Source organism: Pipra filicauda, unplaced genomic scaffold, assembly GCF_003945595.2.
Source record: "Pipra filicauda isolate LSUMZ 115617 unplaced genomic scaffold, ASM394559v2 scaffold695_size148437_pilon, whole genome shotgun sequence".
Lineage (NCBI taxonomy): Eukaryota > Metazoa > Chordata > Aves > Passeriformes > Pipridae > Pipra > Pipra filicauda.
Genome location: NW_024104859.1, coordinates 46,802 through 116,715, shown reverse-complemented (window position 1 = coordinate 116,715; position 69,914 = coordinate 46,802). Strand labels below are relative to the sequence as shown.

Below are 69,914 nucleotides of genomic sequence, written 5' to 3'. Positions count from 1 at the left end.
ATTTGAATTCATTTTCATTCATTAATTTAATGAAATTTTAACTCATTAATTCAATTTGAATTCTAACTTTTAATCCGTTTGAACTTTAATGAATTGTTAATTAATTCAGTTTTCCATTCTAAATTTGAATTCATTTACCTCATTAACGAATTTTAAATTCATTAATTCAGTTTTTAATTTTAAATTTCAATGCATTTACATTAAGTTAACGAAATTTTGATTAATTCAGTTTTTAAATTTCAGTTTTAATTCATTAATTTAATGAAATTTTAACTCATTCAATCTTTAAATTTCAATTAGTTTCAATTCATTAATGTAACAAAATTTTAACTCATTAATTCAATTTGAATTCTTTTAATCCGTTTGAACTCTAATGAATTGTTAATTAATTCAGTTTTCCATTGTAAATTTGAATACATTTACCTCATTAATGAATTTTAAATTCATTAATTCAATTTTTAGTTTTAAATTTCAGTTGAGTTAGTTAATGAAATTTTAACTCATTCAATCTTTAAATTTCAATTAGTTTCAATTCATTAATGAAAAGAAATTTTAACTCATTAATTCCATTTTAATTCTAAATTTTAATCCATTTGAACTTTAATGAATTGTTAATTAATTCAGTTTTCCATTCTAAATTTGAATTCATTTACCTCATTAACGAATTTTAAATTCATTAATTCAGTTTTTAATTTTAAATTTCAATGCATTTACATTAAGTTAACGAAATTTTGATTAATTCAGTTTTTAAATTTCAGTTTTAATTCATTAATTTAATGAAATTTTAACTCATTCAATCTTTAAATTTCAATTAGTTTCAATTCATTAATGTAACAAAATTTTAACTCATTAATTCAATTTGAATTCTTTTAATCCGTTTGAACTCTAATGAATTGTTAATTAATTCAGTTTTCCATTGTAAATTTGAATACATTTACCTCATTAATGAATTTTAAATTCATTAATTCAATTTTTAGTTTTAAATTTCAGTTGAGTTAGTTAATGAAATTTTAACTCATTCAATCTTTAAATTTCTGTTAGTTTCAATTCATTAATGAAATTTTAATTCAATTTGAATTCATTTGAACTCTAATGAATTTTTAATTAATTCCATTTTTAATTCTAAATTTGAATTCATTTTACCTCATTAATGAATTTTAAATTCATTAATTCAGTTTTTAATTTTAAATTTCAATTCAATTCATTAATTTAATGAAATTTTAATTCATTAATTCCACTTTAATTCTAAATTTTAATCCATTTGAACTCTAATGAATTGTTAATTTATTCGGTTTTCCATTCCATATTTGAATTCATGTTACATCATTAATGAATTTTAAACTCATTAATTCAGTTTTTAATATAAATTTCAATTCAGGTCATTATTTTAATGAAATTTTAACTCATTCAATCCTTAAATTTCAATTAGTTTTAATTCATTATTTTAATGACAGTTTAATTCATTAATTCCATTTTAGTTCTAAATTTTAATCTGTTTGAACTCTAATAAATTGTTCATTATTTTGGTTTTCCATTCTAAATTTGAATTCATTTTACCTCATTAATGAATTTTAAATTCATTAATTCAGTTTTTAATTTTAAATTTCAGTACATTTTCATTAATTTAACAAAATTTTGACGCATTCAATTTTTAACTTTAAATTTCAGTTAGTTTCAATTCCTTAATTTTAATTAATTAATTCAGTTTTAATTTATTTGAACTCTAATGAATAATTCAGGTTTTAATTCTAAATTTGAATTCATTTTACCTCATTAACGAATTCTAAATTCATTAATTCTGTTTTTAACTTCAAATTTCAATTCATTTTAATTCATTAATTTAATGAAATTTTAATTCATTAATTCAGTTTTACTTCTAAATTTGAAATCATTTGAACTCAGTGAATTTTTAATTCATTCAGTTTTTAATTTTAAATTTCAATTCATTTTAATTCATTAATTTAACGAAATTTTAATTCATTAATTCAGTTTTACTTCTAAATTTGAAATCATTTGAACTCAGTGAATTTTTAATTCATTCAGTTTTTAATTTTAAATTTCAATTCATTTTAATTCATTAATTTAATGAAACTTAAATTCATTTATTCAGTTTTTTTATTTCAGGTTTTACTGATTTTGATTCAATAATGTAATGAAATTTTAATTCATTAATTCAGTTTTAAATTGCAATTCGTCGTAATTCACTAATTTAATGAAATTTTAATTCATTAATTCAGTTTTTAATTTAAATTTTCTGTCATTTCAAGCCATTAATTCAATTATTAATTTTAAATTTTAATTTGTGTTAAGTCACTAATTTAATGAATTTCCACACGGTGCTTTGCTGTGTGTGTTTCTAATAGAAGTGCTCCAATTATTGAACTTTAATGTCTATAAAACTCTTACAAAAATTCTTATAAAGAATTTTTTATAAAAAGTCTTCATAGAAGAATTTTTAATAATAATTTTAGAAAGAGTTTTAACAAAGGGGTTTTTTTAATAAAGATTTTTATAAAACTTATAAAAGAATTGATGATCAGTGAATTTATTCATCGTTCCCTTAACTCCCAATTTTCCGTGCAGGTTTTTCAATGAGGGAAAAAAGAAGAGCGATTCCAAAGAGTGAAATGGTTCAAAGGTCTAAAAGGTAAATTTGAGGAGATTTAATTCCAGGTGGGAAAAGGAAATCGGTGAGATCCCACCTGGAATAATCCCTCCGGCTCCGGGTTCTCCTGCGTAAGGAGGACGTGGAATTGTTGGAGCGAGTCCAGAGGAGGCCACGAGGTTGATAAAGGGACTGGAGCCCCTTCCCTATGGAGACAGGCTGGGAAAACTGGGAATGTTCAGCTGGAGGGGAGGAGGTTCTGGGAAGATCTTCCAGGGATTTCCAGTGTGTGGAGGGGATCCAAGGAAACCGGAGAGAGACCCTTCCTCTGGAAATGCAGTGACAGGACAATGGGAATGGCTTCAGACTGAAAGGGGGGACATTTGGGTTGGATATTGGGAAGGAATTCTTCCCTGGGAGGGTGGGGAGGGGCTGGGATGGAATTCCCAGAGAAGCTGTGGCTGCCCCTGGATCCCTGGGAGTGTCCAAGGCCAGGTTGGAGCAACCTGGGAGAGTGGAAGGTGTCCCTGCCCATGGCAGGGGCTGGAATGAGATGGGCTTTAAGGTCCCTTCCAACCCAAACCATTCCATGATTCCATGATTAAAGGAAGATTTGGGGAATGAGATGGGCTTTAAGGTCCCTTCCGAGCCAAACCATTCCATGATTCCATGATTAAAGGAAGATTTGGGGAATGAGATGGGCTTTAAGGTCCCTTCCAAGCCAAACCATTCCATGATTCCATGATTAAAGGAAGATTTGGGGAATGAGATGGGCTTTAAGGTCCCTTCCAAGCCAAACCATTCCATGATTCCATGATTAAAGGAAGATTTGGGGAAGGTTCAGCAGCAGCACATTATTGAAAACACTACAATTTGGGAAAGCTGCCTAAGTAGCTTTAATCAGGTTATTCCTGGGATAAAATCCTGCCGTGGATGAACGGACACATCACTGGGAATCAGCAAAACCAGTGTGGAAAATCCCTGGAATTATTCTGTCCAGAAGATATTGAGGCTCTGCCTGTTTCAGCTGAGTGACTGTATCAGCTGCATGATTATTTTAATGTCATAAATATTGCTTTTGGGAGGTGCTGCTTGGAAGAGGAAGACTTTATGGGATGTGGGAATTTCCTGTCTCACAGCTCTGTATTCCACATTTTCCCCTGGAAACCCTCAAATAGATTTTTCAGGCATGTGCTTGGCCAGGAGCCTTTAACAGAACATGAGCATAAAACAGAGAATGTTTTTTTTTTTAATATCATTAAGTCCCAAATCACTATTTATGGCTTTTTTTTTTCCCCTTTACCTTTCAGGATCTATGAGCAGCTTCCAGAGGTGAGGAAGAAGAGGGAGGAGGAGAAGAGGAGGCTGGAATACAACTCGTACCGCCTGAAAGCACAGCTCTACAAAACAGTGGGTGTTCTGCTCCAGGACATTCCAGGGTGTTCTTCCCAGAACTCACAAATAGAGAGGAATATTTGCTAAGTGGGAATCCTGTGGTTTTGGAATTTTGGGGGGTTAGGCTGTACTGGGATTTAATCAGGGTCAGAGAAGCCAAGCTTAGGAAACCCAAAATCCTAAAATAAGCAGAGGAGCCTCATTTGGCCCCTTGGAGAAGGGAATCTCCAAAAATGACCATCCATGAGCTTCGTCTTCCTCTTAATAAGGCCTGATCATGGAATCATGGAATGGTTTGGGTTGGAAGGGACCTTAAAGATCATCCAGTGCCACCCCCTGCCATGGGCAGGGACACCTCCCACTAGCCCAGGTCACTCCAACCTGGCCTTGGACACTTCCAAGGGATGGAACAGCCACAGCTTCCCTGGGAATTCCACCCCAGCCCCTCACCACCCTCCCAGGGAACAATTTCTTCCCAGTATCCACCCTAAATTTCCCCTCTTTCAGTCTGAAGCCGTTCCCCCTTGTCCTGTCCCTCCATCCCTTGTCCAAAGTCTCTCTCCATCTTTCTTGTCGCTCCTTCAGGTCCTGGAAGGTCACAATCAGGTCACCTCAGAGCCTTTTCTTTTCCAGGCTGAACAATCCCAGTTCTCCCAGTGTTTCCTCACAGCAGAGCTGTTCCATCCCTGTCACCTGGACTCCTCTGGGCTCACTCCAGCAGCTCCATGTCCTCCCTGTGCTGGAGACCCAAAAGATGAGGAACCACAAACTCTTTGTAGGACAAACACTGAGCTTTAAACCTGACTTATTTCACTTTTAGCATTATGACTCTTTCCTGGCTGAGTTATTCCAGCCAGAGCCTGGGAAATTAGTTATTCCAGCCAGAGCTGGAATAATAATTTTGTTGGGAACAGCAGTAATTGGATTTTAAAAGTCAGGGCTTGTAACTCAATGTATTATCCAGAACACCTTTTCAATGTGATTGTGGGGATTCTCCACCAGAAGTACTTGGATTTGATGCTGTATTTTTTGCAGGGTATTTTCAGGACATATTTTTGTCAGCAGCCTGAAAATTCCAGGTGCTGGTACAGTAAAGTTTGAGGAGTTAATGAATGCTGGAAGTCATTGACTTGGAATAGCAGAGTCAGCTGGAAGCAGAGAGGGAATAGGATCAGAAGTTTTGGATATCAATGTGGTTTTGATTGGAAGATGCTGATTCATGGCAGTAAATAATTGGAATATTGTACTTTTCCTTGCTGATGCAGAAGAGCTGCCATGAGCAGCTGCAAATACAGGGAATGGTTTGTTTGGGATGTGGTTGATGTGTTGCTGAGAGCACCAATTCCGTGCACGGATTGTTCACGAGATAAAGAACGACAGATTTTGTGGAATGACTCCAGAAATGAGGCAGGGAATTAGGGGGAGAAAAGAGATGGTACCAAAAATACACAAGGAATGTGTTTGATCTGGGGTTTTGTGGGATTTAGGGATCCACTGTGCCCAAAGTATGGTCTGAGGGTCTCTCTGGGAATGTAGAACAGCAGGTCTGGGCTCTGGAGCAGAGCTGGCTCCTGTTTGAATTCCTGTCACCTGGAAGAGCCCTTTGTGCCTCAGTCCAACCCAGCAGGGGACAGTTCCTTTGGGATATATCCAGAGAAAGTCTGGGAAGAGAGAGGGAAGAACAGAGTCAGGTTAGTGTGGGGTCAGTGCTGGAGCTGGGCATGGTCCTTGTATTCTCTGCCTGCCTGGGAAATGCCCAGTGACAGGAGCTGTCCCTAAAATCAGAGAATCATGGAATCATTCGGGTTGGAAAAGGCTTCTAAGATCATCCAGTCCAACCATCCCCCAGCACTGCCAAGGCCACCACTGACCCGTGTCCCCAAGTGCCACATCCACGGGTTTTTGGAACACTTCCAGGGGTGGGGACTCCACCACTGCCCTGGGCAGCCCATTCCAAGGCCTGACAACCCTTTCCATGAAGAATTTTTCCCTAATATCCAACCTAAACCTCCCCTGGCACAGCTTGAGGCTGTTCCCTCTCCTCCTGTCCCTTGTTTTTTGGGAGCCCCCCCCAGCTCCCCCCTCCTGTCAGGGAGTTGCAGAGCCAGAAGGTCCCCCCTGAGCCTCCTTTTCTCCAGGCTGAGCCCCCCCAGCTCCCTCAGCTGCTCCTGCTGCTCCAAGAGTGGGATTCTCCAGCATTCCAGAGGATGTGTGTGTCTCTGCAGGGCCTTGAGGGCTCACAGGGGGTGATTAAAATTTGGGAAAGGAAGCAATGAATTAATGAATCTCATTCCAACCCCCTGCCATGGGGACACCTTCCACTATCCCAGGTTGCTCCAAGCTCTGTCCAACCTGGCCTTGGAGACTTCTTGGGAATAACAGTCTTAATGTCCAGGTTGAGGGATGAGCTGAAACTGAGTTTGTTTGACTCCAAGAGCCCAAATCAGTGAATACATATGAACAAAATTTGCTTACTTTTTGTAAAGCCCGAGTGAAAATATTCCCACGGGACACCTGGGAAAGTTTAAGGCTCTCAGGGCTTGTTTTAAGACATTTCTGTGACAATTTTAAGGCATTTCTGGCTCAGAGGGAGGTGAAGAGAGAATAAAAAACCAGTTTTGTTGGCCCTGAGTGAGGATGGGATTGTTGGGCTCACACAGAACCAGAGACATCAGAATTCCTGGGCTAGGAAGTGGCTCAGGGTTGCACAGACATTCCTAATTTCTGAAATTGTGAAATAATTATCTTTATTAAGATAGCAGAGTTATTTTTGTCACGGGGTGCACATGGATCTGGGCTGATGTTCTGCCCCAGCATCCCTTTGCTTTTGTACTTTGAATTTCAAATAAAATCATCCCAGTCAGAGCAGGGAATGGGCCTTAAATTTGGAAAACTCTGGAGTGGGAACAGATTCCTGATCTGATGGTGGCAGAAATCAGAACTCTCTGAGCCCCTGTGAAGCAAAAATGGATTTTATGAGTTTATCAGATACAAATTTTATCCATAGCTGAGCCTTTTCCACTAGAATGGAGCGAGTTTGTAATTTTAATAAATAGGGAATATGGGAAAAGCCTCCATAAAGGGGATAACAATTGATTTCTGTGCTTCTCTCTATCCCTTAAAAAAAAAGCAACACAATATTAGCACTGAGGAGCCTTATTTTATTTAAGAAAGGGACCACAAGGTGTCACTGCCCCAAAGGGAAAAGCACTTTGTTCTGGAACTGGGAGACAATTCCACAGCAGATTTGGGAAGATTTGGGAGCTCTGAGGAATAATGGGAGGTGTAAGGGGAAAAAATCATGGAATCACAGCCTGGTTTGGGTTGGAAGGGACCTTAAAACCCATCCAGCTCCACCCCTCCACCAAATATTCTGTGTTTGTTTGTTCTTTTCAAATTTATTACCTTTTTCTTTTTAAGCTTATTTTTGGAAGAGTTTGGAAATAACTTTTCGCCTTCAGGATTGTACAAGACTTCCATCTCCTCCCCTTCATCCTTCCCAGCAGATTCCGAATTTACTCCACTGTTTGTTGTAGAAAACACTTTCTGTACCTTCCACTGCTCTTGTTACTCTTCTCCCGGGTCCTTTCCTAAATACATCACAAATCTGGGAACAGGTGACTCCCAGAAGTTTCTACTCAGCAGGTGAAAGGAAGACATGATCATGGATATTCAGCTAATTCCAAGATATTTTGTATTTGTTTAGGCTTGTTCCTGACCATTCCCACAGCAGCCAGCATGGGATTATCCTGCTTTTTTTTCATGGGAATGAGTGAGAAACAACTGGGCTACTTTAGGTGTCCTAAAAGGTGTAAATAAATCCTCATTTTGTAGTGTTTTATTACCCTTTAATTCCCAGGTTGGAGCATCCTGGTCTAGTGGAAAGTGTCCCATGGCAGGGGGTTGGAACTGGATGGGCTTGAAAGTCCCTTCCAACCCAAACCATTCCTTGATTCCGTGATATTCTGTTCAGAAAACTGAGGAATATCTCCCTGCTCAGCATTTGGAACCTTCAAAGCACCAAAACTCATCTCTTGTCTCTCTTGTTTTTCCCTGCAGAAAATCACCAACCGTGTCTTAGGGAAGAAGGTGCCTTGGAACTGATGGAATGATCCCTTCAAACCAACCTGGGGTGTTCCAGCACTTGATGGGGAAGAGGCAAAAATGCAGGGAAATGCTCCCACAGCTCCAATTTTTGTGGTATTGGGTCGCTTTTGTACTGATCTAATCTTGCCCTATTTAAGAATCAGTGATTTGGGATGAATGTCAGGGTTTTAAACAAATGCCTGGGGGGGTTTTGTAGTGGTTTTAAGCACTTCCAAAGTCAACACAGTCTGGAAAAACTCAGTTCATAATATATTTCTAGCTCCCTGATTGGAATAGAAGCTTTATATATTTATTTTCAGTGGGTTTGAACAATGATTTTTATTATTATTATTATTATTATTATTTTTTTAATTCCTGTCTTGTAGAAAATTTACTTGTTTTGTACCGCAAAAAAAACCCTCAATAAAACACCTGAGTTGTAGTAACTGTTGCAGCTTGTCTGGGTATGAAGCTGGAGAGTCTAATCAGGGGTATTTTTGAGGATTTGGGGAATTTTTTAGACCTTTCCTGGGAGAATCACCTCCACTTGATGAGCTGGTTGTGTCCTGCTTGGTTGTTCCTTTAACCAGCATCACTTCAAAGATAAAATACAGAGGTTGTGGTTCTTGGTGATAAAATCTTAGTGATATTTTTTTGTCACTGGGGAGTTCAGGTGATGGATAAACAGGAAAACACATCTGAGGCAGAACAAAGTGGGTGTGAGCTGTGGTTTCCTATTTGCTCTGCCTCAGATGTTCTCAGTAATTCAGTTCAAGAGGAGCAGTTTTGAGGGAACACCCAATTCTGTGGAAACTGAGGCACAACTCGGAGATTGAAGGTTCTGGAGAGACCTTCCAGCACCTTCCAGGGCCTGAAGGGGTTCCAGGAGAGCTGGAGAGGGACTTGGAACAAGGGATGGAGGGACAGGACAAGGGGGAATGGCTTCATAGTGGAAAAGGGGAGATTTAGGGTGGATATTGGGAAGGAATTGTTGGCTGGGAGGGTGGGCAGGCCCTGGCCCAGGTTGGGCAGAGAAGCTGTGGCTGCCCCTGGATCCCTGGAAGTGTCCAAGGCCAGGTTGGAGCAACCTGGGCTAGTGGAAGGTGTCCCTGCCCGTGGCAAGGGGTGGAATGAGATGGTCTTGAAGGTCCCTTCCAACCCAAACCAGTCTGGGATTCTGTGATGAACAGGTCAAAAAAAAAATGTTGGGAAGTGGGAAGATCTCCTTTCATGGAGGTGATGGAACCTGCACAGCCCCTCCAGGGTGGGCTTTAAGCTTCAGGGAGGCCTGTTGCTGTGCAGAGAGTGACCCAGAAAGGGAGAAGATCATGGAATCTGGGCTGGAAGGGACCTTCAAGCCCCTCCAGTTCCACCCCTTCCATGGGCAGAGACACCTTCCACTATCCCAGGTTGGTCCAAGCCCTGTCCAACCCGGCCTTGAGCTTGAATTTGCTCCTTCCACTTCTCCTTGGGATCAGTCTGGATCACTGCTTTGCCTTTGGGAGTCTCTTCCAGGGTTAGAAAGCAGCTTTCCGTGTTCCTGAAGAAGGTGCTGAAACTTGCTGGTGCTGGATTCTCTGCTACAGGGATGGACTTGTTCCCTGGGACAAGAAATTGGGATGTCTTGGAGTCCTGACGAGATCTCACCTCACTTTGAGCTCCTTTAAGGCCACTCAGCTGCTTAATTCTGCTTTTAGCTTTGAAATGATGAAAAATCAAGGGAGCTGAAGGGCTTTGATGATGGAAAAGCCTTCTGAGGTCGAGTCCAAGCATTCCCAGCACTGCCAAGGCCACCACTGACCCACGTCCCCAGGTGCCACATCCACAGGGCTTTGAAATCCCTCCAGGGATGGGGACTCCACCCCTGGACCAGGGCTCGTTTCATCACCCTTTGGGTGCTGAAATCTTCCCCCAAAATTGGTGGTGGGGGGGAGTGTTATCATCCATCCTTCCCTCGATTTCCCTCCCTCGGGGATTCTGGTGAGGGTGACTCACCCCCATTCCATTGCCGTTGGATAAACCTCGTGCTGGATGCAGAGCATCCAGTGTTTACAGTTCTGGGCAAGGAGACTGTTGACATTTGGAGTCGCTGCTTCCAACCCTCCAAACTCCATTCCAAAAACTCAGGAAATTGTGCTTGGCCTGTGTTGATTCCAGAGTGGAGTCATCCCTTCTTAACCCGCTGTACACAAAGGCTTTTGGGGGAAGTTCTGCAAATTTTTGAGAGCTCAGTGAGGGCAGAACTGATTTTTTTTGACCCCTGCAGGAACAGATTTTTGCTCTTAAGTAGTCAGGAATGTTCTTGGATCAACACCTCCCCTCACAGTGATTGTTGTGTGTCCACAACCTCAACTGGAGGTGGGAAATCTCATGGATGAGGTGGACAAACAAGGAACTGGAAAAGAGGTATAAAAAAATCCACCTTGTGCTTTGAAACTTTAAAATAAGAGGCTTTTTTTGCCCTTCTGGAACATCTTCCACTTCCTCTTCCATGACCATTTCCACCAGTTCTCCCTGTTGTGCTGTAAATTCCATCCTGAGGGACTCAGTCCTGATCCTTTTGGAGTAACATGGTCAGTCCTCTGGTTTTTGGTGGGTGTTTTTGGAGTCCTTCCTATGGAGAACTACTCAAATTTGTTTGGATGTTTTTGGAATCCTTCCTAAGGAGAACCACTCTCCAATTGGTTTGGATATTTTTGGAATCCTTCCTATGGAGAACCAATCTCCAGTGGGTTTGGATATTTTTGGGAATCCTTTCCATGGAGACCATTCTCTAATGGGTTTGGATATTTTTGGAGTCCTTCCTAGGGAGAACCACTCTCCAGTTGGTTTGGATATTTTTGGAATCCTTTCCATGGAGAACCACTCTCCAGTTGGTTTGGATGCTTTTGGAATCCTTTCCATGGAGAACCCTTCTCACATCAGGCACTGCTGGGGCTTGAGTGGATGTTTGGGACACGTTCTCTTATTGCTGGTAACGAGAAAGAATTCCTTGGAAATCTGTTGGAATGAGGATGTAAAATTAGAGCTGGAGTGCCCGATTTCCTTGGAAAAGGAAGTTCCTCTCAGAATTTAATCATGTTACCAGACATCTGCCTGGATGTGGCCTGGTCCAGTGTGGTGGCTGCTGGAGGACTCTTCCCAGAAGGAATTCCGGTGGTAAATTTGTAGGAGAACACAATGGGACGACTTGGAAGAGAAGGAGACAGGGAAGGATTTTCCCTGTGGAACAGCAGGTGAGGAAATCACTTCCTCTTCTAGAATTCCAGAGGATTTGGGCTGGAAGGGGCCTTAAAGACCATCTAATTCCAACCCCCTTCCATGCTCATCTAAAATTAGATGAATTATAGACTTTATAGACCTTTGATCAGACCTCCCTTAACTCCATCTAATTTTTTTCTGCGAGCGCATCCTGGTTTATAATTCCCTTTTCCTGAAACCATTCCCTGATGAAGACATGACTTCCTGGCTGGCTGTTCATTAGTGCAGATCAAGCTTTTAATCCACTAAAGCAGATCTTAATATATTGTTTCCTTCCTGCTGCACTTACGAGCCGGGCGACCGTGAAGTCATCGGGCGACCGTCGTCGGCTCGGGGTGGGAATTCTTCCCAGCCTCTGGAAATGGGGAAGGCTCGACTCTTTCACACGAGCAGGGTTTGAAAGTCAAGCTTTTATTAATATTTCTCTCCCTACATCAGCAGATAAACCGAATTCCCCGGGTCAAAGGAGCCCCTGAGGGCGGGTGAAGGACCCCGGCGTGACAAATGGAAGCCGCGGTGATTAATGCGCTCCTGGAAGGCGCTCAAATTCCACGGGGATGAGGACACTTGGGAGAGGTCTCCCTAGGAAAAAGGGTGTTTTTTTTTTTAATCCAGTCCAACTTTATCCGTGTGTCCGTGTGCTGCAGCCCTGTTGCTTCATCAGAAGCTGCTTCAAACTTGTCTTCGTGATGTAGAAGAGACTCCAGAAGTTGTGGTTTCCCTACCTGAGGTGGATTCGGTGCATTCCATGAATCCCCCTGCTGGTCCCAGCTAAGCCTCCCTGAGTCATCTGCTGAGGAGCCAGCCCTGACCTTCCTCTGGACAGGGATGAGCCCCCTGAGACTTCCCAGTTGGATCTGGAGGAGATGACACTCCAGCTGTGGGCTCCTCAATGCCCACTCAAGTTCCTGTGACATGACGTGTGGATGGAACTGTCATTTTAAAAGATTGTGTGAATTTTGGTCTGAAGAGACTTTTTTGGGGGGGTCTGTCAGGGCAAAAGTTTTTATGAGCAGCAGAAAGGTGTTTTACTAGAGAAGGGAACGGAGCTGGAGAAGGTTCTGGAGCAGCTGAGGGAGCTGGGGGGGCTCAGCCTGGAGAAAAGGAGGCTCAGGGGGGACCTTCTGGCTCTGCAACTCCCTGACAGGAGGGGGGAGCCAGGGGAGGGTCGGGCTCTGCTGCCAGGGAACAAGGGACAGGAGGAGAGGGAACGGCCTCCAGCTGTGCCAGGGGAGGGTCAGGTTGGACATCAGGAGGAATTTCTTCATGGAAGGGCCTGGGGAGTGTTGGAGTCCCCATCCCTGGAGGTGTCCCAGGAAGGCCTGGCCGTGGCACTCAGTGCTCTGGGCTGGGGGACAAGGTGGGCACCGGGCACAGGGTGGACTCCATGACCTTGGAGGTCTTTTCCAACCTCAGCGATTCCACGATTCTGGGATTCTGTGTCACGACTGAGCGTGTCCTTTGCGAAGGTCCCGTGACAGGTGAAGAGTGAAGGTGTTTGAGCTGATGGATCAGCGAAGCCCCAAAATGTGGGTGCCCAGGATCACCCCTCCCATGCTGTGTGTCCCTGTCCTGGCTGCCTCTGTCATGACTATGGAGGAATTCCTGGGAGCACCCTGAAAACGGATACCAAGAGCCTCTCCTTGTCTGTAATTCCCTGGTTGTGAGTGATTCCCAGCCCTACTTCCCACGTGCTGCTCTTGGCTCGCTCCAGGCTGCAGGAATCCCCCAGTTTGGGCTCAGCTGCCAGGCTGTGACCCAGCTGCAGGTCCTGGTCGGGTGCCACAGCTTCTGTTGGCTTTTGTCAGCAGGGATATCAAGTGATCCAGGCTGGAGGCACAGGAACGACGCCTGTTCCTCCACACAAAAAGGCTTTTATAGGGCCTGGATCACCCCCAGCTGCTGCTCCAGCCCCATGTAGGGCCCGTGGGCTTCACATCCCAAGCTCTGCTCACATTCCCTGTGCTGGTGGGAAGCAGAGAAATTTCTGCCTGGTTGAGGAAGTGGAGGAATGAGGAAAAATGTCCCGTGTCGTGGAGCAACGGTGAGGCCACATCAGAGCCTGTTGGCTGCCCTGGGTTTCCTTCTTCCTGCTCCATCCCACCCCTGGCTCACCCCTCCTGGAAAGCCCTTCCCAGCTCCCTGCCTCGTCCCTCTGGACCTTGATGGTTTCCTGATGGCCAAGAGCCCTTTCCTGCCTTGGAATCTCTCCCGGTTCTGTGCCAGGCTGGGGATTTACGGCTGCTCTGCTGAACCCCCTGTGAGCTGCTGAGTCTGCGGTGCCCTCGGGTGCTCCCTGCACTTCCAGGGATTTATTCTTTGGATTGACTGGTTTTTGCTGCCTTTTTCCTTTCCTGGAGGTGGTGGGACCTTCCATGGGGAGCTTTGAGCTTCAGGGAGAGCTGTTGCTGTGCAGAAAGGGCAGAAGATCGTGGAATCACAGGATGGTTTGGGTTGGGAGGGATCTTAAGGATCATCCAGTCCCACCCCCTGCCACGGGCAGGGACACCTTCCACTATTCCAGGTTGCTCCAAACCCCATCCAACCTGGCCTTGGACACTTCCAGGGATGCAGAGGCAGCCACAGCTTCTCAGCCCAACCTGTGCCAGGGCCTCCCCACCCTCACGGGGAAGAATTCTTTCTCCCTCAAAAGTCCCCTGTGCCTTCCTGTCCCCAAATGTCACCTTGGGCCAGAGGTGCCTGGAGCACTCGGGGTGAGGGTGCCTGGAACTGTCCCCGTTTTCAGAGTGAAATCGTTTGCAAAGCTTTAATTGCTGCTGTTAATCAATATTACTGATAGGGCTTTGATAACTGTTGATGAACCCTTGCCCTGACGGGGGGAGGGAGGGTTGGGTGACCCCAGGGAAGGATCCAGAGGGGCTGGGAATGTGTGTGTGTGTGTGTGCAAGGAAGGGAAGTGAACATTCCCTCATCCCCACACTCGCTGTCCCACCACTGGTTTGATGGGATTGGTTGGATGATACTGATAATATCCATCCCTGGAAGTGTCCAAGGCCAGGTTGGAGCAACCTGGGCTAGTGGAAGGTGTCCCTGCCCATGGCAGGGGGTGGCACTGGATGGGCTTTAAGGTCCTTTCCAATCCAAACCATTCTGTGATTGTATTATTGATATAATCAATACTATTAATTAATAGTACCAATATTAATGTTAATAATCAATAAAAGTAATATTAATAATAACAACAACTGTGGAGTGGATTGAGGGTCTATAGTGGAATGGATGGGGTTATTTAATAATTTAATTTGATTTTGTTTTATTTTATATTTTATTTTATCATATTTTATCTTATTGTATCTTATTTTATTTTATTTATTTTATTTAATTTTATCTTATTTTATTTCGTCATATTTTATTTTATTGTATCATATTTTATTTTATTTATTTTATTTAATCTTATTTTATCTTATTTCATTTTATCTTATTTCATTTTTTTATTTTATCTTATCCTATCTTATTTCCTTTTATTTCCTTTTATTTCCTTTTATTTTATTTCCTTTTTTATTTGTTTATTTTTCTATTACTTGTCTTTAATAATCGCTTTTATCGCTTTTTTTTCCCCCCATCCCTTCCTCGCACAGGCAGCCTATGGGGACCCCCCTCCCTCCCTCCCGCCTTTCCCAGGACAGAAACGGGGCGAAGCAGCAGCGGGAACCCCCCCCCGGGTGGGGATGGAGGGATGGACGGACGGACGGACGGACGGACGGATGGATGGATGGGTGGAAGGCGCGGGGGGAGCCTGGGAGCCTCCGAGCCGCCGGCTCTGGTTCTCATTAAGCGGCCAAAACTCGCAGCCATAAATTAGGGCGGACAAAGCCACCCCCTCCCCTTCCCCTTCCCCTCCCCGCCGCCCCCCGGCCGGGCCGGGCAGCGCTCGGGGGGCGGCGGGCGGAGGGAGGGACCCGCCGGCATAAGAAGGGGAGGTTCGGAGCGGAGGCGGTGACACGGTGACAGCCCCGGCGGCGGCGGCATGGCCGGCCCGGGCCCCCCCCCGGGCTGGGGGCACCGCCTCGTCCTCCTGGGGGTCCTGCTGGGGGTCCCCCCGCCGGGGACGGCAGGTAAGGGGGTCCCGGAGGGGGTGTTGGGGAGGGTTTCGGGTGAGGCGGAGGGTCCGCGGGAGGGATGGGGAGGAGGGATGATGGGGAGAGTGGGATCTCTGCGATCCCACCGCCCGCTCGGGGGGATCATCCCCCCAAATCCCCGTTCTCCCGCCCCAGCCCGGCGCTCGCCGCTGTGACTCCCTGTGGTCCTGTTGGGATGGGATCAGGCGACCCCCGGGGAGAGGGGGGGTTCGGCTTTCACCCCCCCAAAGCGGCTCAGACCCCCCCCATCCCGTCCCCATCCCATTCCCGTCCCGTCCCGATCCCGTCCCGGCTCCGGGAAGGAGCTCGGGGGCTCGTGCAGCTGCTCCGTGTTTTTGGGCTGAAACGTGGCTTTTTCGGTCGTTGAGGAAATACATTTTTCTCCCCGGAGGTTCTCGTCGGAGGAGAGCGAGGGGGGGGACACACACACCAGTTTCACTTCAGCCTCTCCCGCAGCTTCTTCCCCATCCCTAATTCCTTCCCCAACCCCACCGGGAACTCAGGGCCGAGGTGTCTCCACCCAAAGCAAATTTTTTTGTTGTTGTTGTTGTTATTTTTTTTTTTAACTGCTGAGCTTTGCCGGGTTCTCGGCGGCTGCTGAAAGTTTTCCAGCGGCTCCGAGAGAGCTGGGAGAGCAACGGGGAGGGTGGTGGGAGCCAGGAATCTCTGTTTGGATAAAGAGTGGAGCTGGGAAAGCTGCCTGCTCCGGTGGGATCTGGGCTCTGCAGGGCTCACTCGGGGCTCCCCATCCCCAAAATATAGGGTGCCAACATCCCCAAACGCCAAAGCAGTGCTGTTCCCCACGCAGCATTCCCAAATAGGGCTGGGAATGTGTGTGTGTTCTCCAGGAAATAAAGAGAAGGGGGGTGTGGGAAACCCCCTCTGCGCTAGACTTGGGTTTATTTGAGTTAGATTTTTTTAAGGCCCCGTCTCCTGCTCGGAGTCTCTGAGATTCCCAGAAAAAGCCACAGACAAAACAGCGAGAAATTTCAAATATCGTATCTGAAATCTCATAACTAAGGGATTTTGGCAACGGGGCCCAAAGCCCAGCCCAGTAATCCCAGGAAAGCGGCCGCTCCTCGTGTCCCATCCTCTCCCCAGACAGCGTGGGAGAGACTGCAGGAGCAGGAGAGGCAGAGAATCCCTGCCCTTCTCCCTTTGGGAATTAAAATTTGAGGGTTTTTATTCCTTGTCTCTGCCCTGGGAAGGCGGCAGTGGCTGAATCCGAGCGGAATATTTCAGGAATATTCAGGAATACTCCCAGAACCAGAGGCCTGTGTGTGGCTGGGGGTTGGAGGGCCTGGCTCCTGCTCTGGGAGGAGGTGAGGAGAGGGAATTTGGGATTGTGCCACCACCTTATCTGCAGTTATTCCTGGAATCTGATAGCAGGCTAAATATAATGGGAGCTGATTAAATACCACACTGAGATAGTGCTGGGGGGACAGGGGTGGCCAGGCTGGGTGGCTCCATCCCGTTAAACACCCATCTGCAATTCCCAACCCAGAACTCCACCTTTTTTTTTTGTTTTTTTTCCCTTTGTCTTTTCAATAACTTCATCTTTCCTCCGGCCAAACCACCCCCCCATCACTGCACAGGGAACCAAAACAACCCTATAAAATTATTAAGCCCTAAGCCTTGTTATTCCACTCCCTGAGTAAATAACTTTGCTGGGGAACGTTATTCCATCCAAGTTCTCCCTGGCAACGTTTGGCTTGGCAAGGTGACCCCAAATCCTTGACATTTTTGTTCGACCCCGACCCCTCTCTGCAGCATCCTCAGGTTGGAATTTCTGGTTCCGCTGTCATCCAGGCTGAAGTCACCCGTGGCTGCTCCCACTGCTGCAATCAAATCCAGCCACATTGTTTAGGAACAAAATAATCTTAGAAAGTCTGTGTGACTCTGGATGGAGCCAAGGAATTGCTTGTGCTGCTCCACCCCAGGGGGGAGCTGGGATGGCTCAGAGAAACCAGGAATGTGCTGCCGTTGTTTCGGCTCCTCCGCTCCCTCCTCGAGCCCAGCTCGGGCTGGAAAGATGCTAACTCCATTTTGGGGGGATGGAACCACACTTGCCCATCCCATAAATCATGGAATCGTGGAATGGTTTGGGTTGGGAGGGACCTTGAAGGTCTTCCAGTTCCACTCCCTGCCATGGGCAGGGACACCTTCCACTAGCCCAGGTTGTTCCAAGCCCCGTCCAACCTGGCCTTGGACACTTCCAGGGATGGCAACCATGTGCCAGCTGCTTCTCCAGGGTGGGATTCAAGGGATTAAGGCCTCTGGTTTGGGACTTGGGAGGCTTCCAGGATTAAGGCTGGGCCAGAAATGAGGGTGCTGAGCTGGGAAAGGGGCGATGTTTTGGCTTCGTTCCGGTGTCCATCCCCAGAAACATCCCTAAGAGGAGGCTCTGCATGTTCCCGAGTTCCCTCTGGATGGGGCTGTGGAGAAGCTCCAGCTCCCAGGGTCTGGCAGGGTCTGTTCACCAGGACTTCTCCTCCTCAGGGCCACCGTCCCACGGAGAACGTGTCACCCCACAGTGGCTCCTGGGGGGCCGCAGCAGACGAGCCGTGAGCCTGCAGGAACAGGTAAGGGCTGGAGCCTCCTCCCTCCCTCCCTCCCTCCGGCTTCCCTCTGCCTGCAGGGATTTGTGGGGGCACTGGGATGGAGATGTGGAGTTTGCAGGATCCATGAGCAGGATCCATGAGCAGGACAAGGAGTTTACAGGATCTGTGAGGAAGGTGTGGAGTTTGCAGGATCCATGAGCAGGGTGAGGAGTTTTTAGGATCCATGAAGAGAGTGTGGAGTTTGCAGGATCTATGAGCAGGACATGGAGTCTTTGGGATCCATGACCAGGGTGTGGAGTTTGCAGGATCCATGAATAGACATGGAGTTTTCAGGATCCATGAGCAGGATGAGGAGTTTGTAGGATCCATGAACAGGACATGGAGATTTTAGGATCCATGAGGAGGGTGTGGAGTTTGCAGGATCTATGAGCAAGACAAAGAGTTTGCAGGATCCATGAGGAGGATGAGGAGTTTGCAGGATTCATGAACAGGACAAGGAGTTTATAGTATCCATGAGGTGGATGTGGAGTTTGCAGGATCCATGAGCAGGATGAGAAGTTTTCAGGATCCATGAGGATGTGGAGTTTGCAGGATCCATGAGCAGGGTGTGGAGCTTTTAGGATCCATGAACAAGACATGGAGTTTGCAGGATCCATGAGCAGGGTGTGGAGTTTGCAGGATCCATGAGCAGGGTGTGGAGTTTGCAGGATCCATGAACAAGACATGGAGTTTTTAGGATCCATGAGCAGGGTGTGGAGTTTTCAGGATCCATGAGCAGGATGAGGAGATTTTAGGATCCATGAGGATGTGGTGTTTTCAGGATCCATGAGCAGGACATGGAGTTTTTAGGATCCATGAGCAGGATGTGGAGTTTTCAGGACCCATGAGGATGTGGAATTCCCTCTGGGGGAAGAACCTTTTCCAGATATCCAACCTAAACCTGCCCTGTCCCAGCTCCAGCCATTCCCACGGGTCCTATCCCTGATCACCACAGAGAAGGGAGTCCTTGGAAGCCTGTGAGGAGGAGAGCACATCAGGACATCTCTTCCCAGGGCTGCTCTGCTGGCTGTCACACCCCCCTGCCACCCCCACCATCCCCAAATCCACTTTCTGAGCTGCCTGTGGTCACCCTCTCCTGGGTTGGGCCCCTTTCCCGGCTCCAGGATCAGCTGGATTGGCAGCTGCCCCTCAGCAGCTGGGCCTCCTACCCGGAATCCGGGGGGGTCTGGGGGCTGTGCTTTCCTTCTGGATCCTTCTGGATCCATCCAAACCCCTTCCCAGCACTGGTGCAGAGGGTTCTGAGGAGCTGTTCTGGCTGGGGGTGGAGCAGATTCCCTGCTGGGAGGTGACTTTCCCTGCTGGCTTTCCCTGCTTCCAAGTGAGACCTCCTTGCTCCAGGTGGAGGAGCCTTTGGAGAGGGGGTTTGTGCTTGGAGGGGCTGGATGGTGCCTTTTCCCAGGGGATTCAGTGCTGGCTGCTCCTCCAGGAGCTAAAATAGCCCGTGTGGGTGCTGTGGTGAGCCTGGAGAACCATCCCCTCCCTGCCAGGCAGCCCCGGATCCATCTATATTTAAATTGGAAGGCACTTGGGATGGGCAAGATGTGGCAACAGGAGGTTTATTTATGCTCCTGCCAACACCCAAAATGATCCTTCTGGGGGGTGGTGGTGTGTGTGAAATCGCAGCCATGTGATTTTGGGGGGGTTCAGGAATCTCTGGGGGGCTCCAGGGCAGGTCCTGGAGTATTTCCTGGCATCTGCTCTGCCTCCAGCTCCAGCCAGCCCGAAACAAGGAGGCTCCTGTTCCTGGAGCAGGGGGAAGGAGGGGAGAGGGAGGGTGGTCGTGGCCGGGAGGCTTCGTGGGGAGGAACAACGGGGACAACCAGGCACAGCCCCAACCCGGCCCTTTTCGCTGCTGACAGTCGTGTTTTCAGGCTCAATTTAGCCCGTCCCGTCCCCACCCCGGCTCCTCCCGCCCTCCAGCAAAGATCCTGGAAATAAATGCGGCTTTGGGAACGCTGCCAGCCCCGCTCTGTGCGTCCAGGAGTCTGTGAGGAGGCAAAATCCGGGTCCATGAAATGATGGGTTGGAATTTGGTGACACCCCCCACCCCCCCGTCCCTTCCCGAGGCTCCTTCATCCCTTCCCTGGGGGCTGCTCCTGGTGCAGCAGGTGGGATGGATGCCACATTCCCCTTTTCCTGGAGGAGGGAGGTGGATCCAGGGGGTAAAAAGGAGGCTGGTGGTGGTGGCCCGCCGTGGGCGGGCTGGCACTGGCGCTGGCACGGCGCTGGGTGGGCTGGACCTTCCTCCCCACCCTCCCCTCCCCTCCTCTCTCCCATTGTTCAGGGCTCAACTCCCCGAGGGCTCCAGAGCTCCCAGCACACATGGAAGTGATTTTGGAGAGGCCTGGGGTGGGAGGGGGTCGTGGGGACCCTGATTGCAAACAGCTCCCCCCCGGTCGTGCTGGCTGCGGTGGGATCCTGTCCTGGCATCCTCCTCCTCCTCCTCCTGCTCCTGCCTCTTCTCCCGGGCTTGGGATGTGGAGGGAAGGTGCCAGAGCTGACCTTGGGCTTTTCCAGCCCCTCACAGATGGAAGTGGAGGTTGTATCCAGCATCCTGACCTGGGTGTCCCACTGGTTATCCAGCCCTGAGGAATGGGAGTCTCCTGTCCCCTCCCTGGGGACTCATCCAGCCTTTCCTGCTGCCCTTGGAGTTCCTGCCTCTTTCCTTTCCCTTTGGAATTGCTTTTTCCCAAATGTGGTTTCTCACTGCAGTGGTTTTAAACTGCCAGAGGGCAGGGATAGGTGGGATGTTGGGATGAAATTCTTGGCTGTGAGGGTGGGGAGGCCCTGGCCCAGGTTGGGCAGAGAAGCTGTGGCTGCCCCTGGATCCCTGGAAGTGTCCAAGGTCCGGTTGGAGCAACCTGGGCTAGTGGAAGGTGTCCCTGCCCATGGCAGGGGGTGCAACTGGATGGTCTTGAAGGTCCCTTCCATCCCAAACCATTCTGGGATCTTAAGGGAGCAGGAGAGCTCCTCACCTTCCCTCTGTGTCTCTCCTGGCATCCCATCCCTGTCTGGGAAAGCACCTTGGCACTGGGGGAACCTCCTTCCACCCTTTGCTTCCCCTCCCACTGCAGGATCATTCCCTGGGGCCCTGGAGCAGCCAGTGTCTCCCTGGCCTGGGATGGGATGTGGCCATTCCCTTCATTCCCTTCATCCTCACCGAGGAACTCGGATGCAAACTTGGAGCATCCCGTCCGGTCCCGGGATGGGATCCCTGAGCCTCGGGCCCCTCCCTGGGGAGCTCTGAATACACACTGGGCTCATGGCCCTGCTCCAGAGGAGGAAGGAGGGAGGAGAGGACTGCCTGTGGTTTGGGATGTGCTGCAGGTGCCGAGGACACGCTCCTGCCCGTCTGCTTCCCGCTGGGAAACCCTTTTCCCTGTGTGAGGTGTGGCAGGACTGAGCAACCCCTGCTGTGCTCCCTGTTTGCTTTGAAACAACCCCAACCCTGCCTGGATTGCCTTGCTTCCCTTGGCTCCCTGGGATGCTTTTCCAACGAGCAGCTGGAGCCAGAGGCTTGTCCTTGAGGTCTTGGATCCTGATCCCTGTGTGGATGTTGGACAAGGTGATGCAATTCCCAGGCTGTGCTGCTCAGACCTCACTGGGATCCAGCTGCCTGGGGAGGACCTGGCTCAGCTGTGCTGCTCCAGCTGGAAAAGCCATCTCCAAATCATCCCTGGAGCATCTCCTGGTAAGTCGGATCCCCGTTTTCCCCGGCACATCCGGGCCTGTCTGTGCTCATTTAGGAAATCAGGACTTGTGGGACCTGCCCGAGCAGAGGGATTGGCTGGGATTTGGATGTGGATTTTTGGCTTAACCATTGATTTCCCGAGGAGCTTGGTGCTCCTTGAGCTTCCCAGCAGGAATGGAGGAGGAAGCCTGGGAGAGCAGGATGTCTGGGAGCTGTGGGAAGAGCAACTCAACCCCCTTGGCCTCGGCTCCCGTGGAAACATCCTGTGGTTTTCCTGATCAATGGAGGGAAAAAGTAAACCAGACTTGAGCTGGGCCACTCACGGACTGGGACATGAGATGACATTCCAGCCTCTCCCAGCCCAGCCCCTGGTGGGATTGGCTTTGCTGGGATGTCCTGGAGAGGGGCCACCACTTCCACACCCAGCCAGGGCTGAGGAAAGGTGGATCCTGCAGCCCCTGGCAAGGACTGGGGGATTCTTTTCGTGGTTATTGGAGAAAGGAGGGGGAGGAGGAAGATTCCAGAGCCTGGGAATATGCTGGAGCCCAGGATTGTATTGGAACCTGTGAAGACTGCTGGATCCCAGAAGGATTATGGAGCTTGGAATGTACTGGATCCCAGAAGGATACTGGAGCTTGGAATGTGCTGGATCCCAGGAAGATGCTGAGCCCAGGGTGGTGGTGGAGCCCAGGATGACACTGGAAGTTGGGATGTTGCTGGAACTTGGAATGTGCTGGAACCTGGGACAATGCTGGAGCCTGGGACAATGATGAAGTGTGGGATTATACTGGAGCTCAGTGGGAAGATGCTGGAGCCCAGGAGGATGCTGGAGCCTGGGGTGATGCTGGAGCCTGATAAGTTGAGGGAGCTCAGGATGACATTGGAGCCTGGGATGATACTGGAACCTGGGATGGTGCTGGAACCCGGGATGGTGCTGAATCCTGGGATAATGGAGCCCAGAGCAATGCTGGAGCTCAGGATTATATTGGAACCTGGGGAGATGATGGAGCTTGGAATGATACTGGAGCCCAGGATGATGCTGAAACTCAGAATGATGCTTGGAGCCCAGGATGGTGCTGGAGCCTGGAATGATGTTGGAGCCCAGGAGGATATTGGAGCCTGGAATGATGTTGGAGCCCAGGACAGTGCTGGACCCAGGAGGATATTGGAACCTGGAATGATGTTGGAGCCTGGAATGATGTTGGAGCCTGGGACAGTGCTGGAGCCCAGGAGGATATTGGAACCTGGGATGATGATGGAGCTTGGAATGATGTTGGAGCCTGGAATGATGCTGGAACCTGGAATGATGTTGGAGCCCAGGACAGTGCTGGACCCAGGAGGATATTGGAACCTGGGATGATGATGGAGCTTGGAATGATGCTGGAGCCTGGGAAGGTGCTGGAGCCCAGGAAGAATCTAATCCCTGCTCATTCCTGGTGTGCAGCATCTTGGCAGGCCCTGCTCCCTGCCAGGCTCAAGGCAAAATTACCAGTGTTTAATTGATTAATTAATTAATTAATCCCCTTTCCTGGCCTCAAAGCTGGGTGATTTGGCTCCTGCCTGGCACAAGTGCTGCTCCCCTTCCTATTCTCCCTCTTTTTGCTGCTCTGGATCTCTCCAGGGGCTGAGCTGGCCCCATCCCAGCTGGAATCGGGATCCATCCCCTCCTGGATTCCTCAGATTCCTCGGGGGAAACTGAGGCACCGGGAAGGGAAGAGCTTGTGGTGCAACACCTGGCAGGGATGGGACACAGATCCCAGCAGCAGCCGTTGGTTTTCCAGCCTTTGGAACTGGGACAGGGAGCTGTAAGTGCCGGGATAACCCTGGACAAAGACATGGCCCTTTAAGACGGCAGCTGGGAAAAAGAGCTTTTTGCCAGGAAAGGCCCTTAAGTCGAGGCAGGGAGTAATTGCTGGGGAATTCAAAACCGGGAAGGAGCCGGCAGGGACTTTGGGGGGGAAAGAGGAGGAGGAGGAGATGGAAAGGGCTGCGGGGAGCGGGCGTTGGGGAGATCAGAGAGGAAAAAAAAAAAAAAAAAAGGGGAGGGCGAGAAGGGGGGGAAAGAAGGGAAACGGCAAGAAAAATGTCCAGACCATGTTTGGCTAGGGAGTGATGTTTGGATAAGATCATGTTCCAAAAATACAGCCCGTTCCCACCAGCGCCGAAGGAGGGGGGGGGGGGGGGGGGGGTCCCGTGCCCCCCCCCGGGTTCCTCCTGCGGCTCCACGCGGGGCCCCGCGCCGGGATTTGGGATCCGTGCCGGGATTTGGATCCCGTGGCTGTGCCGTGCTGGTGCCGAAAGGAATTGGCGGAGCCCCGCAGCCGCCTGGCTTCGCTCTTGGCTTTGTTTTTTTAAGGCACCGCGTCCGCTCGCCTTTTTTGGAGCTGGGAAGAGTTTGCTGGAGGAGAAGGGGAGGGGGGGGATGCTCAGCCAGCCCGGCTCCATCACCGCATCCCGATGGCGGGGGGAGCGGGACACCTCCGTGTCCTCGGGAATTGGGGCCGTCAGGACTCTCCTTGGAGCAGGGATCGGTCCCACGGCCGGTTGGAGCAGCTGGAGGGGGTGTCCCCACTGCCAGGGCTCGGCTTGGGATGGATCTGCGGGAACATCCATCCCGGGAGCACAAATCCCATGTCCTGGGGTCTGGCAGCTGTGGGGCCTCACATCCCAAAATGCTCTGTCCCATCCTTTTTAAGGATGATGGTCCCCAGGAGGGAGAGGCTGCCAGGCTGGGGGTCCCCCAGTATCCCCACTTCCCAGGCAAAGCCTTATCCATAGGGATCAGGGAACAGCAGGATTTAACCTCTGTTTCATCCTAAGCTGTGAATCACCCAGCTTTACCCACTCCTTACTGCATTCCCAGTTTTCCAACTGCAAAATCCCAAGTTCTGAATCACCCAGTTTTACCCCCTCCCTGCTGCATTCCTGGTTTTCCAGCTGCAAAATCCCAAGTTCTGAATCACCCAATTTTACCCCCTCCCTGCTGCATTCCTGGTTTTCCAGCTGCAAAATCCCAAGTTCTGAATCACCCAATTTTACCCCCTCCCTGCTGCATTCCTGGTTTTCCAGCTGCAAAGCCCTGTAATGCCAAGAGCAGCTGAAGGCAGAGCCTTGCAGAGATGGCTCCTTCCTCTTCCCTTGCTCTCCAGAACTGGAAAAGCCTCACCATGGATCTTCATGGATGGGGAGGGACTGGTGGGGTCCCATGGAAGATCCTGAGGGCTCCCTGCATCCCTCATGGATGGGAGGGACTGGTGGGGTCCTGTGTGAGATTCCAAGGGCTCCCTACATCCCTTATGGATGGGGAGGGATTGATGGGCTCCTGTGGGTGATTCCAAGGGTTCCTTACATCCCTCATGGATGGGAGGGACTGATGGAATCCTGTGGGGAATCCTGAGGGCTTCCTACATCCCTCATGGATGGGAGGGACTGATGGGATTCTATGGAGAATCCCAAGGGTTCCCTGCATCCCTCATGGATGGGAGGGACTGATGGGGTCCTGTGTGAGATTCCAAGGGTTCCCTGCATCCCTCAGGGATGGGAGGGACTGATGGGATTCTCTGGAGGATCCCAAGGGCTCCCTACATCCCTCAAAGATGGGGTCCCACGGGGGATCCCTGAAAGCTCCCTGTATCCATCATGGATGGGGAGGGATTGTTGGGGGTCCTGTGGGGTATCCCAAGGGCTCCCTGCATCCATCATGGGTGGGGAGGGACTGGTGGGGGTCCTGTGGGGGTTCCAAAGGCTTCCTACATCCATCATGAATGAGAGCGACTGATGTGGTTCCAAAGGGGATTCCAAGGGCTCCCTGCATCCCTCATGGATGGGAGGGACTGATGGGGTCCCGTGGGGGATTCCAAGGGCTCCCTGCATCCATCATAGATGGACGGGACTGATGGGATTCTATGGGGAATCCCAAGGGTTTCCTGCATCCCTCATGGATGGGAGGGACTGATGGGATTCTGAGGGGGATTCCAAGGGTTCCCTGCATCCATTATGGATGAGAGGGACTGGTGGGGTCCCATGGGGTATTCCAAGGGCTGCCTGTATCCATCATGGATGGGGAGGGACTGGTGGGGTTCCATGGGGGATTCCAAGGGCTGCCTGTATCCATCATGGATGGGGAGGGACTGGTGGGGTTCCATGGGGGATTCCAAGGGCTCCCTGTATCCATCATGGATGGGGAGGGACTGGTGGGATTCTGAGGGGGATTCCAAGGGTTCCCTGCATCCATTATGGATGAGAGGGACTGGTAGGGTCCCATGGGGTATTCCAAGGGCTGCCTGTATCCATCATGGATGGGGAGGGACTGGTGGGGTCCTATGGGGATTCCAAGGGCTCCCTGTATCCATCATGGATGGGGAGGGACTGGTGGGGTCCCATGGGGATTCCAAGGGCTCCCTGTATCCATCACGAATGGGAGGGACTGATGTGGTTCTGAGGGGGATTCCAAGGGCTTCCTGTATCCATCACGAATGGGAGGGACTGATGTGGTTCTGAGGGGGATTCCAAGGGCTCCCTGGATCCTTCATGGATGGGGAGGGACTGATGGGGTCCTGTGGGGGATCCCAAGGGCTCCCTGCATCCATCATGGATGGGGAAGGATTGATGGGCTGTGTGAGATTCCAAGGGCTCCCTGCATCCCTCATGGATGGGGAGGGACTGATGGGGTCCTGTGGGGGATCCCAAGGGCTCCCTGCATCCCTCATGGATAGGAGTGACTGATGGGATTCTCTGGAGGATCCCAAGGGCTCCCTGTATCCATCGAGGATGGGGAGGGATTGTTGGGAGTCCTGTGGGATATCCCAAGGGCTCCCTGCATCCATCATGGATGGGGAGGGACTGGTGGGGTCCTGTGGGGTATCCCAAGGCCTCCCTGTAACCATCATGGATAGGGAGAGACAGAGTGAGGGAGCCAGAGCCACATCCAGGCCACAGCCAAGAGCCAGGTGATGTTTTCAGTGTCCCCAGCTGGGAATGGGATGTGGGGACATCAGGAAAGGGCAGCATTTTGGGCTCCAGCCCATCCTGTCACGTGCTGGGTTGGATCCAAAGGTCAGATTCCCATTTAACACCTTCCAAAAGCGAGGGAGTGAGTAAATCCAGCGGCATCCTGGGGAAGCTGAGTCACTCCCTCCCTTTTGCTGCTCCCGGTGTTTTTATCCGATCCATTATCCCGGTGGTTGGTGGTTATTTCCACACCCTGCAGGGGCACAGACCCACCCAGGGGTGAGGCCCTTTTCCCCTGGATCAGGATCTCTGGTGGGATAAATCCGTGGTGGGATGGAGCACACGGAGACCCCGCTCCCCATCCCGTGCCCCATCCTGGTTCTCCCCTCTGCCTTTCCCAGGGGAAGCTGCCGGCAGGGTTGGGATTTGCTGCCTCACCCCCATCCCTGTGGGGTCAATCCCAGTGGGAATCCTCTGTTATCCCTGTGCTGGGCTGGGAATTCTCAGGAAATCAGGAGTTGTTTCTCACCTTCCACGGGGTTGTGGCAGGGGATGGAGTGGATGGAGCAGAACCAGGGAGAGGCCGGGATGTGGCCTGGGCTGGGGAGCAGAGGGAGGTGCTGGGGACAGGGATGTGTTTCCTGATTCCAGGAGGTGCTGGGGACAGGGATGTGTTTCCTGATTCCAGGAGGTGCTGGGGACAGGGATGTGTTTCCTGATCCCATTCCCTCTTCCCCATTTCCAGGTGCCCTAAGCTGGAGAGCAGAGGGGAAGTGCTTGAGGACAGGGATGTGTTTCCTGATGCCATTCCCTCTTTCCCTTTCCAGGTGCCCTGATCTTGGAGAGCAGAGGGAGGTGCTGGGGACAGTGGTGTCTTTTTTGATCCCATTCCCTCTTTCCCTTTCCACGTTCCCTGATCTTGGAAAGCAGCGGGAGGTGCTGGGGACAGGGATGTCTTTTTTGATCCCATTCCCTCTCTCCCTTTCCAGGTGCCCTGATCTTGGAGAGCAGAGGGAGGTGCTGGGCACAGGGATGTCCTTTCTGATCCCATTCCATCCTTTCCTTTCCAGGTGCCGGCGCCTGCCCGGGCAGAGGTGGCTGTGAAAGCTGAGGGCAAAGAGCTCATCCTGGTGCTGGAGAGGAACCAGTAAGTGCTGGGATGGGGCTGGGAAGGTGGTGTGGGGTGTTTGGCACTGGAGATGTCCCTCTACCCTCACGGCATTTCATGGAATCATGGAATGGTTTGGGTTGGAAGGCACCTTAAAGCCCATCCAGTCCCTCCATGGGCAGGGACACCTTCCACCATCCCAGGTTTCTCCAACCTGGCCTTGGACACTCCCAGGGATCCAGGGGCAGCCACAGCTTCTCTGTCCCGTGGTGGGTTCCTGTCCCTGTGGAGAGAGTTGTTCTCTGCAGGAGGAGCTTCTGCTTCCACTTGTCCTTCCCACCAACCTATCCTGGCAGAATCCTCTTCCTGCTGCTGTTTGGGTGCAAAATCAGCCACCACAATGTCCCCAGAACCCTCCAGAGACCTGCAGAGGAGCTTCTGGTGTGCAGGAAGGAGAACTGGGGGGTTCCCCTGCATGTTTTTGGGTCAGTGGGGGGGTTGTCGTGGAGGTTGGAAGCTCCTGAGCAAAGCTGAGCCTGGGGTCTCGCTGGGGCTCCAGGCCTGGAGAGCTTTGGGTGTCCTCCCATGCCCCCCAGTCCTGGCTTGGTGCCAACTTTGCCAGGCTGAGGGGTGGCCAGGAGGGGGGAGGAGCATCCCTGGGGGCTGTGGGGCCTCTGGAAGGAGCAGGGAGGTGTGAGGAACTGCGGGATGGGGGCACGGGGAAACAGGGGAGGGGGTGGGTGGCAGCAAAAGGGAACTGGGCAGCCAGGGCAGCCCAGGGCACCCAGGACCATCTGTAATACCTGGGAACATCCATAGCACTTGGGATCATCCATGAGACCTGGGATCATCCATAATGCTTGGGAACATCCATGGCACCCTGGACCATCCATGGTACCTGGGATCATCCATAACACCTGGAATCATCCATGATACCTGGGATCATCCATGGCACTTGAGATCATCCATGATACCTGGGATCATCCATGGCACCCAGGACAATCCATGGCACCTGGGATCATCCATGGCACTTGGGATCATTCATGGCACCCAGGACAATCCATGGCACCCAGAGATCAACCATGGCACCTGGGATCATCCATAGTACCTGGAGTCATCTGTAGTACCTGGGATCATCCATGGCACTTGGGATCATCTATGTTACCTGGGATCATCCATGGCACCCAAGACAGTCCATGGCACCTGGGATCATCCACGGCACTTGGGATCATCCGTAGTACCTGGAGTCATCCATAGTACCCAGAATCATCCATGGCACCCTCCATGGCACTCGGGATCATCCATGGCACATGGGATCATCCGTAGTACCTGGAGTCATCCATAGTACCCAGGATCATCCATAGCACCCGAGATCATCCATGGCACCCAGGATCATCCATGGCACCTGGGACAATCTATGGCACTCAGGATCATCCATAGTACCTGGTATTATCCAAAGTACCTGGAATCATCTGTAGTACCTGGCATCATCCATAGTACCCGGGATCATCCATAGCACCCTCCATGGCACCCAGGACAATCCATGGCACTTGGGATCATCCATAGTACTTGGAGTCATCCGTGGCACCCAGGATCACCCGTGACACCCAGGATCATCCATAGCACCTGGAATCATCCATGACACCTGGAGTTATCCATGGCACTTGGGATCATCTATGGCACCTGAGATCACCTATGGCACCTGGGATCATCCATGGTCCAGGGCAATCCATGACACCCAGGGCAGTCCATAGCAATTGGGATCATCCATGGCACATGAGATCATCCGTGGCACACAGGACAGTCTGTGGCATCCAAAAGCATCTGTGTCACCCAGGACAGTCCATGGCACCCAGGACAGTCTCTGACACCCAAGACATGACACCCAAGAACTTCCCTGGCACCCAAGAACTTCCAGGAACCAAGAACTTCTCTGATCCCAGGACCACCCATTGCACCCAAGACACCCAAGGCTGGCTGTGGGGACAGTGTGGGGACACCAAAGCAGCCCTGGCCATCTAAACTGCTCCCCTGGGGCAGGTGACAGGGCCACCTTAGCCCTGGGAGCCCGTGGAGGCTGGGCTAGATCTCCCATCTTCTCTCTCCTGGTGCTGGGACACTTGGTTGGTCTCCAAACCCATCCCGTGGGGTTTTCCTTCCCTTGTGCTGCAGGAGAAGACACATCTCTCCCCTCCTTCCCTGGGTGCCTGGAGAGGCCATCCCAGTGCTCTGAGTCCCACATCCCTGGCTCAACTATCCCAGTTCTGTTCTCCAAGCACAATACAGAGGCTCCTGCCTCTCCTGTGTCCTCAGCCCACCTGTCCCTGGCCCTGTCCCCATCCTGGGGGGACAATCTTGTCTTGCCCAACCACCTACGTGTCCCCTTCCAGGAACCAGCTCGGAGCTCCTGTCTCATTTCTGGGCTGGAAGTGGAGCCCCTGGTGCCAGGCACCCACTCACGGGCGGGCAGCAAAGCCACAGCCATGCCCACAGAGTCATTTCTGGGGCCCAAGTGGGTGTAAAATCGAGAGCAGGAGGTGGGAGGGCTGTTCTGGCGCTGCCTGCCTGTTATTTTCTCCTTCTGCAGAAAAAAAACCTCTGGGACGGGGCCAAACCTCAACAATCGAGGGCTGAACTGACCCCAGGGGCAAACCTGGACCTCCTTCTCCTTCTCCTTCTCCTTCTCCTTCTCCTTCTCCTTCTCCTTCTCCTTCTCCTTCTCCTTCTCCTTCTCCTTCTCCTTCTCCTTCTCCTTCTCCTTCTCCTTCCCCTTTCCTTTCCTCTCCTTCCCAAACCTTCCTAAACCTTCTTTTCCTTTTCCTTTCCCCTTTCCTTTTTTTCCCCATCCTTTCTCCAACAACCCACGGGGTCATTCCAGCCCCAGATCCCCCTTTCTCCTGCCTGGCACCCCCATCCCGGTGTGTTCCCGACTGTGAGCTCAGCCCTGGCTCTTCCCTGCGGCAGGAAGCCGTTTGTCAGCGTGGGATGGGCTGGGATTGGGATGTGTCACTCCTGGATCAGCCTCGGGAATGGAGGGGAGATGTCCGGCAGCTGCAGGGGGGAGCTGAGGCACGTGGGGTGAAGGTAGGGCGGGGGTGCAGCTTTCTAAAAGCAGCCTGAGCTTTCTCACAATCCTCTCGGGATTTTTGGGAAGCCCCCCTCGCTCTTCCCGGGGTGTTTCCTCGGGATTACCACCCTGGCGGTGCCGGGAGTGACACCAAGTGACATTCCTGGGGTTGGAGACCTCAAACCTCCCCCATCCTCAGCCGGTCCCTGAGCACGGGGCCGATCCTCTCTTCTCCCGGCAGGAAGCTTCTTCCGGGGGGGGCTTTATCCCAAGGAGAATTAGTTCCCTGTGGAGAAGCCGCCACCCTGCCCGGCTGTTGGAGGTGACCGGGTGGCCCTCGAGGTGCCCGGGGTGGGCCCTGGGCTCCCCCCATCCCAGCCCAGGATCCCAAAGCGGTTTTGGGGGCAGCCCTTTCCTGTCCCTTGGCCTGTGATTCCTGTTCCCGCGGGTTGGGGGCTGTGCCCGAAGCCCTGCGAGGGGGCTCTGAGGGGGGACAGGGATGGCTCAGCCGGGTCGGGACACGGCAGGAATTGGAATGGGCTGCCCAGGGAAGTGATTCTGCCCCTGGACCGGGCACTGGCGAGGCCACACCTCGAGTGCTGTGCCCAGTTCTGGGCTTCTCAGTTTAGAAAGGGTATTTAAGGGCTGGAGTGTGTGCAGAGAAGGAGCTGGGGAAGGGTCTGGAGCACCCTGGGGGGGCTCATCCTGAAGAAAAGCAGGCTCAGGGGGGACCTTCTGGCTCTGCAACTCCCTGACAGGAGGGGGGAGCCGGGGGTGGTCGGGCTCTGCTCCCAGGGAACCAGCAGGACAAGAGGGCACAGCCTCAGGTTGTGCCAGGGGAGGTTCAGGTTGGACATCGGGAAGGTTTTTACAGAGTGATGAGAATGGACTGCCCAGGGAGGTGGTGGAGTCACTTCCCTGGACACGCTGGACGTGGCACTCGGTGCCATGATCTGGGTGGCAAGGTGGGGTCACAGGTTGGACTCGATGGTCTCAGAGGTCTTTTCCGAGCTAAACGACTCTGCGTGTTTCGCTGTGTCCCCGTGCTGGGACACCCGGAGCAGCTCCAGGCTGCTCATCCCTCCTCTCTCCGCAGGCTGCTGGCTCCGGGATACTCGGAGACTCACTACAGCGGGGACGGACAGCCCGTGACCGTGACCCCCAACCACACGGTGGGTGCTGGGGGGGTGGGTGGGTGGGTGCAGGTCACCTCTGGTTTTTGGGATGAAGCCAAAGCCGTCCCGGGGCGGGGCGGGGCGCTGCGTTTTCCCTGGCAGCATCCCCGGCGCCTGTGGCAGCAGGAATGCGGCCGCACGCGGCTCCTGTATCTCTTGGCCGCGGTTCAGCACCTCGGGACGTAAACACAGGGCAGCACCAGGCCCTCCCCGATGTCCCCCCACCGGCCTTTTGTCACCCTTCCAGCGCGCCGGGCCCGTCTGTGTCCCGGGCTGAACTCCGGCTCTCCCGCCTCCCTCCCGGCTCTTCCCGGCGTGGAGGGACGCGGCTCCCCTGGCCGGGAAATGGGAAATGGGTTTTGGTGGGGTTTTTTTTTGGGATCAGCACGCGGGGTTTGTTGCTGCCCAGCCCTGCTGAGGGACCCCACTGAGGGTCTCCATCCCCTCTGTCCAGGAGCACTGTCACTACCACGGCCACGTCCGCGGCTACGGCGGCTCCTGGGTTGTCCTCAGCACCTGCTCGGGAATACGGTATGGAAAAACGCAGGGTGGGGGCGTTGTGGGGCTGGCAGAGGGTGGGATGGACCCACTGCTCCTTCCTCCCTGCAGAGATCCCCCCCTGGAGCAGCACCGATGCTCCTCCCTCTCGGCTCCAGACAGTTCACGGGGCTGATTTTTCCACTACTCCCACCCCATCCTTCTCCTCCCTTCTCCCATCCTTTTCCCAACCCCAGGAGCAGGCAGGTAAGGGGAGAAAGAACAATTTTCTGGCAGGATTGGCTTCCTTCAAGGAAATTCATCCCTAGAGGGGGAAAGACCCTCAGAACTGAGCTTTGTTCACATGGTCTGATGGTTTTGATGCCGAGGGTGTATTCGCTCCCGGGGCTGTTTGGACAAAGACCCCCATCCCTGATCCCTGCTCCCAGCCTGGATGTGGACCAAGCTGAGGTGCCATGAGTTTGTGGGGCCTCAGGGACTGAGGGAACCACAGGGGAAGCACTGCAGGAGCCACCAGGGGCTGTTCTCCTCTTCCAGGGGTCTCATAGTGCTGAGCAGCAACACCAGCTACTACCTGAGCCCCCTGGACCCCCCCGAGCTGGGGCACCACATCATCCACAGAGCAGAGCACCTGCCCATCCCAGCTGGCACCTGTGGGCACGGGGATGATTTTGGGAGCACCGTGGCCGACATTGCCCAGCTCTTCCAACCGGGGCACCGCCGGGTAAATCCACCCTGGGGTCTGTTGGGAAGGGGCAGAGGGTTGGGAGCGGGGCTGTCTGCACCTCTCCTGATGCCCTGTGCCCATCCCCTTGGCACCTGGGCAGAGCTGTGCAGGCAGGTGGGACATGAGGGGTCTGTGTGGGTGATTTACCTGGTCTGAGTTTGGGCAGGAGACCCCCAGAGAGAGGACGTGTGGGTTGGGCACCAGTGCTGGGACTTCCTGTGGGACATGAGGTCATTTGGAGACACCCAAATGTTCCTTGTCACCTCACGCCTCAGCTTCCCCTCCCAGCTGTCCCTCCTGAGCAGCTCTGAGGTGTGTGAGGTGGAAGATGCCCAGAGCCATGGGCTGACCCTTCCTTGGCCCCTCTGAGCCTTGTGTGTGTGTCCTGCAGGTGAGGAGAGATGCCTGGAGGACCATGAAGTACATGGAGCTCTTCATCGTTGCCGATCACACACTGGTGAGCGCTGAGGGGGGGGCAGAAACCTGGTCCCCTGCCAAAAAAACCAGGTCCCCTCATTGTGTCCCTTCCTGATTTTCCTCTGGTGACCTTTCCCCATCCCCACATTTCTGCAGTACAGGAACCAGAACCTCAACCTGGGCCAGACCAAGCAGCGCATCGTGGAGATCGCCAACTACGTGGACAAGGTGAGGGACCTGCCGGGCCCTTTTGGCCACCCCTGTCACTCCCAGGGCCTGTGAGAGCACCTGATCTTGGTACCAACCTGGTGGTGGCCCTCAGGGACAGTGCTCGTGTCACTAGGGTGAGGAATCACAGAATTATGGAATCATTTATGTTGGGAAAGGCCTCCAAGTCCATCAAGTCCAACCATTCCCAGCACTGCCAAGGCTGCCATCAAACCACGTCCCCAAGTGCCACATCCACACGGCTTTTAAATCCCTCCAGGGGTGGGGACTCCACCACTGCCCTGGGCAGCTGTGCCAGGGCTGGAAAACCCATCAAGGAATTTGGGGGTTGGGATGAACGTGGTGGGAATCGCTTTTTTGGGCCGGGCTGCAGCGAAGTCCTGCCCTGGCATCAGTGTCGGCTTCCTTGGCACAGGAGGGATACACTAAGGTATTACCAGCCTGTGGTTGGCATCATACCACCCTGCTTGGCTCCTGTGCCCGTAGAGCCCATGCTTGCAGGTGGATTTGGGAGAAAAGTGTCCCAAAGTCACCCGGCTGGAGGGACGCGCCGAGACCCACTGGCAGGGATGGAGGATTCCCGGCGAATCCCGCCTCCATCCCTTCCATCCCTGCCTCCCCTGCAGTTTTACAGGCTGCTGAACATCAAGGTGGCCCTGATCGGGCTGGAGGTGTGGACGGAGCGGGACCACTGCGCCGTCACCAGCGACGCCAACGCCACGCTCTGGGCCTTCCTGCAGTGGAAGAAGTCGCTGAGGTCCCGCAAGAAGCACGACAATGCCCAACTCCTCACGTGAGCAACCCCCTGCCCCGCTGTCCCCGGGCCCAGCTGGCACCGGGGTGCCCAAACCACCCTGGGGGGGGGGCTGAATTCCCGCTCCGTTCTCCTTCCCGAGCAGAGGGAAGACGTTCGGGGGCACGACCATCGGAATGGCCCCGCTGGAGGGGATGTGCAGCATGGATAACTCCGGAGGTGTCAGCGTGGTAAGAAGGTTGTGAGGGGTCCCCGCTGCTTCTCCCAGCTGGAGAACCTCATTGCCACTTGGAGGAGCTCTCCATGGATTGGGAGGATCAACCATCTGGGGTTGGTCCTGGGATGCAGCCTGGGAGTGAGTGAGGGTGTTGGTGGCTCCTTATCCCTCTCAGATGTTGACCGGGTACTAAGGAGGGTGAAAAGGGGCTGATTTAAAGGTCTCCCACCCCATGTGCACCCCCAGACTCCAGCAGCGCTGGGATCTCCTGCGATGCTGCTGCCCCTCATCTTGAGGAGCCCCCGCTCGTGCTCCCTGGTGTAGTGGGGTCATCTCTGCCCAGATGACTCTGATCATCCTCCTCATGGTCCTGGTCGTGATGGTGGTGGCCAGGGTGACCTGTGATCCCTGGGCAGAGTGGTGGGGGCCACCCAGGGTGCTGGTTTTTGGGATGTGCCTTGAGAAGTTGGCTCCAGCAAAAGATCTTCCCAACAGTCCCACGTGGGACTTCCGGGAGAACAAACCCCACTTGTGCCGTGAACCTTCCTCCAACCCCCTCCATGTTCATCCCGTGGGATCCAGCTGCAGTCCCAGGGATGTTGTGGTCCCTCCACCAACCCAACCCCATTCCCAGCTGTGGGATCACCCCTGTCCCTCCCTCCCTGCTGACCCGTCCCCCCTCCCCGTGCAGGACCACGCGGAGCAGCCCATCGGAGCCGCCGCCACCATGGCCCACGAGATCGGCCACAACTTCGGGATGGTCCACGACACCCAGGGCTGCTGTGTGGAGGCCACCCCGGAGCAAGGGGGCTGTGTCATGGCAGCAGCCACTGGGTAAGAGCTGCTGGGGGTGGGACGTGTCCCCAAAGCCCCCCCAGTAGAGCATGGGTGCTGTTTGCAGCCGGGTGGGATGGGAACAGGGAGGGAATCTCGGCATCTCTGGGCTGGGAGAGCTGGGGGGTTTCCCCTGGAGAAGAGAAGGCTCCAGGGAGAGCTGAGAACCCCTTGCAGAGCCTAACAGGGCTCCAGGAGAGCTGGAGAGGGACTGGGGACAAGGGATGGAGGGACAGGACAGGGGGACAAGAGGGAATGGCTTCACGTTCACAGAAGGGTTAGACAGGATATTGGGAAGGAATTCTTTACTCAGAGGGTGGGGAGGCCCTGGCCCAGGTTGCCCAGAGAAACTGTGGCTGCCCCTGGGTCCCTGGAAGTGTCCAAGGCCAGGTTGGAGCAACCTGAGCTAGTGGAAGGTGTCCCTGCCCGTGGCAGGGGGTGGAACTGGATGGTCTTTAAGGTCCCTCCCAACCCAAACCACTCTGTGACTGCTCTCTGATTCCCTGGAGCGAGTACATCCCAGGTTCCAGGTGTGAGCAGGGCTGGTGGTCTTAAAGGGCAACAGAGGAGTAACAGCCCCATCCCAAAATAGCTAAGGATGGAAGCAGATGGATGTTTTCTGGCACACACATCCCAGGAATCCAAGGCATTTTTCCTGCTCTATCCCACACCTCAGCTCAAAGGAATTACCCTTTATTGTAAGACCAGAGGGGCAAGGGGTGCCCAGTCCCCTGTCATTCCCATGGGGAATTGTGGCACTGCAGGGCTGGGGTGGGATGAGCTCACATCCCTCATCCCAACACTCCTAAATCTGGATGCAGGATGTCCAAGGTGTCAGCCATTAGTTTTCCTGCTCTTTGGAATCCATCTAGGACTTGTTTTCTTTACTTTTACCCTTTAACTCAGGCCAAAGCTGTGTCAGATCCATCTGGTTGGTGCCACTTCCAGCTCCAAAGTCCTTCTCCTTTTGTGTTTTCCATCTCCTGACAACACACTCATCCCAGATATCCCTGCACTGAAGAAAAGCAGTTTTATTCCCTGTTATTTGATCCCACCTGCTCTTCCAATCAATAAAGATCATGGAAACCCCCCAGTGTTGTTTCAGGGTGGGGCTCTCAGGGCTGTCAGACTCCAACACTGATCCCATGGGATTTAACCTCTCCCTGGGTAGATTTTGGCGGGGAAAAGGACATTTTTGACTGTCTTCAACCTGTCCCTATTTGCACATTGATCAGTACTGGGTATATTGCCTTTCTCACCCCCCAGAACTTGTAGGGACTTAGAACTTTCTCAGATTTCCCTCAGGTTTCAAAAACGCTTTTACAAAACATCCTTCTGTGTCATCTCAAAAAACAAGGTGTCCTGACATGAAATAAAACTGCTTTTTCAGGGTTAGGAGGAAATGAAACCATTAGTAAGAAGGAGGAAATGATTCTTCATAAATCACACAAATAACCCACAAACTTTGCAAAAACACAGAAGAACCGAGCTCCGAGTTCCTCTAGAAAACCGGTTTCTCTCCAGCTCCTCAGGCTGGTTGGGCTGTTGGAAAAATAACCTTACACTTTGTTAGGCTCTAATTATTTCTTTTGCTGTTCTGTGGGGTTTTTTTGGTGATCCTTTCCCATATTTCTTTAATTTTTTCAATGATTTTCACCCATCACAACCCCAGAGGTGTTTGAAGAGCCCCAGAGGGTTATTTCCCCTCGGTGGTTCAGAGATAACATCTTTTTAACTGACATCCTGAGCAGATGTGGGGACCTGCTCTGTGGTTATTTTGGGGGGGGTTGTGGTGTCCCAGGTGCAGGGGCACAGAGGTGGCATCTGCACCAGCCTGGAGCTCACAGAGCCTGCAGGGGTTGGTGCTCCTGGGCTTGCAGGGTCTCACCACGAGGGTCTCCATCTCCAAGAGGTTTCGTGCTGGCGGGTTGATGCTCCAAGGGTGGCTTTACCTGTCCCCTCCATCCCATTCCTGAGGGTTTGGGGTTCAGGGAGTGTCCCCTGGTTGTTGTTCTGGTGCTCACCCCGTGCCACTTGGGGTGGGAGAAGTTCATGGACTCATGGCTTCTGCCCTTGGAAGGCTTTGTGCCAGTTTGTCCATGTCCTTAATTCCCAGCTCTGACTGGTTTTCCACCTTCTCCTGGTCCTGATCACCCTATTTCCCATTCCTCCTGGAAGGATTCATGCCAAATGTGCTTGATTCCCAGTTCTGACTGTGGTTTTCCACCTTCTCCTGATTCTGATCTCCCTGTTTCCCATCCCTGCTGGAAGGTTTTGTGCCAAATGTGCTTGATTCCCAGTTCTGACTGTGGTTTTCCACCTTCTTCTGGTCCTGATCACCCTGTTTCCCACCCCTGCTGGAAGGTTTTGTGCCAAATGTGCTTAATTCCCAGTTCTGACTGTGGTTTTCCACCTTCTCCTGGTCCTGACGACCCCGTTTTCCATTCCTCCCTCTCTGTCCCGTGCACAGACACCCCTTCCCTCGCGTGTTCAGCTCCTGCAGCAAGAGGCAGCTGGAAAACTACTTCCAGAAGGGAGGTGGGATGTGCCTCTTCAACCTGCCCGACACCAAGGACCTGGTGGTGGGACGGAAATGTGGCAACGGCTTTCGGGAGGAAGGAGAAGACTGTGACTGTGGGGAGGTGGAGGTAGGAGCTGCTGGTTTTGCATCCCTTCCCTGCAGAGGCCAAAAAAGACCACGTGGAGAGGGGTGTTTCCAAGGGAAGGGTGTTTTCTGGTCACCTCAGGGACTCCATTCCAGTCCCACCTTCCTAAATCCATTTAACTTGGTCCTGGCTTCCTTCTCGACTTCCCTCCCGAGTGCTCAGTTCTTCCTCATCCCCTCCGTGCCTCGGTTTCCCTGTTGGCAAAATGAGAAGGCAGTGATGTGAGGGGTGGAAAAGGGGCTGGGGGAAGGGGTAGGGAAGGGATGGGATCACGGTCATGGAACCAGGACCACGGTGTTGCCTTCTCTTCCCGCGCAGGAGTGCACCAACCCCTGCTGCAACGCTCACAACTGCACGCTGAAGGAGGGGGCCCAGTGTGCCCACGGGGACTGCTGCCACAACTGCAAGGTGAGACCCCCACTGTGCCCCCACCATGCCCCCAACATGTCCCCTCTGTGCCCATGGGATGAGCATGGACACACGGCCCCGCTGTTCCCTCGGGAATCACGTGCTGCACATCTGAAAGGTCAAACTCTGCCGTGCCAGATGAGGGTTATGTGTCAACTTTTGTCTGCAGGAGAATCATGGAATGGTTGGGGTTGGAAGGGACCTTAAAGGCCACCCAGTTCCACCCCCTGCCATGGGCAGTGACACTTTCCACTAGCCCACATTGCTCCAAGCCCCATCCAACCTGACCTTGGACACTTCCAGGGATCCAGGGGCAACCACAGCTTCTCTGGGCAACCTGAGCCAGGCCCCCACCACCCTCACAGCCAACAATTCCTTCCTTCCCAATATCCCATCTAACCCTACCCTCTGTCCATGGGAAGCCATTCCCCCTTGACCTGTCCCTCCATGAACTTCCCAAAACCCCCTCTGCAGGAGAATCTCCTCTGGCAGCTTTCTGGCTGTGGTCCAGCCCAGGAATGTATCTCCATACCTTGATAGCCCCCTATGGTCCCACAGGGGACATATCAGCTGGTTCATGTCCCCAAACTGTGCCAGGAGGCAACAGCCAATCCCACCTTGTCTCCTTGGCTCAGTTTGTCTCTCCTCCTGTGGCAGCTGAAGGCGGCCGGGACGATGTGCCGGGAAGCAGCAGGATCCTGTGACCTCCCGGAATATTGCACTGGTGCCTCTCCCTACTGCCCAGCCAACGTGTACCTGCTGGATGGCTCCTCCTGTGCCTATGGAGAGGCCTATTGCAACAACGGGATGTGCATGACCCACCACCAGCAGTGTGTCCAGCTCTGGGGACCAGGTGAGTCCCACCAGCTCCGGCCTGGCCTCCTTTCCACCCCTCTCCATGGCATCTACCTGTGGGGTTGGAGGGTATTGGGTGGAGGGGGCATTGGCATAGATTGCCCAGAGAAGTTGTGGCTGCCCCTGGATCCCTGGAAGTGTCCAAGGCCAGGTTGGATGGGGCTTGGAGCAACCTGGGCTAATGGAAGGTGTCCCTGCCCGTGGCAGGGGGTTGGAGTTGGATGGGCTTTGGTCCCTTCCAACCCAAACCACTCTATGGTTCTATGATCAAAATCCTCTGCAAGACCTCGGAAAAAAGGGACTTTCATCCCTCTTGTGCTGTCCCTGGTCCAGCACCCTCAGCAGCAGCTCTTCAGGAGACTTTTCCGTGGTGTTTTCTCCAGGAACATCCAGCTGCTGCTTCCATTTCCAATACTTTTCCCCACTTCCTGCTATCCCACATCCCAGTGGGACCTTTCCTGCCTCCCTGCAGGTGCCTGGCCAGCTCCAGATGCCTGTTTCCAGGACGTGAACATGGCTGGGAACACCTACGGCAACTGCGGCAAGGACAGCCAAGGGCGCTACGTCAAGTGTGACAAGAGGTGGGCGCAGCCCTGGCACCCCTGGGTGCCCCATCTCCTCCTCTTGCACCCACAGCCCCCCTGAACCGTCCCCTGGGAGGGGACTGGGAGGCTCCTACCCCAACCTCTGGGGTCAGGCCCGTTTTTGGGGCCTGAGGAAGCCACCACATCCTTCTGGACTCTGTTTCCGTCAGTGCTGGGAGGTTGGACTTGATGGTCTTGAGGTTCTTTTCCAACTCAAATGATCCTGTTGTCCCATCAGGTAGCACCTCGTGCAGGGAAGATCAAAGACAGCATCAGGGGATGCTGTTTAGGGAACGTGTGCCCCCGGTATTCCCAGTTTATGGAATCATGGAATATCCTGAGTTGGGAGGGAGCAACTCCATTGAGTCCAGCTCCGTCGAGTCCAACTTCTGGCCTTGCACAGGACACCCTAAAAATCCCACCATGTGCCTGGGAGTATTCCAGGGATATTAGAAGCCCCCCTGACTGTTCTCTCCACCATTTCTCTGCGCTGTCCATGATTTATCCAAGTCCTTCCCGAGCCTGCCGAGTCACAACACGGCGTGGCCACGAATCCCGAGGGAGACGATCCCACGGGCGTGGGGAGACCGAGGGACTTCCCACCCTCACCTCGGCTCTTCCCCACTCCCAGGGACGCCATGTGTGGAAAGATCCAGTGCCAGAGCTCGGCCAAGAAGCCCCAGGGGACCAACACGGTGTCCATCGACACCACGATCCGCTTCAACGGGCGCGAGGTGAAGTGCAGGGGCACCTACATGTACACGGCCAGGGACGACGAGGACGACCTGTCCGACCCCGGGCTGGTGATGACAGGGACCAAGTGTGGAGATGGGATGGTGAGTGCCCCTTCCCGGGGCTGGGGGCTCCTGCAGGAGACCAGCATCTCCTGGGCTCTTTCCCAGCTCCAGCATGGACTTTGGGGCTTTGCCAACGGGATGTGGTTTCCTCCACGCGTGACCCGGCGACGTCTCGATCGGCGCGTTTCGAGGTGTTTGCAGGCCACCAAATTCTCATCTGGGGCATTTCTAGATGTCACCAGACGTTTGTAGGCCACCAAATTCCTCTCATCTGGGGCATTTCTAGACATCACCAGATGTTTGCAGGCCACCAAATTCCTCTCATAGAGGGTATTTCTAGATGTCACCAGGTGTTTGTAGTCCACCAAATTCTTCTCATCTGGGGCATTTTTAGACATCACCAAATGTCTGTAGGCCTACAAATTCTCATTTGGGGCATTTTTAGACACTACCAGATGTTTTCAGGCCACCAAATTCTCATCTGGGGCATCTCTAGATGTTGCCAGATGTTTACAGGCCACCAAATTCTCATCTGGGGAATTTCTAGACATCACCAGATGTTTGCAGGCCACCAAATTCTTCTCATCTGGGGCATTTTTAGACATCACCAAATGTCTGTAGGACTACAAATTCTCATTTGTGGCATTTTTAGACACTACCAGATGTTTTCAGGCCACCAAATTCTCATCTGGGGAATTTCTACCCATCACCAGATGTTTGCAGGCCACAAAATTCCTCTTATAGAGGGTATTTCTAGACATCACCAGATGTTTGCAGGCCACCAAATTGCTCCTATAGTGGGTATTTCTAGACATCACCAGATGTTTGTAGGCCACCAAGTTCTTCTCATCTGGGGAATTTCTAGACATCACCAGATATTTTCAGGCCACCAAATTCTCATCTGGGGCATTTCTAGATGTCACCAGATGTTTGCAGGCCACCAAATTCTTCTCATCTGGGGCATTTTTAGACATCACCAAATGTCTGTAGGCCTACAAATTCTCATTTGGGGCATTTTTAGGCATCAACAGTTGTTTTCTGGCCACCAAATTCTTCTCCCTGGCCTCAAAGCTTCTTTTCTGGTTCAACTCATAGCAGAGCAACCCCAACAAGAATTGCCACAGGATTTTATGGATGAGGCTTCCTCCCACAAAGAAATTGTTTCCTGGGAAAAAGCCGTGTTAGGAACCAACATGGCAAATCCAGAGCTAACTGGGAATTGGTCTCCTTTGCAGCCCTTGCATCTCCAAGGACTTTGGAGGGGGCCAGTTGAGCGGAGGAAGGGCAGAGGCCTGGTGGAGGACATGGTAGCAGGGGTGTCTGCCAGAGGGAGTTGGCTGTGGAGGCACTTCCTTCCCTATTTGGCATTTGAACAGTGGAATTTTCATCCCTGTTTGGGATGGGAGGCCAGAACGTGGCTGGGTTTGAAATCCAGCAGCGTTTTTTTTTTTTTGGCCGAGTTTTAAGGCCAGATGGGGAACAGTTTGTCCAGGAGCTGCCAGGTGGGTTGGCAGGGGAGGGGGCTGGGAGTGGTGGTGGCTGGTCCTGGATGTAGGAATGGCAGGGCCGAAAACTGGAGTGAAATCCATTGACCTGGAACGACGTGACTTATCCCAACGGCATTTTCCAACGGACAACACCCTGAAGGACAACATCCTTCCAGAGAACCCCCAGGGAAGCCCTCAGAAGATCAGTGTGGTCTCTCTTGGGTCTCTCTCTAACCTCCCTGGCTCTCCCACAGGTTTGCAAGGACCGCCGGTGCCAGAACGCCTCCCTTTTTGAGCTGGAAAAGTGCGTTTCCCGGTGCAACGGCCACGGGGTGAGTTATGACCCAAGACCACCAGAAAAATCCTGGGATGAGGAGCGGATTTTTAAGGCAAACCAAGTGTCTCCCCCCAGGGATGAGCCCTCTGGATTTCTGCCTTTCCTATCTGTCCCAGGCATCAGCTCCAGGTGAGGCTGAGCTGGGATCTTTGCTCACCCGTGTCCGAGTGAGAGGAAGGAAACCATTCCTGATGTAAGAACCATCTGCACAGTTTGGATCAGGGTCCAGTCTGAACTCAAGAGTGTTTAGAGCTCAGAGCAGGTGCCTGTTCGCTCTGAGTGAAAAACAAGGGTTAGAAAGACAACTGGGACTGCAAAAAAACAAGGAAGTACAAAGAGACATTGTTGTCCAAAGCTCAAAGGGTTGCAAAGGTTGGAGCTCTGTGGAATGTGGGGCTTTGTGAGATGAGGCAACAGCAAACTGTGGGAGATGTGCTGGACTGTGTGGAGAGATGTGATTGTGCAATACCCACTCTGACCCTTTTGTTCTGCTCAGAGAGCTGGGGAGGTTCACCTGGAGAAGAGGAGGCTCCAGGGAGAGCTGAGAGCCCCTGGCAGGGCCTGAAGGGGCTCCAGGAGAGCTGGAGAGGGACTGGGGACAAGGGAGGGAGGGGCAGGACAAGAGGGAATGGCTTCCCAGTGCCAGAGGGCAGAGTTAGATGGGATATTGGGAAGGCTGTTAAGGTGGGGAGGAGACCCTGGCACAAGTTGGGCAGAGAAGCTGTGGCTGCCCCTGGATCCCTGGAAGTGTCCAAGGCCAGGTTGGAGCAACCTGGTCTAGTGGAAGGTGTCCCTGCCCATGGCAGGGGGTGGGACTGGATGATCTTTGAAGTCCCTTCCAACCCAGCCCATCCTGTGATTCCCTGATGCTCAAGGGGTGAACACTAGCAGGGCTTCAAGCTCCTTCAGCCCGAATTCCTGTCACCCACCACCTACTCTCGTCCCCACCCCACAGGCCACCACTTCCACACCTTCCCTGGTGGTCTCCAGCCCTTCTCCTCTCCCTGCAGGTCTGCAACAGCAACAAGAACTGTCACTGTGACGCCGGCTGGGCTCCCCCCTACTGCGAGGAGCCGGGGCTGGGGGGCAGCGTGGACAGCGGCCCCGTGCAGCCCAACAGTGAGTCCTGACTTCTCCGCTGCTCCTGGGGCTGGAATGATGCCAGGAGAGGGGGAAATGGGGGGGGATAGAGCTGCTGGCAGCACTGCTCCCCGAGGGGCTGGGTTGGGTCTGTCCAGGCAGTCCCACAGTCTGTGGTCAGTGGTCGTGGTCACCTCAGTTGCTTGGTGGCCACCCGTTGCCATGAGAGGCTGCTGGATGGTCCTGCTCCCTTTCCAGAGGTGGGATCAGCAGTGATGTGCCTAGTTTGGGGTGATGGGCAGGTGGGATCAGTGTTCCCCAGCGTCTCCCAGCCCCTCACTGCCCTCTGTGCTTTCCCTGCCAGACCACGAGGCCGCTTTGATCGCCCTCCTCGTCGTCTTCCTCTTCCTCCTCCCGGCCCTGACCATGAGCATCTACTACTGGTACCGCAGGGAGAACTCTCTCCTGAATAAATGGATAAAGGAGATGAGGAAGAGGAGCCAGGAGGCCTACAGGTGGGTGGGGCATCTTAAATCCCTCCTCTCGTGAGGACCCAGCGGGACTCAGGAACCTGGTTTCATCCAGCCTGGTGGGAACGGTTGTGGAGGAGCTGGAGGTGCCCAGGGCCATTTTCAGAGTTTTATGAGACCTGGTTTGAGATCTGAGGAGTTTTCTCCTGGGAAAATTCGAGGCTCTCAGCAATTCCTTGAGCAGAAGAAGAATCCTCTGGACAGGAAAATCCCAGGGATGATGATAAAGGTGGTTGGTAGCAGGGGGGTTGAGTTCTCACTCCCAGCAGGCTGCAAGAATTCCAAGGGCTCTGAGAACCACTGAGTTTTGATATTCTCGTTATTTCCCCTCCCAGCAGAGGTAGAGACACAAAACCCCGTCAGAGCCCCGAAAATAATTCAGGAGGAAACCCCAAAACCAACCAACCCCTCATTGAGACAGACTCATCCAGCAGTGCCCTTAACGAGCTGTTAATTGAGACAGGACCTCCCTGAGGGGCAGAATTTCGGGAGGCAGCTCTTCCTGAAGTGGTTGCTTTATGTTGCCATCCGTGATTGACTTTGGAATTCCCAGCAGGAACAAATCCATCGGTCGGAAGTCGAGCAACGGCCACCCCAAAGCTGCCTTCACCTTGAGGAACATTTCCACCTCCAGCCACACCGATAAAGTAAGTGATAACTCATCAGTAAAGTGATAAATCATCAATAAAATAAGTGATCACTTTATTGATAAGTGATAACTCATCAATAAAGTAAGTGATAACTCATCAACAAAGTGATAAATCATCAATAAAATAAGTGATAACTTTATTGATAAGTGAAAACTCATCAATGAAGTGATAGCTCATCAATAAAGTGATAACTCATCAATAAGTGACAGCTTATCAATAAAGTGATAAATCATCAATAAAATGATAAATCATCAATAAGTGATAACTCATCAATAAAATAAGTGATAAATCATCAATAAAGTGATAAATCATCAATGTGATAATTTATCAATAGTGATAAATCGTCAATAAAGTAATAAATCATCAATAAATCAATTGTCAATATAGTAAGAGGTTTTAAATCATCAATAAGTGATAACTTATCAATAAAGTGATAAATCATCAATAAAGTAAGTGATAACTTACTGTATTGATAAGTGATATATCATCAATAAAGTGATAAATCATCAATGTGATAAATCATCAATAAAGAAGTGATAAATCATCAATAAAATAAGTGATAACTTATCAATAAAGTGATAAATCATCAATAAATTGATGAATCATCGATAAAATAAGTGATAAATCATCAATAAAGTTAATGATAAATCATCAATAAAGTGATAAATCATCAATAAAGTAAGTTAAAATTTAGGAAGAATTTAGGAAGAATTTAGGAGGAATTTAGGAAGAATTTAGGAAGAAAGGGAGAATTTAGGAGGAATTTAGGAGGAAGGCAGGAAGAGTTTAGGAGGAATTTATGAAAAATTTAGGGAGAATTTAGGAGACATTTAGGAAGAATTTAGGAAGAAATTCGGAAGAATTTAGGAAGATGTTAGGAGGAATTTAGGAAGAATTTAGGAGGAAATTAAGAGGAATTTAGAAGGAATATAGGGAGAATTTAGGAAGACTTTAGGAGGAATTTATGAAGAATTTAGGCAGAATTTAGGAGACATTTAGGAAGAATTTAGGAAGAAATTCGGAAGAATTTAGGAAGTATTTACAGAGAATTTAGGAAGATGTTAGGAGGAATTTAGCAAGAAATTAGGAAGTATTTACAGAGAATTTAGGAAGATATTAGGAGGAATTTAGGAAGAATTTAGGAGGAAATTAAGAGGAATTTAGGAGGAATTTATGGAGAATTTAGGAAGACTTTAGGAGGAATTTAGGAGACATTTAGGAAGAACTTAGGAAGAACCTTGAAAGAAATTAGGAAAAATTTAGCAAGTATTCACAGAGAATTTAGGAAGATGTTAGGAAGAATTTAGGAGGAATTTAGGAAGAATTTAGGAAGTATTTACAGAGAATTTAGGAAGATGTTAGGAGGAATTTAGGAAGAAATTAGGAAGAATTTAGGAAGTATTTACGGAGAATTTATGAAGAATTTAGGAGACATTTAGGAAGAATTTAGGAAGAAATTAGGAAGAATTTAGGAAGTATTTAGGGAGAATTTAGGAAGATGTCAGGAAGAATTTAGGAGGAATTTAGGAAGAATTTAGGAAGAATTTAGGGAGAATTTAGAAAGACTTTAGGAGGAATTTAGGAGGAGTTTAGGAGGAATTTAGGAAGAATATCCCTGTGTGCTCTCACGTGGTTAGTGAGGGGCAAACACGGAATCTCAGGATCACTGAGGTTGGCAAAGAGCTCTGGGATCGAGTCCAACCATAAAACACGTCCAGTTTTGGGGCAGGACGGTAAAAACGAGGGGTAAAAGTGGAATAAAAACTGCCGGTGCTCCGCTCCCAGGAAAACCTGCTCCCGGGAAAACCTCCCTGAGGATTCTTCTCCCGCTTTTCCCACCCCGGCAGGTGACCCGGGCGGCGTTCCTGCCCAAATCCTGCGCTCACCACCCCGGCTCTCAGCCCGTCAACGTGGTCCACCCTCTGCGCCCGGCCCCGAATTCCATCCCCCCGCGGCCCAGAGACCCCAAACCCGCCAGGCCACCCCCGCCGGTCACCAGGTCACCCTCAGAGGTCACCAGGTCACCCTCAGAGGTCACCAGGTCACCCCTGGGCCACTCCAAAGCCAGTGGCTCCCAGGCCAAGCTCCCGCCTCCCAGGAAACCTCTTCCCTGCAGCCCCGTGAGGACCCCGCAGGTGAGCTCCGCTTTTCCTTCCGGGCTCGGAAATTCCTGGATTTTTTTCTGGATGTTTTTTGGGTTGGGATCTCTCGAGGAGCTGTCACACCACCCCGAGAGGTGGATGTGGTGCAACAAAGAGGAAAGTTCAGTGGATAATCAGAATATTTTAGAGTGGTTGGGATGTTGTTAATGAGAATATTTTAGGGTAGTTTGGGTGCTGTTAATGGGAAGATTTTAGTGTAGTTTGGGTGTTGTTAACGACAATATTTTAAGGCAGTTTTTGTGTTTTTGATAAGAATATTTTAGGATGGTTGGGGCGTTGTTAATGAGAGTATTTTGGGGTAGTTTGGGTGCTGGTAATGACAATATTTTAATGTAGTTTAGGTGTTGTTAATGGGAACATTTTATGGTAGTTGGGCTATTGTTAATGGGAATATTTTCAGGTAATTTGGGGAGTTGTTAATGGGAATATTTTCAGGTAGTTTGGATGTCGTTAATGAGAATATTTTAGGGTAGTTTGAGTGTTGTCAATGACAATAAATTAAGGTAGTTGGGGTGCTGTTAATGAGAATATTTTAAGGTAGTTTGGGTGTTGAAAATATTTAGGGTAGTTTGAGTGTTGTTAATGACAATATATTAGGGTAGTTTGGGTGCTGTTAATGAGAATATTTTATAGTAGTTTGAGTGTTGCTAATGGGAATAATTTAGGGTAGTTGGTGTGTTGTTAATGGGAGTATTTTAGTGTAGTTTGGGTGTTGTTAACAACAATATTTTAAGGTAGTTTGTGTGTTTTTGATAAGAATATTTTAGGGTGATTGAGGTGCTGTTAATGAGAATATTTTAGTGTAGTTTGGGTGCTGTTAATGAAAATAATTTAGGGGTTTTTGAGTGTTGCTAATGGCAATATTTTAGAGTAGTTTGAGTGTTGGATGTTGTTAATGAGAATATTTTATTGTAGTTTGTGTGTTGTTAATGGGAATATTTTCAGATAATTTGGGTGCTGTTAATAAGAATATTTTAGGGTAGTTTGGGTGTTGTTAATGGTAATATTTTAAGATAGTTTGGATGCTGTTAATGAAAATAATTTAGTGTAGTTTGAGTGTTGTTAATGGCAATATTTTAGGGTAGTTTGAGTGTTGAGTGTTGTTAACGAGAATGAAAATATTTAGGGTAGTTTGGGTACTGTTAATGGGAATATTTTAGTGTAGTTGGGGTGTTGTTAGTGACAATATTTTAGGGTAGTTTGGGTGCTGTTAATGGGAATATTTTAGGGTAGTTGTGTGCTGTTAATGGGAATATTTTAAGGTTCCCTGCATGTCATTCCATGCCTGGAAGCATCTCAGCTCTGCAGTGGGAGAGGGAGGTTTGCAGGAGGTCACTGGACGCTCCTTGAGGATGTTTTGTCCCTCCCCATACCCCTCCTGTGACTCCAGGTGGTCCCAAAGCAGCAGCCCCCGCGTCGGCCCCTCCCTGGGAGTCCTCTCCTGGCCAAGGAGCTGCCTCCTGCCCACGGACAGACCCTGCTGGTCATGGTCCCTCCTACCAACTTCCAGCCGGCGGGGACGAGCGCCACGAGCCACCCCACGAGGCCCCTGAAGTGAGTGGAGTGTCCCCCCCACCACGGGTGGGGGGTCCTGCGGGTTGGGGGCACTTCAGGGGGGTCACACCCGGGTGGGACATTCCCTGCTCTGCAGGACCTCGCAGGGTCTGGCCAAAATTGGCCAACAGCGACCGAGGTTTGGGGTTCTGAGGTGCTGGGTTAAGGGAGGGGCCATATTTTGGGGGGGGGAGGTGGTTTCCCATCCCAGGTGTGGAGGGAGCTGTTGGGATTCAGTGAAGGGATGGCCACTGATGTGATGGCCACTGATGTGAAGGGATGGACACTGATGTTCTCTCTCCTCTTCCCTCCCTGCAGACCGATGCCACCTCAAAGGTGAGTGAGGGACATCCCACGGACCCCTGGCACTGCTTGTGGGGGGTGGCCTTTGGTTCAGCATCAGACTGGGAACCAGGAGACCTGGGATTAAATTTCCACCTTCCCAGAAGCTCCTGGATGAGCAGGACATAGTCCCTCTGGGTATCCCACCAACAGCAGAGCTTGGGCACCTGTGTCCTAAGGAATGGAGGACGTGGGTTTTCCAGTCCGAGTGTTTTCCAACATCACTGCTACTTCCAGCTCTTGCTGTGCTGCCCAATCCTCTGGATAGGGGTCAGTGGAGCCCCAAGGAATTGTGTTTGCATCCATTCCTGCTGCTTGGGCTCGTGGGCTGTATCCATCTGTGTATCCATCCGTGTATCCATCCATCCACTGTGCTGGAATGAAGTTGTCCCTCATCCCCAGCCAGCCTTCTGTGTTAGTCACTGCTCTGACCCTCTGACACTATTTTGGGTTCTTGCTTTGCAGCTGCCACCACAAAGAGTTGACTGTGCCCCAAAATGTCTCAGTGGAACTCAATCCCTGGAACTCAGGTCTCCAAGGAGATGAAACAGGGCTGGTCTGTGGTTCCTAAAGGGAAGGGTTTGGCACATCCTGGCAGCCAAAATCATCTCCCTTCCTCAAACTGTGGGATTTTGTCTGTGCTGCCCACTGAGAACAATCCTGGAGAGGGACTTAGAACAAGGGATGGAGGGACAGGACAAGAGGGAATGGCTTCCCACTGCCAGAGGGCAGGGATAGACGGGATAATGGGAAGGAATTCCTGGCTGTGAGGGTGGGGAGGCCCTGGCCCAGGTTGGGCAGAGAAGCTGTGGCTGCCCCTGGATCCCTGGAAGTGTCCAAGGCCAGGTTGGAGCAACCTGGTCTGGTGGAAGGTGTCCTTGCCCATGGCAGGGCAAGATGCTCTTTAAGGTCCCTTCCAGCTCAACCATTCCGTGATTCCATGAGTCATGAATCCCCAGGATGGGAAAAGGCTCCATATGGGGTTGTTTGAGTTGGTGATGTCTCTTGGTGGTGCACAAACCACCTTGGCTGTTTGTAGGTGTCCCTGGGCAACATCATTCCCACTGCTGGTCACTGCCTGGTGTCACCACATGTCCTGTCAGGGTTCTCGGGGTCCACCAAAGGAAAAACCACCTCAAACCAGTGCAATCTGTGGTTTAACCTTTGCAAGGGGACATGGGTGACCACGGCAGTGCCAGTGCCAGGTGCCCTCTGGTCTCAGGGACAGCAGCTGCTCTGTCTGCCCTGAGCTGTGGGAGGTTGGTTGTGGTGGAGGTGGTGGGTGGTCGATGTTTGCACTCAAAGAGTTGTCTCCTTCTTCTTCTTCTCCTCACTCCAGGCCAGTCCCAGCCATCAAAGTCCAATCAACCTCCTTCCCCTCCAAGAAGTGACAATCCAAGGCCACCTGAAGCCCGTCCTTCCTGAGCTGGCTCTCCTGATTTGCACTGCTCTGCCCACAGGGGTCCTTCATTCCCCTCCTTTTATTTGTCTTTTGATACCAGAGGACTATTTTTATAAGACAGAATTTGTATTCAGCACAAAAACCGGGGGTTGGGGTGGGGAGGAGAGGGGAAACTGGTACTATGACTTCACTGAAGGTTGGAGGTGGGGTTTCCACGGTGGACATTCCATCCCGGCATCGCTTCCCGGCCAATTTGCCTCCCAGCTTTGGTTTCTCCCTGATGTTGCACATGGGCTGGGCTGGGGCGACCCGGGGGGCACGAGGACGTCCAACACTGATGGAAGATGCTGGTGACAGTGTAATGTCCTTCTAGCTACCTCCTCCTTCTCCTCCAGGCCTGGTGACACCCCTCCTCCACCACCACCCACTGCCACCAGAGCTCCATGCCGGGGCGTCCTCTCCGGGGAGACATTTGCCACGAGAGAAACACGATTTCCAGCTTGGATTGGGACATTTCCACAAAGGATCCAAGTTCTCGGGCTCCTCCTGCCCCTCCTGTCCGATTGCACGAGGTGACAACCCTGGGGTCACCTGGAAGGAGCAACCTCCTGGGAAGTGTTTCAATGCCTCAAGTGCTGGTGGCACCAGCGGGTCACCAGGGTGCTTTCAGGGGGCTCAGGAGCCCCCCCACAAACGTTGCCTGTTCCCTGCTCGTGGGCCAAGCCCAGCAGTGGCTCCTGGAGCTGCTGATACTCTGCTGTCCCAACGGGATGAGGAGCAGGAAAACCTCCTGCCCGTGTCATCGGCTTGTCCAGAGGCCTCGGCCGAGCCGCTGCATTTCTCTGTGCCTCAGTTCCCCCCGTGTGGAAAGGGGGGGGTGATAACCTACCTCACAGGGGTGTTGTGAGGTTGAACAAACTCATGTCTTGAAAGGGCTTTACAATCCTCAGATCAAAGGTGCTGTTGACCTTGCACAGTTTTGTGCCACTTTTCCTGTGACTTGACACGCGGCTCTATCAGGGTCTGAAACGAGAACAAAGACTTTCTACAGTCCCCTGGCTCCTCTGGCTCTTTTCTTGCTCAGAAGTTCCCTGAACCCTTTAGACACCAAGATCTCCAGGTCTTCCACGACCTGCAAACAGATCCCAGGACTCCCTTAAACCTGGGACGGTTCAGTCCATCCGTGTGTCCCATATCAACGACACCGGGATAGATCCCACCTGACCTGGGACAGATCTCTTGGAGATGTGTCCAGCCATGGGGTAGGTTCAGGGACAACCCTCAAGGGAGGGTTCAGGGACAAGAAGCTGTTCTGGTGTTTCATTATCCCCAGGCTGGGCTTAAAGGCCACCTTAACCCGAGCTGTCCTTACTCTCACGATCAGGCTTTTCTTTGAAACCTTTGGTCTTCCTGAAGCATCTTCAGGAAGAATTTCTTCATGGAAAGGGTTGTTAAACATTGGAATGGGCTGCCCAGGGAGGTGATGGAGTCCCCATCCCTGGAGGTGCCCAAGGAAGTTCATTGGGCACAGGGACCTTGGAGGGTTTTTCCAGCCTTGGTGATCCCGGGATCTCTGGTGCCTCCATATTTTTCTTGGTTCACGGATGTCCACGTGGGATCTTGGATCCAACATCTGCTCTTCCTTTAATAACAAGTCACAAAATCACAGAGTCATTTGGGTGGAAAGGCACCTCTTGAGATCGTCCTCACACGAGCTCCAGAGGTGATTGAGCTGATCCCTAAACATTCCCAAGGTCCCGTTGGTTTCAGTGATCTCCCGAGGAATTCTGACACGATCAGAGCCTTCGGAGCTGCTGAAGAGGGAAAAACCTGCTCCCTTCCTGGGCATCCCCTCCCTTCTGCTGCCCACTGTGCCAGCAGAGGGTCAAACAGCTGGGGAGGGTTTGGAGAAGCCACTGCAGGGATGAAGTGCTTGGAAAAACCTTTTCTCCACGTGTTGGACCCTTTAACTCCGTGACAAAGTGAGGGATGACAGGTCAAAAAACCAGCAAGGTTTTTTGGATGGTCTCTCCTCAAGCTGATGCCGAGTTTTGGGTTCTTGCCTATTAATATCCTGCTTGGCCACCACACTCCCCTTCATCTCCTCCTGCTGCCAGTGGGGAAAGTTCAGCCACTCCATCTGCCCAAACTTCACCAGCAGGGCAGAACTAGGACACACATCTGGGGGGAAATCTGAGATCTTCAGGTGAGAAAGGAATTGATGGAAAGGAATTGAGAGAAACCCACAGGTTTGGACTCAGGGGTGCTGCAAAAATCTGGGGCTCTGCTCAGTGTGACACAATAAGTACCCAAAGGTGTTTCCACCTTCTCAAAGAAACCCTTTCTCTGCCTGGGATGTCCTTGAACATCCTTTTTCTTGGGGCAGATTGTGCTGGGCCGTGGTGCAAAAGGATCCACCACGTCCCTTTTCCTCAGGCAGAGAGAGCAGCAGTGCTGGCAACAGCCATCCCAGTCCCTCCCAGTCCCACCCAGTTCCTTGTTTGGAGCAGGGATATGAGAGGATGGGAATTTGGGGGTGATGCCCGACGGTCTCTTTGCTGGCTTTGTGGAACGTGAGGTGGTCCCAGGGTGTGCAGGTGGGTGGCGTCCACCCCGATGCAGCCACAAATACAAGATGTGACCCGTGGTTCCACGGGACAGGCAGGATTTGAAGCCTGGTAAGAGAAATTCCTGGATCCAGGGAGGGGTTTGGGGCGTCCAGGTGGCACTAGATGGCAGCAGATGACCACGAATCCTCTGCTCAGCCTCTGCTCGGATTTACTGGGATTTCCAGGGAGCGGGTCCCCTCAAGTGTAGCTCTTCTCCTTGGTCTTTCTCCTCTGGCCCATCATCTATAAATCCATTTAAAGCATCAACTGGACGTGAAAGCTGCTGAGTGTTCCTGGGGGGCTCCTTGAGCTTCCACGTGGTTTCCCAGTGAACCTTTCCTTGTCATAAAAGGGAATGTGTGAAAGGCTAAGGGAGCTGGGGGGGTTCCTCTGGAGAAGAGAAGGCTCCAGGGAGAGCTGAGAGCCCCTGGCAGGGCCTGAAGGGGCTCCAGGAGAGCTGGAGAGGGACTGGGGACAAGGCATGGAGGGACAGCACACAGGGAATGGCTTCCCACTGCCAGAGGGTAGGGATAGATGGGATATTGGGAAGGAATTTTTGGGTGTGAGGGTGGGGAGGCCCTGTCCCAGGTTGGGTAGAGAAGCTGTGGCTGCCCCTGGATCCCTGGAAGTGTCCAAGGCCAGGCTGGAGCAAGCCAGTCTAGTGGAAGGTGTCCCTGCCCATGGCAGGGGGTGGAACTGGATACCCTTTAAGGTCCCTTCATCCCAAACCATTCCATGAGTCCATGACTCCGTGACTGCCCCTCCTTGGCCATCTCAGGGGTCACTGTCACCCACCACACCCGGGATGGAGCTGGGAAGATCTCCCCGCCCTTGGGCAGGTTGTTGCCTCTGTCTCCACGCCTTGGTTCCCCTCTCCATGCCTTGGTTCCCCTCAGCCTGTCCAGTGGAGTCCCCAGTCCTTCCTCTGTCCCCCCTGTGCCCTGTCCTGACCCACAGCAGCTCCTGTCCTGACCCACAGCAGCTCCCTGGGCTTCTGACACCCTTGGGCTCCTCAGGGTTTTCCTCGTGGGACATGGAAGAAGGGTCAAGTGAAGAAGGGAATGTGGTGAGTCCCCAGTGATGGAGTGGCCTCCACGAGCTTCAGAAATGCAGAGGAATTTTCTGGAGCACAATGGGGAGGTCACCCTGGGAGGGGAACCTGAGTTTTGAGGTGCAGCAGCTTTGCTGGGGGTGTCCTGGCCCCAGACAGGCTCTGTCCCCTGGGATGCAGGACGAGGGGACATTTCTAGACCAAAATGTAAAACCATCTCATAGAATCCTGGAATCTCCTGAGCTGGATCCACAAGGATGGAGTCCAGCTCCTCACAGGACACCCCAACAATCCCACCCTGCTCCTCAGAGTGTTGTCCAAACACTGCTTGGACAATTCCTTTCATTTTTTTCCTCATCCTTTTTAAAATTTATTTGATCTTTTCATTTTCCTCGTTTCTGCTGCATCCTGGAATGGGAGGGATGAGGGGGATGAACACCTGGAATGGCACCACACAGGCAGGTAACACATCCATGGGTGCAGAGAAACGCTGGCAGACAGATTCATGCACAGAGCCAAGGGAAAAAAAATCCTGGGAAAAAAGGGACAAAAAAGCAACGAAGCAATTAATGAAGAGGCTCCTGCAGCTGAGGAAGTCAAACAATTTATCATCTTCCAGCTCCTACTCTTTCCCTTTGCTGTTTTTTTCTTTGGCAGATGTGGATCCTTCTCTCCAGCCATCCCTCCCTCCCACCCAGGGCTGAGAGATCCCTTCTTGGAGTCGAGAAGGGGCCTGTTAAAAACGAAAATACAAAGCACAGCTTGACTTTAGTTCTCTGCATCCACTTCTACCCATCCAGAGCGAGGGGGAAAAACACATCAGAGATATTAAACACACCCACACGATGAAGACTGAGGTCCTGGGGAGGCTGTTGCTGAAGTGTTGCCTGGAGCTGATGCCTTATCTCTCTAATTTTCAAGTGTTTCTTCGAGCTGTGAGTGTCTTTCAAGTCTCAGTGCTGTGAAGTTCAAAGTGAGAGAGGGGAAGCAGCACTTCTGTGCCAGCTCTGCCTCCACAACCTCCTCTTCTGGTTCAAATCCTCGCTCGGAGAAGGAAAGGAAGGAATCGGTGAGCTTGGACAACGTTTGGAGCCAGGGCTTCCTGAGGATGTGGAATCTTGGGGGAAAGGAGCAGCTTCTGGAGTCCACAGGGGTTTGGAGAGCAAAGGTGAGTGAAGGCAGGGATGTGCCTGGAGAGCAGAGAGATCCCTGGAGAGCGAAGAGATCCCCAGAGAGCAGAGAGATCCTTGGAGAAAAGAGGGGTCCCTGAAGAACAGAGGTCCCTGGAAAGCAAAGAGGTCCCTGGAGATCAGAGAGATCCCTGGAGAGCACAGAGGGGTTTCTGGAGAGCACAGAGATCCCTGGAGAGTAAAGAGGTCCCTGGAGAGCTAAGAGGTCCCTGGAGAGCAAAGATCCCTGGAGACAAGAGATCCCTGGAGAGTAGAGGGATCCCTGGAGAGCAGAGGGGTCCCTAGAGAACACAGACATTCACAGAGAGCAGAGGAGCCCCTGGAGAGCAGAGATCCTTGGGGAGCAGAGAGATCCCTGGAGACAAGAGGGGTCTCTGGAGAGCACAGAGATCCCTGGAGAGCAAAGGGGTTCCTGGAGAGCACAGAGATCCCTGGAGAGAAGAGAGATCCCTGGAGAGCAGAGGGGTCCTTGGAGAGCACAGACATTCCCAGAGAGCAGAGGAGTCCCTGGAGAGCAGAGATCCCTGGAAGACAAGAGATCCCTGGAGAGTAGAGATCCCTGGAGAGCACAGAGATCCCCAGAGAGCAGAGAGATCCTTGGAGAGCAGAGGAGTCCCTGAAGAGCAGAGATCCCTGGAAAGTAAAGAGGTCCCTGGAGAGCAGAGGGGTCCCTGGAGAGCAGAGAGATCCCTGGGGAGCACAGAGGGGTCCCTGGAGAGTAGAGAGGTCTCTGAAGAGCACAAAGATCCCTGGAGAGCAGAGGGATCCCTGGAGAGCAGAGGGGTCCCTGGAGAGCAAAGAAATCCCTGGAGAGCACAGAGGTCCCTGGAGAGAAGAGATCCCTGGAGAGCAGAGGAATCCCTGGAGAGTAGAGGGGTTCCTGGAGAGCACAGAATCCCTGGAGAGCACAGAGGTCCCTGGAGAGCACAGAGGTCCCTGGAGAGCAGAGGAATCCTTGGAGATCAGAGAGATCCCTGGAGAGCAGAGAGATCCCTGGAGAGCAGCAGAGTGCATGCAACATGCCTGGTTTGGATCCAGACACTCAGCTGAGATCACAGAATCATGGAATGGTTTGGGTTGGAAAGGACCTTAAAGGACCATCTCAACCCATCCCCCTGCCATGGGTAGGGACACCTTCCACTAGCCCAGGTTGCTCCAACCTGGCCTTGGACACTTCCAGGGATCCAGGGGCAGCCACAGCTTCTCTGGGCAACCTGGGCCAGGGCCTCCCCACCCTCATCATAAAACCTTCTTCTCTCTATCTGACCTAAACCAACCCTCCTTTAGTTCAAACCCATCTCCTTGTCCCACAGCTAAAAAATTTGTCCCCATTTCTGAACTCGACAGAGATTTGGGGATAATTTTCCAGCAAGGTGTGAATTTACCCTTTTGGATTCCCAGTAAGACACGGAGAGAGGGGCAGAAAGCACGAGGGGAAGGGCAAGGCTGGAGTTACAGCTGCAGGACAGGACCTATCCCGAGGGGAATGAGGGTCTCCAGAGCCTGAAATTTGCTCTCACGGGGGTCTCGTCGAGGCTTGTGCTGTGCAGGGATTGTCCAGCCCCAAATCCCTGTGCCAGGGTTGAGCAAATCCCTCAGGACAAACCCAGGGAACATGTGACAGGAATTACCTGCTCCCCACTGGATCTGAGGTGACCAAAGCCCAGTGTCCACCGCTCCTGCTTTCGTTAGTGAATCCAAAATGATGAAATGGATGAACAACCTGATTTTCTCCCGGTGGGGTTTGGTTTTTTTTTCTGTCTCTTTTTCCTCCTGCTTCATTTGGTTGGGTTTTCTCCCCCTGCTTGCCCTTTCCAGCAAGAAAAGCTGTGGCTGTAGGACAAAGCTTAGTCATTCTTTGAGTTTCAAATGATTCCTGGCAGGATTTTTTCGCAGCCCACGGAGCCTTTCCCGGGAGGGTTTTGCACGTGTGTGAAGCTTTTGTGTTGCAAACATCTCAGGACTGAGTCAAGGCATCTCCAGGGCTCTGTTTCCAGGCACTTTATTATCATCACTCGTGCAGTTTGGTCTTTGCTTGTTTTCATTTTTATACCAGGAGTGAAAACAGCTCAGTTCCCTTTGATGTTCCCTTGGATGGAGCTCTTTTTTCAGGTTTTATTTGGTTGTGGCTTTTTCTTTTCGTTTTTTTTTTTTTTTCCCCTCCCCTCCCTTTTAGAGCAGAAGCAAAAGAAAATCAATTGGAACAAGAGACAGGAAGGTTTCAAAACAGGGTGTTAATCAAGGCAGCTTTGCCTCAATCTTCCTCGGGCTCAGCTCTGAACCAGCCCTCAAACCTGGCAGTTCATGATAAAAGGAAATCAGTGATGACACACTTTGAAATCCTTGGCATTGAGTGACATGAACAACACTTGAAAAACCCCAAACCCAAACCACCAGACAATTGGCTGGAAAACTTTCTCAGCTGAACTTGGAAAACCCACGTGGTTTTCTGGGATGGGAAATGTGGCTTGGGAGGGAGCAGATCCTGGAGTGGGGATGGATTGAACTTGGCTGTGATTCCAGCAGGAGGTCAGGAACTGCTCCAGGATGTCCAGAGCTGAGGCTGGGAAATCCCAAACATCCAGGTGCTGCTGTTCCTTTCATAAATAACAGGATGGTTTGGATTGGGAGGGACCTTAAAGCCCATCCATTTCCACCCCCTGCCATGGGCAGGGACACCTTCCACTAGAACAGGTTGCTCCAAGTTCTGTCCAGCCTGACCTTGGACACTTCCAGGGATCCAGGGGCAGCCACAGCTTCTCTGCCCAACCTGGGACAGGGCCTCCCCACCCTCACAGCCAGGAATTCCTTCCCAATATCCCATCTATCCCTGCCCTCTGGCACTGGGAAGCCATTCCCTGTGTGCTGTCCCTCCATGCCTTGTCCCCAGTCCCTCTCCAGCTCTCCTGGAGCCCCTTCAGGCCCTGCCAGGGGCTCTCAGCTCTCCCTGGAGCCTTCTCTTCTCCAGGGGAACAATCCCAGCTCTCCCAGCCTTTCCTCCCAGCAGAGCTGCTCCATCCCTCTCCTCTTCTCTGGGGCCTCCTCTGGACTCTCTCCAGCAACTCCACATCCTTCCTGTGCTGAGGACCCCAGAGCTGGACACAGGATTCCAGGTGGGAATACACATTTATGTGTGTGGACTGCACCATCCAAGGTTGGGTTTTTTCACCTCCAGAGACGGAGATTCCCTTTTTTTCCCATCCCAGCTCTGCAAACACCACAAAGACTCTGCCAAATGCTGTCCCAGCCCCCCAAAACCTTGAAGATCCAGAACATTACAAGGTTTGCCACCATCCACCCCCAAAACAACATCCCACTTGAAGTCTTCATGACTCCAGAGCCAACTATTCCCTCTCCAGGAGAGCTATTCCCTCTCCTTCCAAGCACCCAGTGGTGTCAGGGTGGGAGACCCTTCCAGAAGATTTCACTACAAGGAGATCAGGGGGTTTCAGCTTAAAAAAGCTTTGCTGCCTGGAAAAAGTATCTTCCCCAGAGACAGTTTTAGGTGGTTTCTCCTTCTGCATTCCAGAGAAACTCTCCCTGGTATGGAAAAATAGAGAAGTCCTTGCAGATGTGTTTGAAGGGCCCCTCAGAGAGGGATGGCCAGGGCTGATAAAAGCCCTGAGGAGAACAGGGGGTGTCTTTCCCCAGGCCTGGTGTTTGAAACACTGATGTTCTTTAAGTCCAGTGTTCTCCACTGTGGAAATAGATTTTCCTACAATTTGACTGGGATTTTTGGGGCTACCTGGGGTTTATTTTCCTTCACAAACGGGAATCAGTGCATTAAAAGCAGCAGGATCAGGCCTGAGCTGACTTAGTGCAAGGACTGATGTGAGCTGGACTCTGTGCTTTCTCCTTGATCTCTGATGGCCAGGAAAAGCCATCCTGGAGTGAGAGCAGGGAGGGATGGTTGGAGCAGAATAACAATGGGGATGATTACACGTTGTGCCGACACACCATCGGAGCGACGCGGAATAACGGCGCGGCTGATGGATCCGGAGGCCCTGGGCTTAACTCCTGCCTTGTTTTGCCTCCTGTCATTCCCTGGTGCCGATGGCTTCTCCATGATTTGTTAGATTGCCTGACCCCAAGGACACCCGGCTCCCTCCTTCCTTTCCCTTCCCTCCTTCCCCTCTGGGTTTTATTGGAATCGGAACGACGCGGCTGCGCCTTGGCCGGAGTTCAGCGGAGCCATCACGGGGAAGGGGGAGCCACAAAATGCCCTGGGAATGATTTCAGCTCTGCCTTGATGGCAGGGTGACCCGGTCCAGGGATGGAATGGGGGGTATTGATTCGGGTCAGGGCAATTGGGGAGGTTCTCCTGGATTGGCTCGGGGTTGGCTGGAAATGGCATTTATTTCATGACAAGAATGAAGAGCTGCTGGGCTGTGCCATCTGCCCGATATCCAGCGGGGTTGGGAATGGAGGAGCTGCTCTGGGAAGAGCCAGGGGGGTCTTTTCTTCAGCCTGGAGAAGGGAAGGCTTTGGGGAGACCTTCGTGGCAGGATAGTCCCACCCTGAGCAGCCCCGAGATCCCATCCAGCTGTTAATCCAGCTGTTAATCCAGATATTAATCCATCTGTTAATCCTGCTGTTAATCCAGCTGTTAATCCAGGTATTAATCCATCTGTTAATCCTGCTGTTAATCCAGCCATCCTGCAGGATCAACTGCTGGAGCCAGGGCCTTGGCTGGGTGTTAACTCTGCTAAAACCATCCTGGCTCATCCCACTTGGAACACACCTCCTGCTTTTGGAAGTCTGAGGTGCCAGAGGAGCTGGGAGCTGGCCTGGGAAGGTGGGACTGGCACTCAGTCACTTTATCCTGTAAAATCCAGCCCCTCTCCTGCAGTCAGGATCTTCTGGCACGACCCTTCCTGGGGGAGGGGGTGGAGATTCCTGCCTTGGCTGGGAACACCCCCCAAGGTGACCCCTGGAGACTGAGAGCAGAAATCTCCCCACGAGCGTTGGACTGGGGGAGTTCCATCACATCTCTCCTTCATGATAATTTCTTTTTACCAGCTATGATATAACTGCTGCCATAATTGCTTTGTCACAGTGCACTAGACCACTTCATGCTCTATTAGACTCTACTAGTAGATTTTTAGTGTTTATGTTGTTTTAGTGTTTATGTCGTGTAGGAAATAGCTCTGATTAAGGTTTTTTTGTCTGATCGTTGGTATAAAATAAAATATTCATTTTATATGAATATTCTCGTTTTGCCATCGTTAAAACCTGAGGGACAAAGTGGTTTAATCCCTCTATAAATCCTTTAAATTTAAACTGCCCAGATTTTGCTTCTCCTTCTTAAACTGAGCAGAACTCAGGGCGTGTGTCCTGTTGGGATGGAGAGGAATCACTCTTTAGTCCACATGAAAAGGACTGATGAGGGCAGAGGTTGTCTCCTGAGGAGCTGGTGTCTCCTGAGACCGCTCACCCAGGCCTTGGGCTGCTCATGGAATCAATCATGGAATCATGGAATGGTCTGAGAGGGAAGGGACCTTAAAGCTCATCCAGTTCCACCCCCTGCCATGGGCAGGGACACCTTCCACTAGCCCAGGTTGCTCCAAGCCCCAGCCAACCTGACCTTGGACACTTCCAAGGATGGGGCAGCCACAGCTTCTCTGGCCAACCTGTGCCAGGGCCTCCCCACCCTCCCAGCCAGGAATTCCTTCCCAATATCCCACCTAACCCTTCTCTTTTTCAGCTTGATGCCCTGGTGAAGCTCTTGCATCCCCTGTGTGCTGCTCCAGAAGGATGCAGGTGTCCTGCACACTTTGGGATATCCCAGAGGACACCAGATGCCTGATTTAGGAGCCTTTGGTCCCCACTGGCTGTGACAGGAGCGGTGACACCTCCACTGAGACACGGAAATCCCAGCGTTCCCATCCCTTGGCTAATCCCGCCTCAGGGATTCCAGGTGGTTGCTAACACTGAGTGTGGAGCAGGGGAAACAACCCAGCCCCTGGACCCCTCTTCTCTACAAGGTTGGGATTCACTTTAATCCCAATTTTTCTCCCCTTTTTTCCTCAACCATTGCCAGAGGAATTATTTGTTGGGGATAGTTGTGTTTTGCTCTTCCCCATTTTGTGCAGCTCAGTCTCCAACAGCCCCTGTGCTGGAGGTGGAGGATTTTCCTTTCTCTTTTCTCTCCAACTTCCAGATTCCTCTTCAGATTCAGAACTGAAAGATTTTCCCCCTTCCCTGTCCTTATGTGCAAGGTGAAAGGAGGGAGAAATTGTCTCCTGCCTATGGGAAGATAAATCCCTGGATCCCTCTTCCCTACAAAGTTTGAATTCACTTTAATCCCAATTTTCTCCTCTTTTTGCCCCCACCATTGCCAGAGGAATTATTTGTTGGGGACAGTTGCATTTTGCTCTTTCCCATCTTGTGCAGCTCAGTCTCCAACAGCCCCTGTGCTGGAGGAGGAGGATTTTTCCTTTCTCTTTTGTCTCCAACTTCCAGATCCCTTTTCAGATTCTCCCTTCCCTGTCCTTATCCACAAGGTGAAAGGAGAGAACAATTGTCTCCTGCCTGTGGGAAGATAAGTCACGTTGGAGTCTCCTCCTTTAGAAAACTCTCTAATGCCATTTATCAATTAATTACTGCCTTGCATTTCTCTCCATGAATTCCCTCTGCTGCCTTTCACTTTTGGAAAGGTCTCTGGTGCTCGGGATCGAGTTGTCCTGGTCTTCCACTGCTCTCTTCCTCGTTTCCAAGTGGAGTGGATCCCAAAACCCTTCCATATCTCCTCTTTTACCCCCTCTGCAGATTTCTCTGCCCCCCTTTTTTCTCCTCCACTTCTGTCCTGTTCCAAAAAGATTTCACTGAGCTGGGGAGGGAATGGATTAAACTGTGTGGGCCGAGCTTTAAATCCTAATTCCACTCATGAATCAATTGTTGCTGGAGCAGGAAAAACATTTTCCCTTGGAACTTTTTTGACACTGGAAACCACACTTTTCGGTCACCTCTAACGTGCTGGGGTTTTATATCAATCTCAGTTTTTTTTGTTTGGGTTGAAATAACCAAACCAGACAATTTTGAAAGAGAAAAGCTTCAATTTACCTTTTTTTTTTTCCCCAAAAAACCCTCCATTTGATGTCTCTGTTTGAAACAATATTTCCCTTGTTTCGCTTTCAACTTAAAAACACAAAAGTATTTATTTTAAATGGGAAGAAGTTCCCAGGTAAACAAAATGGGCTTATTTTGTTCAAATGATCTGCCAGGGGAAAAAATGGAAAAGTGTAGCTTTCAAATGGGCCCAAAAGAATGGTTTTGCTTCAGCTCAATCACTTAATCATAGAGCTTTTCCTACCCCAAAATCGCCAGCCCTGATGTCACCAAGAGGTGATTTAAGCCCTGTTTTAGCAGGGAGGCATTTTTTGATCCTTTCCATCATAACTCAGCCACTTTTTTAGCCCTGAGCAGGGTCAGGCCCCCGGGGAAGGTGCTGGAGACTGAAATTCAGCCAGAGCTCAGCATTCTGGGATCCCTTTCCCGGGGTGTCCCGTGGATTTTGGAGGCAAATTAGCAGAAAATCCCTAAAACCCCTCAGCTTGGGTGAGAAAGAAAAGGGACCTGATTTTTTCTGATGCATCTAAATCCAGTTCCTGCTGAGATGGGATTGAATGGTGGGATTCTTGGGGTGTTGGAGTTGAACTTGGTGATCCTCGTGGGACCTTTCCAGGTCAGGAAATCCAATTATTTTATGATCCATGAAATACAGATGCATCTGGTGGACACAGTGGTTGCTCCACAAGCTGGTGGTGTTGAAGCCATGTGAGTCTTGTCTCTCCGGAGACCAGGAGCAGCTGAGTCTTAAAGCAAGGAGAGGGATTTCTTCCCCCAGGACGGGTGGGATGTTGCTTTTGTTGTCTCTTGCACCTCCTCTGTCTTAACTGGGGACAAACAGGCTTATCTGGGGGTGACTTGCATAGAATCATAGAATCAGCTGGGTTGGAAGGGACCTCTGAGATCATCAAGTCCAACCCTTGATCCAACCTTGCCGTGGTTCCCAGCCCATGGCACTGATGCCACATCCAGTCTGTCCTTAAACACCTCCAGGGATGGAGAATCCACCCCCTCCCTGGGCAGCCCATTCCAATGGCTGAGCACCCTCTCTGCAAAGAAATTCTTCCTAATATCCAACCTAACCCTCCCCTGGCACAGCTGCACACCCAGCCCTCTTGTCTTGCTGATGGTTGCCTGGGAAAAGAGACCAACCCCCCCCTGGCTCCCCCCTCCTGTCAGGGAGTTGCAGAGAGTGAGGAGGTCTCCCCTGAGCCTCCTCTTCTCCAGGCTGAGCCCCCCCCGCTCCCTCAGCCTCTCCTCACAGCACTTGTGCTCCAGTCCCTTCCCCAGCCTCGTTGCTCTCCTCTGGACCTGCTCCAGCCCCTCCATGTCCTTCCTGAGCTGAGGGCCCAGAACTGGACACAGCACTCCAGGGGTGGCCTCACCAGTGCTGAGTCCAGGGGCAGAATCCCTTCCCTGGCCCTGTTGGCCACCCTGTTCCTGAGCCAGGCCAGGATCCATTGGCCTTCTTGTCCCCCTGGGCACCCTCTGGCTCCTGTTCAGCTCCCTGTCCATCCCCACTCCCAGCTCCCTTCCTGCCTGGCTGCTCTCCAGCCCCTCTGGCCCAGCCTGGAGCTGCCGGGGGTTGTTGTGGCCAAAGGGCAGGACCCGGCCCTTGGCCTTGTGGAACCTCATCCCGTTGGAATCAGCCCAACTCTCCAACCTCTCCAGGTCCCTCTGCAGAGCAGAGTGGGCAGATGTCCCTGCTGAGTCCTGCAGGAGCTCTTCCACCCGTTAAGTGACTGGTTTGGGGGTGGTTGGAGTCTGCCCAGGCTGGTTCTTGGTGGCAAGAAATGCTTCAAGCGGGAGAGGATCCAAACTCTCCAGGTGTGGCTCCAAAGGCATCTCCCAGACCAAGTGCCTGGAGCTGAGAAACCCCTGGAAATCTTCCTCTTGGAGGTAGAGAAGCATTTTTGACCCAATCCTGGCTTTGGATTTGCTGCTGGAATTGCTCCCTGAGGAAAACAGGGCTGGGGAGGGATGTGAACATCACTCAAGCTGCTGGATGAGCAGAGGGGCTCAGAGGTCTCCCCATGCCAGTGGAAACATGGGAATTCTCTCCAGGGAAAAGCTCAGAGTAGAGAAATCTCAGAGGTTCTGAAAACTAAATATCAGGAGGATTAAGATTTATGAGCACAAAACTTCCCCCCTCCAGAGAAGGGGAACTTCATGCCTGGGTTTTGCTCACTCAAAGATATTCCTGAGGGGCAGTTTTGGGGTTTTTCCAGGGGGCAAAGAGGACAGATATTGAAAAAGTCACTGTTGGATCAGGTGAAAGGTCCTACGGGAGAAAAAGGGGTTGGGAAACTGGGAGAGAAGGAATCCACACCAGAGAGGGGCTGGTGTGACTGTTATGGTTTTAAATTCAGGGTGAAGTTGTGCCTGGGACAGCCTGGGTGGGCTGAGCATCAGCTGAGGAGAGCAACAAAGTCATCCTGGCAAAGCAGGGTTAAAGTTAGTTAATTTTCTATTATTTTAATTTAATATAAATATAACTTATATTATTTTAATTTTAAATATAAATTTGCTTCATATTATTTTATTATTTAATTAATTAAACTAGTTTAATTTATTTTAATTTTTATGATATAAATATAACTTATATTATTTCATTATATTAAAATTAATTTAATCTCAAGATATCGTTATATTAATTATATAATATTTATATTATTTTAATTAATTATTTTAATTAAATTTACATTATTTTATTTTAATTAATTTAATATAATTTATTATATTATTTTAATTGATTATAAATAATTTTATTTATGAATATAAATAGATTAATATTTAATATATAATTAATTCAATATAATTTATTGTATTAATTTAATTACTTATAAATAATTTTATTTTTATATATAAAATACATTAATATTTAATATATAATTATTAAAATAATTACATTATTTTAATTTAATTTTATATTCTTTTTAATTTTCGATAATTTTAATTATTTTTTAATTTTATATAATTTTAATGATTTTAGTTATTTATAATTTTAATTAATTATAAATAATTTCATCTATATATAAAATATATTAATATTTAATATATAATTATTAAAATAATTACATTATTTTAATTTAATTTTATGTTCTTTTTAATTTTTGTTCATTTAAATTATTTTTAATTTCATATAATTTTAATGATTTTAGTTATGTATAATTTTAATTAATTATAAATAATTTTATTTATATAAAAATATATTAATATTTTATATATATTTATTAAAATAGTTATATTAATTTAATTTAATATTCTTTTTAATTTTTGGTAATTTTAATTATTTTTAAATTTTATATAATTTTAATGATTTTAATTATGTATCATTTTAATTAATTCCCCATTTTTCACTCAGCTTCAGTGGCATTTGGAAGCACAAAGGTGGTTTGGGGCCTGTTGCCTCCATGTGCCAGTAGAAACCTGGGAAAAGAAGGAACCTTCCTTTTCTGCTGGATGATGACAAAAACGAGCTGTTTGAAGGCCTTCCCATATCCCAAATCCTCCCAAATCCTGGGAGGAGCAGAAAATTCAGCACTCAGGTCTGATCTCCCATCGACAGAGGACTGTGGTCATTCCAGGGGGAAAACCTCCCAGGAGCCACCAATCCTGCATCCCACAGCCAAATCCAGTCCCTGCTAAACATTTCAGCCACTCCTGTTCGCTCCCTGCTCAAAAAAATGGGATTTTCCATCACCCTTCTGTTCTTCCAACCCTGCCATCCTCCAGGGGGAGTTATTCCCCTTCTCCCACGGGAGGATTTCTTTGGGATCCATCCCAGCTGGGCTCTATCAAGGGGTTCCTCTGCACCTCCAGGTTCTTCAAGTCTGGTGGTTGGTTCCTCCTTTGTGTGGGAACCCGTTGCTTGATGAATGGAGACCCTCGGGACACTCAAAGAATCCCATAAATTTAAGTTTTATTTCTTTTTTTAATATGAGGAAGCTGATTCGACGGGGCACTAAAGCAGGTCCTTCCCTCTGTGCTCCTTGATGGGAGCTTCTGGTTGCACTTCCAGCCATCTTTCCATTGATTTTATGGAAAACCAGGTGAATTTGCTCCACCGTGGATGTGGCTGCAACTGGGAGAGTTCAGCAGACTCTTCTTTTGAAAGGAAAACCAAAAGCAACGGGGTCTGTTCCTGCTTTGCCTGAAATTTGGGGAAGTGTGAGAAGAGGAGGGTTAACTGGTGACAGCCCAGTTCCTCCAGGGTGGAGAGGGAAAATGAAGTGACCCTGGAGAGCCACCAAAGAACCCTCAAATATCTTTGGCTTCTCGTGGCAGGGTGGAGCGAAGAGTGGACGCGGCAGAAAAACCCAGGAAAATTGATTTTCTTGGAGTTTTGCAGGATGTTTGAAAAATGGCGGGATACAACGCAGAGAGGACCAAATCTGGGATGAGTATCATGAGGAATACACACGGATTTGGTTTTGTTTCCTACCTCCCTGGGGTACCACGGGGGCAGAAGGAAGGGAGAGGCCAAGCTGATCCCTGGGGGCTGAGGACAAGGTGAACCTCTCGTGGACCATGAGATGGATTTAGGATTCACTGAAAAAACTATCCTTAAAAATCAGATCCCTGGAAAACCACCAGTCCCTGGGGAATATGTGAGTTGTGAAGCTCTGGAGGACACAGAGGGAGGGATGGAGAGAAACTCAGGGGGCAAACTGTGGAAGGAGAAGAGTAGGTGGAACCATAGAATTGTTTAGCTTGGAAAAGCCCTCTGAGATCATTGAGTCCACCTGTCAATCCAGCACTGATCCATGTCCCCAAGTGCCACATCCACAGGGATTTTAAATCCCTCCAGGGATGAGGCTCCTCCACTGCCCTGGGCAGCTGTGCCAGGGATGGACAACCCTTTCCAGGAAGGAATTTTCCCTAATATCCAACCTAAACCTCCCCTGGCACAACTTGAGGCCGTTCCCTCTCCTCCTGTCCCTTGTTCCCTGGGAGCAGAGCCCGACCGTCCCCCAGCTCCCCCCTCCTGTCAGGGGGTTGCAGAGCCAGAAGGTCCCCCCTGAGCCTCCTTTTCTCCAGGCTGAACCCCCCCAGCTCCCTCAGCCGCTCCTGCTGCTCCAGCCCCTTCCCCAGCTCCGTTCCCTTCCCTGGACACGCTCCAGCCCCTCCGGGTCTTTGCTGGGCCTGATCCCCTGGTTGTCCCTGTCCACACCATGTGGTGACACTCAGGATGTTCTGCTCCACGAGCGGGTGAGACGTGGAAAAAGGAGCAGCTGTTGCTGTGCAGTAAATCCTTGGCAAAGCCCCTCTCCTGGTGGGGTGACAGGAGCTTAAATAAATCACCTGGAAGGCTGGGAAGGAGTGGGATTCTGCCCTGCCTTGCTCGGAGCAAGAGAGATTCACGGTGTGCGTGGGCGGGCAAGTGCTGTTTACACTGTGGGTCAGGTTAATCTCCAGCCATGTGCCTGAGGAGCTGCAGGTGCAGAAGGAAAACTCATGGGAGCCGTGGGAAAAGCCCTCTGGGGAGGGAATCAGCAGAGAAATGGAGGAGCAGGAGCCCTCAAGCCCTGCAAAGGTGAGATGAGGAGCCACCATCCCAGTTCGCACCATCACAGAACCACAGAAGGGTCTGGGTTGGAAGGGACCTTAAAGATCATCCAGTTCCAACCCCCTGCCACGGGCAGGGACACCTTCCACTAGCCCAGGATGCTCCAAGCCCCGTCCAGCCTGGCCTTGGACACTTCCAGGGATGGGGCATCCATCCGTGAGTGTTTTCTGTGTGGATGTCCTTGAGCAGCACAGGCTGGAATCACCACCTGCTCGTGCACAGATTCCCAGCCTGGAGGGTTTGGGAAAGGTGATGGACACACAGATTACCACACAGGGGGATAATCGATTGGAAAACAGATTGGAAAATGGATTCCTGAGCCCCAGGTCCTAAGTCCATCCTTCCCACTCTACCACACCCTCAGCTTTAGGCTGTGTGTGGATCCAACTTCACTGCCCAACACCCCCAAAATGGGATTTAAGGGTGGCAAAGGATGATTATTTCCCTAGGAAGCTGAGGAAGACCAGGTGCCACCTTTCCCTGCTCAGTGCCAGCAGCCTTCACTCGGCCTCACCACCTGGACTTTCATTTCCTTTTCCAGACCCTCAACCGGTGGATCCTCCTTCCCTCCGGGTGGGAAGGCCAGAGAGCAAAATCCATCCTTTTTGCTGGCTCCTTTCCATCCATATTTTGCAGCAGCAGCTGTTGCCCACTTTCCTGGACAAACCTTTGTTTGCTTTCCTCTTCTTCCCCTTCTCCCTCCCTTCCTTCTCTTCCTTCTCCTCCTCCTCCTGCTCCTCCTCTGGCCGTTTGCCGATGCCAGTCCAGAATCCTGACAGCCAAAATGACGCCCTAATTTTCTCCCTGGCAAAGGAACTCTGGGTTGTCTGAGGATACAAAAAGAGGGAAGGAAGGACGGGATGTGCTTTGTAAAGCTCACAGAATCCCAGGATCACAGAATTCCAGAATCCCAGAATACGCCGAGTCAGACGGGACCCACGAGGATCTCAGGGCGGTTTTGGAGGGAGGGGTTTGGTCTGCCCAGGATTGTGGTTCCTTCTGGACTGGAAGGGCAGGATTTGGTGCTGGATGCTCATCTTTGACTGGCACCATCCCTGGTTTTGCCACGTCCTCCCTGGAGGTGCTGTTATTCCATAGGGAGGTGGTTCATGGACCAGGGACCCTTGGGATGGTGTGGACTCCCATCGACTCCACCCATCTAAAGCAAACCCTTCTAATCCTCCTCGGTGGGCGTCATCCCTCCCAAATTCCACGCAGACCGCACTCACTCTCTATTATTCCCACCTTAAATAACTCAACAGCGGTGGTTCTGTAATTCCAGCAAAGGTGGAATCCGTGGAAATGGAGCAGGGGGGTAGACAGAGCAAATGTGTAATTGGGCTTAATCTTCCTGCACTCAAGGAAGCAACAAAACATCTCTCAGCGTCTATTTAGTCAAGACACGGCGGCACCGTCGCTCTGCTGCTCGGGGACAATAAAGATGCAAATAAAGTCAAACATCTCCTCAGCTTTTGCCTGGCTGGTTACTGGGGAGAATATTATTGAGTTCTGATTGCTTTGGATGAGATCCTCTATCGGAGCCTGCACGTGGCTCTGCTTCCGGAGGGCCCGAACGGGGCTGGAATGAAAATGAGAAGCCCCCTCCCCGTGGGCTCCGCGCTCCGAGCGGGGTCTGAACTCCGGGGAGTGGGGTTTGTGTTGGGGGCATGTGGTGGTGGGTGGGTTGTGGTGCAGGGTGGAGGGAATGGTTGATGCATTCCCAGTCTCCTTCCAGTCTTCTTGGCTGCACTGAGTTTAACAGTGACCCAGGGATTGTCACTTCACTCCCTTCCTCTCCTTTTCCTGGATGGGGAAACTCAAGCCATGAAGATGGGGAAG

The 69,914-nt window shown here is 51.2% G+C and overlaps 2 protein-coding genes across 2 annotated transcripts in view; both read left to right on the top strand.

The window, feature by feature from the left end:
- The window catches only part of LOC113999915 (Alstrom syndrome protein 1-like), a gene marked incomplete at its 5' end in the record, with an annotated part of 39,318 nt that extends 30,786 nt beyond the window's left edge, over positions 1 to 8,532 (top strand). The window contains 3 exons of the mRNA XM_039388877.1: positions 2,584 to 2,647; positions 3,916 to 4,015; positions 8,060 to 8,532. Coding sequence (XP_039244811.1) covers positions 2,584 to 2,647; positions 3,916 to 4,015; positions 8,060 to 8,104 — 209 coding nt within the window. The remainder of the gene's footprint in view (positions 1 to 2,583; positions 2,648 to 3,915; positions 4,016 to 8,059) is intronic.
- Positions 8,533 to 15,335: 6,803 nt separating this feature from the next.
- Positions 15,336 to 50,729, top strand: LOC113999916 (disintegrin and metalloproteinase domain-containing protein 33-like). Its single transcript, XM_027743722.2, has 24 exons — positions 15,336 to 15,423; positions 17,947 to 18,029; positions 27,780 to 27,856; positions 31,981 to 32,056; positions 32,514 to 32,590; positions 33,095 to 33,281; positions 33,676 to 33,741; positions 33,858 to 33,929; positions 34,556 to 34,722; positions 34,829 to 34,913; positions 35,592 to 35,734; positions 38,205 to 38,382; positions 38,719 to 38,808; positions 39,466 to 39,661; positions 40,136 to 40,244; positions 40,879 to 41,083; positions 42,786 to 42,863; positions 43,879 to 43,987; positions 44,313 to 44,463; positions 45,035 to 45,125; positions 46,976 to 47,263; positions 48,681 to 48,844; positions 49,163 to 49,180; positions 50,526 to 50,729. Exons 1-24 carry the CDS (start codon positions 15,336 to 15,338, stop codon positions 50,575 to 50,577), a joined length of 2,850 nt encoding a protein of 949 aa, XP_027599523.2. The 3' UTR covers positions 50,578 to 50,729.
- Positions 50,730 to 69,914: the final 19,185 nt, after the last annotated feature.

Excerpts from the sequence above, each read along its gene's own strand:
- LOC113999916 (XM_027743722.2), top strand. The coding sequence starts at position 15,336 with ATGGCCGGCCCGGGCCCCCCCCCGGGCTGGGGGCACCGCCTCGTCCTC. Across the intron at positions 34,914-35,591 it reads ACTCCGGAGGTGTCAGCGTG|GACCACGCGGAGCAGCCCAT; the intron begins GTAAGAAGGTTG and ends CTCCCCGTGCAG. Across the intron at positions 44,464-45,034 it reads AGGAGCCAGGAGGCCTACAG|GAACAAATCCATCGGTCGGA; the intron begins GTGGGTGGGGCA and ends AATTCCCAGCAG.